Genomic DNA, 62573 nt, shown 5'->3' with positions numbered 1-62573 from the left:
TGAACAAATTAAGTTTAATTCATGTTTTTTATAATGAATAAAATAAAAACAATATTGACATCATACGTTTCCACTGAATTTATTCAATGTCAAACAAAACAAACTGTAACATGTCAAAGTTGGGACTATCCCTTTGAAATCTATTCGATATTGACTTGAGTTAATTTTTTTATATATAAATCTGATGATTTTAATCTTAATTTAAAATCGTATTAAAGATAAGATAAACCTTTAATATCCACACAAGGGGAAATTCCGTTGTTCCACTGCAGTAGAAACAGGAGGAAAGGACAGATTATAGGAAGTTTCAAAACACACTCTTAATAGAACTCTTATGAACAAAACAAAAAAACTCTTATTAACAAAACTCCTATCTTAATAGGGAATGGAGGGGGGGAAATGAAATATATAGATTAAAAAAATAAAAAGATAAAAATAAGATAATAATAATAAAATAAAAATAAAGTAAAAATAGCTAGCACAAGACTAGGTAATACTATTAGCAGGTAAGTAAACCGAATAAAAACAAAATAGAACACTCTTATTTACAGGTAAATAAAAGGTTAAAGGTGCACTATGTAACTTTCTGATGTCTTTGTGGAGATATCGCTCTGTCTAGATAGAATATTAAACAATAGGACATTAAACGTATCCAGCATTTTGAAGAAAGACAAAAACGTGTAATTTAATAAATGCAAGCCGGATGAGAAAAGTTACGCAGTGCACCTTTAAGCAGAAAAGTTACGCAGTGCACCTTTAAGGAGAAAAGTTACGCAGTGCACCTTTAAGCAGAAACATTATGCAGTGCACCTTTATGCAGAAGTTACGCAGTGCACCTTTATGCAGAAGTTACGCAGTGCACCTTTATGCAGAAGTTACGCAGTGCACCTTTAAGCAGAAGTTACCCAGTGCACCTTTAAGCAGAAACATTACGCAGTGCACCTTTATGCAGAAACATTACGCAGTGCACCTTTATGCAGAAACATTACGCAGTGCACCTTTATGCAGAAGTTACGCAGTGCACCTTTAAGCAGAAACATTATGCAGTGCACCTTTATGCAGAAGTTACGCAGTGCACCTTTATGCAGAAGTTACGCAGTGCACCTTTATGCAGAAGTTACGCAGTGCACCTTTAAGCAGAAAAGTTACGCAGTGCACCTTTAAGCAGAAGTTACGCAGTGCACCTTTATGCAGAAGTTACGCAGTGCACCTTTAAGCAGAAGTTACGCAGTGCACCTTTAAGCAGAAGTTACGCAATGCACCTTTATGCAGAAGTTACGCAGTGCACCTTTATGCAGAAGTTACGCAGTGCACCTTTAAGCAGAAGTTACGCAGTGCACCTTTAAGCAGAAACATTACGCAGTGCACCTTTATGCAGAAGTTACGCAGTGCACCTTTATGCAGAAGTTACGCAGTGCACCTTTAAGCAGAAGTTACGCAGTGCACCTTTATGCAGAAGTTACGCAGTGCACCTTTATGCAGAAGTTACGCAGTGCACCTTTAAGCAGAAACATTACGCAGTGCACCTTTAAGCAGAAACATTACGCAGTGCACCTTTATGCAGAAGTTACGCAGTGCACCTTTAAGCAGAAACATTACGCAGTGCACCTTTAAGCAGAAACATTGCGCAGTGCACCTTTAAGTAGAAGTTACGCAGTGCACCTTTAAGCAGAAACATTGCGCAGTGCACCTTTAAGTAGAAGTTACGCAGTGCACCTTTAAGCAGAAACATTGCGCAGTGCACCTTTAAGTAGAAGTTACGCAGTGCACCTTTAAGCAGAAACATTACGCAGTGCACCTTTATGCAGAAACATTACGCAGTGCACCTTTAAGCAGAAACATTACGCAGTGCACCTTTAAGCAGAAACATTGCGCAGTGCACCTTTAAGCAGAAACATTGCGCAGTGCACCTTTAAGTAGAAGTTACGCAGTGCACCTTTAAGCAGAAACATTACGCAGTGCACCTTTAAGCAGAAACATTACGCAGTGCACCTTTAAGCAGAAACATTACGCAGTGCACCTTTAAGCAGAAACATTGCGCAGTGCACCTTTAAGCAGAAACATTGCGCAGTGCACCTTTAAGCAGAAACATTGCGCAGTGCACCTTTAAGTAGAAGTTACGCAGTGCACCTTTAAGCAGAAACATTACGCAGTGCACCTTTAAGCAGAAACATTGCCCAGTGCACCTTTAAGTAGAAGTTACGCAGTGCACCTTTAAGCAGAAACATTACGCAGTGCACCTTTAAGCAGAAACATTGCCCAGTGCACCTTTAAGCAGAAACATTACGCAGTGCACCTTTAAGCAGAAACATTACGCAGTGCACCTTTAAGCAGAAACATTACGCAGTGCACCTTTAAGCAGAATACACCGTTTTCTGAACCCCAGCGACACTTAACGACACAGAAACTCACACGACACAAGAGTTTGACCTTTTCAAATTTATTCTCAACAAGTTTACATTAATTTACAAAAAAAACTATGTGCATTAAATACAGACGACGGAGAAAGACGCGAGTTCATCCGACACTTCTTGTCCTCTTTGATAACTTGGCTTTTTCTGTGCTTTCCGATTTAAAATAAACCAACAAAAACGAATACTAACGATACAAATCATGCTCAACCCCAGAAATACTGACAAACGTTAAACCCAAACCTTTGTCCATCGTCAATGAAGTAACAAAGGGAATAATATGATGAGCTCTTCGTCCCTCTCGTCTTTCTCGTCTCAGACTCGTCTCTCCTCCTTCAGGGCTTGGCAATAACAGAAGCCAAATAAAGGTGGAAAGTAACAAAAGTACAAAAGTAAAAGTACTGCGTTTGTCAAATGTTTACTCGTCTGTACTTTACTTAGATACTTTTTGGATTTAGCGTCGCTGCATTTGAGAGAGTTTAAACGAGTACTTTTCACGTGTTTTGAGACGTTACATTAGCGCGTTCATTATGAAAACACATTAAATGATCGAGAAAAATAAAAGATTTGAATTGCTAGTTGACTAAAGACCAGCACTAATCTTTATGAAAATAACTCAATTTAATGATTTAACAAAGCTTAAATCTGTGGGAGCTCTTTACTCATTAAGTGCTTTTATTAACAGGCGCTTTTACTTTTAGAGTCATTTTTGGCTCCTGTATGTACTTTTACTTAAGTAACATTTTGTACTTTTTCCACCGCTGCAAAAAACAAGAAGATTTCAGTTTTTTAGCCACTTTTACAGCTTTAAGCATAATTAGTCTTGTTTCAATGCATTTATCTACATCCTGCGACTGGACATTTGACAAAGGGGAAGAAGCATTAGCAGATCATTTAAAGCTAAAATGATCTTAGAAACAGCCAGTAAACAACACAATGTAAGTAGATGACTCATAATATTCTCAAGTCATTTTTTAACTCATGCAGGAAGTTCCCTTATTGCGGTGCATAATAACGTCACTCTGAATAACGCCGCATTCTGGGAAATTAAGCTATTTAATACTAAATATTCAGGTTGAATTTAGCTTTTTATAATCGGCATCTTTTGACATAATTTTTCTGTTGTAAAAGAAAATATAAATCAAAGAAATTCTGCGTGAATATCGCCTTGACAACCATATTCAACTGTGTTTTAGATAAATGCAGTGGCTCGCAGACTTCTTGAAGGTTCTAGATAAATGCAGTGGCTCACAGACTTCTTAAAGGTTCTAGATAAATGCAGTGGCTCACAAACTTCTTGAAGGTTCTAGATAAATGCAGTGGCTCACAGACTTCTTCTTGGGTGTTTTAGATAAATGCAGTGGCTCACAGACTTCTTGAAGGTTCTAGATAAATGCAGTGGCTCACAGACTTCTTGGGTGTTTTAGATAAATGCAGTGGCTCACAGACTTCTTGAAGGTTCTAGATAAATGCAGTGGCTCACAGACTTCTTAAAGGTTCTAGATAAATGCAGTGGCTCACAAACTTCTTGGGTGTTTTAGATAAATGCAGTGGCTCACGGACTTCTTGAAGGTTCTAGATAAATGCAGTGGCTCACAAACTTCTTGGGTGTTTTAGATAAATGCAGTGGCTCACAAACTTCTTGGGTGTTTTAGATAAATGCAGTGGCTCACAGACTTCTTGAAGGTTCTAGATAAATGCAGTGGCTCACAAACTTCTTGGGTGTTTTAGATAAATGCAGTGGCTCACAGACTTCTTGAAGGTTCTAGATAAATGCAGTGGCTCACAAACTTCTTGGGTGTTTTAGATAAATGCAGTGGCTCACAAACTTCTTGGGTGTTTTAGATAAATGCAGTGGCTCAGACTTCTTGAAGGTTCTAGATAAATGCAGTGACTTCTTGGTCTCACGAGTCGTTTGTGCGTTAAAGCCAAGCCCTGTGGCGCTCTTCAGCCGTACACGCTCTCGTTACTGTAGGTCATGTACAAGAATAAGTCGTCGTCGTGGTGCTCCTGGAACACATGAAACAGGAGAGGAAAAGGTCAGCAGACGGCGCTAAACGTATGCTAGCTTCAAACTGCATATGGACTGTACATTTCCCTAAAACGTATGATCATATTTAAGGTTTTACTCAAAAACATAGCAATTTTGTCAAAGTTTACAATTGTACGTGAGCGGTAGATGGGACAGAGGTAGTTCCGCAACTGTTACCTAGCAACCGCATTGTAAACAAGGGTCAAACTCCATGCAAATTGCACAATAGTTATATAGATTTCATAGGTGACAGTACCCAATAACACCTTTGTTTTGTTCAATTATTATTTAGAAGTGTGCCAGGTGCAAATGTTGTAACACGTCGCACATTGATGACATCACAGAGGGATTCAGTTCAAGAAATCAGATTTACCATTTTATTCTTTTATTTTCCTTGACAAACTGCAACTCCCTGATGTAAAACTATGGTCAATATTTACCACGGGCGCCCTCCCACCAAATTAAGTCTTAATTACAAAAACACGAGGAACCCGTCATAGGCACTTAAAAGTTTGATTACTACAAAATACACAGGGAACATTAAACATTCAGGGCAGTTAAGAAAGTACATGCAGTAAACGAGACGCCCCAGAAGCTGTCCACGTGGGCCCCAGAGTATTTCATAATAAGATAAGATATTCCTTTATTGTCCCACATGGGGAAATTTCATAATATAAAATTAATAATGTAGATATAGATTAGTACTTTTTGTCAATAAAAGCGCCTGTAATTAAAGAAATGAAAGATGCACCAAACTGGAACTAGCAGGTGACAAACCCTCCACCAGAAAGCTTACTTAGCGCACCTTTAGCATTAATAATGTCTATCAATAAGGTTGTGAGTGCATGGTGATTATTATTTTTGCACATAATCACAAACATAATCAAATAGTGCTCAAAGAAATTGTTACAAAAAACAAGTCGCACTTAAGTAATGTTTTTTAACTGATAACTGTTTTTTGTTTATTTTGGTTATTTAAGGTGCAATTTATTGCCCGTGTAGACATATTTATCCTCTGCATTTGACCCGTTTTCCTCTGTCGCTGGGGAAACCTGTGTCTGAAACCTACACTGGCCAGAAACACTGAACAAATTCTCAGCAACAATAGCACAATATGAATATCAAACTGACTCACGGTGAAAAAGCGGTCAAAACATGAGCGGAAGTGGGTGTAAAATAGTATGAACTGTAAAAAACTTCCTTCACAAGTTACTCAGGTCGATGTAAACAAGTTTTAAGGTCTTAACCTCGCACTCTCCGGGTTCAGCGCGTCAAAGATGAAGCAACGCCACGGCCTCGTGTTGTTTTGAAGAGTATATTTATGCCTGTAAGCCGAAACTGACTCTGCAGCGGTAAACAAGTACATGCTGCGTTATTCTGTCTGTACTTCAATTGTTTTTGTACTGTAACCACCAAAATGAACCCGTGGAGAAAGTATACACCTAATATTCATTTTATTAGTAATGTTTGTGATGTAAAAGTTGGACACTTCTTTGGCGATAGCGTCAGGAGACTTCTTTAAAATCAACTCAACTTTCATTTATTGTACATTTTCCATGTTGTTCTAAGTCTTCTTGTCAATTAAAATGATTGTTTTGAGTCATAAACCAACAATTTTAATTAACTGGCACCCGAAAGATCCTAAAACGGCTCTAACTTTTGGATTTTCGCATGTAAAAATGTAATTAATCGTCGCGCTTTATTGGATTTGAGTCTTCGCTCCAGGTTTCGAGGATGAACCATCACAGAAAAGGTCCTTCAGGTTAGGTTTACGAGCCCCGACGTGTTCCCCATAAGCAGAACACTCACCAAACTCTGACTCAAAAACCCAAACACAAACAGATACAACTTATCGGAAGCGTGAATAAAACCTACGCCCACGATCGTGATCCGTGAAGTGAATATCTGATGTCGTGCTGTACTGAAATACCTCGTAAACGGCGGAGAGCGGGGAGCTGGAGGGCGGGAGGGAGTTGTTGACGAAGAAGAACAGCGCCTCCTCTGGCCGCAGAGACACGCGCTGACGTATCAAAAAGCACAACTGTCCCACTGAAAGAGAAGTCGCAGAGAGTGTTGGTCAGGAGGTTGAAAGGCAGATTCGTTTAGTCCAAAAAAAAGGAACCGAGACGAGTCAAAGGAGTGAGTGACCGAATGAGACGAACCGAACAGGAAGTCATTAGCCGCACGCAACAAAAAACACATTTGCGGAAGAGGAATCGGGCCGTTACTCATTATAAAACATCGAATGAGGCTGATTAAAAGTGTGTAATGCAAATGAAGCCCCAAAAATATATTGTATTTGCATGTTTACTGTATATTTTTCCCCTTTTTGGTGAGATAATTTTTACTTTTTACATTTTAGCACGGGACTATACTGACACACACACATTTACATAGTTTGGTGCTGATTAATGTGCAATATCAATTTTCACATGAATAAATAAATGTTCAGGAAATCAACGGTAAAAGCCATTTTTAATTGTTTTAATGAGACAAAATAAACATCTAATCGAATGTAGAGACAGATCAATACGAGGAAAAGAAAGTGGCAGAGAAACAAGTGGCACTGAATTTTACTACATGGAGCAAGTGGAAACATTTCAGTGGAAAATATATTGTCGACAAACTCAAAGGTTAAAAAATATTCGGGTTATGGTCAGGTTGTGTGTGTTGTGTTGCAGACCGACCTGTTAAATCTGAGGGCACTAGATATTTCTTTTTGTCCAGTTCTGGCGCTCGGGACCTCGAAGCCCGTTCCACAATGATCTGGTTCAAAACAGAGGAAAAACATGGTCAACCTTTTGAATAATTACCGGTATATGCACTATTCTAAGAAGTTTTTGTGCTCAAAATTGTTCACCGACCGGTATTTTATCTGGGTGTTTGGCCCGGACTCGCTCTCCTTCAGCTCTCCTCACCTCCAGAGGCACAGAGCGCTGGTAATGACTCCCCATCTGAGCAGAAAAACAAAGGAAATGTCATTATATTGTGACACGGTTGTTAATCTACAGCTTTGTGAGGAGAATAACTGCATAACTGCTCCGTAAAAGGTTAATCCTCGTCACAAATGATTGAGAAACTTTTCGCCAAGTCTAGGAACAAAACTATATTGACAAAAATTAATATCTAGATGTATTTTTGGATTATCTTGACAGCGATATTCAGACGATCTTGTGGAAATCCATTAGTAACTGTGCGACATGTGCAAACTTGAACAGACTCGAAAACTAACCATTTAAGTGTGTTTGAAACATCACTCTTGCATGTTTTTTTTCTTTTGCAGTTACTTTGGTTAGTTTTTATTAAAGAAAGACGATATACACAAACACTATATTCAACTGTTGCAAATCTCCCAAACAACTTTTCAATAAATCGCTCACCTCTGATCTCAAGCAGGACTAAACCAGGACTAAAACAAGTCGTTGTTGCGTTTCTTCTAATGGCGAAAAGGTGCATTTACTGCCACCTACTGCACTTGTACGGCTTCAAAGTATGAGTTTGACACTGTACCGTCAAAAAGAAACTAAAACGAGTCAAAAAAAACATCACACATGCTTTGTGTGATGTCACAAAGCATCAATGTCACCGTTCTAAAATTCTATTCGGCCGTGTCCACTTTTCTCTCTTTTTCCCTTGTTTCCTTATGGAATAAGGTGAATAGGGGAAAATCACAACCATCACAAGAACTAATAGTGACTCAATTACGTGTTGGTGATAAAACATGGATATAAAAAACAGGATTCAACCGGAACGACCAATGTTGAAGCAGGTACAAGCTTCCCGAGCGGCACCAGAGGAAGTCTCATCCACCATAAAACACTGACTGATGGGAAAAAGACACCAGCCACGGTCACATGTCAGTCACATGTGCAGCTTACGTGGGAATTTACCTGGTATTTTGCCAGAGCAGTGACATGTGTGAATGAAGCCAAAACTGAATAATCTGCATTTCTGATCTGACAATTCCCCCCTCGTAAAGTACAGGAACTAAAGCAGGGCGTGCGTGAATAAAGCCTGGTTTAGACCTGGTTTTAGTTTAGTCTCTAGTGTCTTGAGGCCTTTTAACTAAAACAAAAAGGACAGTAGAACAACCAAAAGGAGTTGCTTTGCCTGTGACGTTCCACACACTCCGTGGAAAGCGTTTTAATGCATAGATGAGTTATTTTAATGCACATATTAGTTACTGTCATACTGTGGAATATGGCTGCAACACTGAAACACAATAATCATGACTAGTACTAATTGTATTGATAAAACTAGACTCAAAAGTACATGTCAAAAGAAAGAAAGAAAGAAATAACAAAGACAATGACAATATTAGATCAAAATATCACTTTAAATACTTTATGTAAATATTCTTGCTCTAGAAACCTTCGCCCACGATAATTCGACCTTTTAAAGATGCATTTTTATAAATCTCAATGCACAATAGAAATAATCGTTTGGGCCTGCAACCATTTAATCGAATAATCATGAAATGGCCTATAAGTTAAAGCCTATAATTGTGACAAGGCTGTACATATTTGGTCGTTTAGTCGATTAATATGCCTATTTTTATCAGTTGACTAGTTATTTAATTAGGATTGTACATTTTTTTATGGACAACAGCAGAAAGGAGAAGACAGAAACTGAGATAGCTGATGTTTTTGGATTGATTGATCCATTTATTCTGCTTTTTTGAGCCGTTTTTTGCACTTTAAAGTTGTAATTGATTGAACTCACACACTTTGATGATGTTTTGTGAGTGTTTTGGTTCAGATATAAGGTCAGATTAAGTTCCACAGTGTTTACAGAGGCCTCGTGCAGCCTTTAGGGCCATAACGCAGAGGCCTGTGCGCGTTACCGTCAGACCACGCCTCTCACATTAAAGACTAATAAAACCCGTAAAGTAACAAATACTTTTCCTTTCCTTTCACTGCCAAACCACTGTGAACCTCTTGAATTGTTTCAAACTGTGTATATAGTCAAAAAAGTGCAGTTTCTCACGCAATTTGTGCAGTTGAGCAGATCGTTATCAGTCACGGGCCTTTTATCTCCTCCACTGTTTTTGAAATGCATGTTTTTATCCAATTTATTTGTAAAAAGAAACGTTTCTTTTTGTCGTTTATCTTCATTTTAACAGGTTATATCGGCCCCAGCAAACGCCACGTCACCGTTACACACGCGCCGCCGCCGCTGCTGCTGCTGCTCTGGTACGTTCTTATTTATGTGATGTTTGTTGTTAATTATAGCTTTACTCAATTGTGTCGAAAGACATTTTTGCCAAATCATCCCAGTGTGTTCGGGAATAATCAGCTTTTTTTTGCACAAAAGCTCGCCAGCGCAGACCGTGCCGCGAGTGAAACGCAGCATTTCTTACCTTTGCGGACGGTAAATGGCGCAAAAGGCGATAATCACGACGCGATCTGGTCCCGCGTTTGGTTCTCTAACACGCGATTGTGGCGAACTCGAAGTGTTTTGGGCTAAAATCGGCACATCGCGGAGGAAAAAGCCGTGCGCGCAAAGATGTCGACAGACCCACTTTTTCCTTTGCACCACGAAAACAACAACAAACGCCTAAGACCCGCCTTTTTCTCAGCTGTGGCCAATTGCGCGCAAGGATTGGCCCCCACGCTGGGATCATCCACCAATCAGCGCAAGCCAACGAGCCCTGGCGCGGCGGGATTGGTCTGTTTTTGTGCCATGTCATTTGTTGGCGAATGGTTGGCTTCTGAAAAGTGTGACGAACGCGCTTGGCCCCGCCCACAGTCACGTATTTGCGACGGAACGCTCCGTGAAGAATGTGTGCTGGCGGTTTAAGTGCACAGTTTGTACAAAGATCACAAGCAATCATGTTCTTTGTAGTCTGAAGAGTAAAGTCTGAAGAGTAAAGTCTAAAATCTGAAAAATAAAGTCTGAAGAATTAAGTCTAAAATCTGAAGAATAAAGTCTAAAGAATAAAGTCTAAAAAATAAAATCTGAAGAAAGTCTAAAGAATAAAGTCTAAAAAATAAAGTCTAAAGAATAAAGTCTAAAAAATAAAGTCTAAAAAATAAAGTCTAAAGAATAAAGTCTAAAAAATAAAGTCTAAAAAATAAAGCCTAAAAAATAAAGTCTAAAAATAAAGCCTAAAAAATAAAGTCTAAAAAATAAAGTCTAAAAAATAAAGTCTAAAAAATAAAGCCTAAAAAATAAAGTCTAATCTCTATCCACAACCAGGGTATTCTCATTAATTCTGGAACCTCCACACTTGGAACCTGCACACTTGGAACCTGCACACTTGGAACCTCCACACTTGGAACCTGCACACTTGGAACCTGCACACTTGGAACCTGCACACTTGGAACCTGCACACTTGGAACCTGCACACTTGGAACCTGCACACTTGGAACCTCCACACTTGGAACCTGCACACTTGGAACCTGCACACTTGGAACCTCCACACTTCTTGGGAGCAAGGCTGGCTTCCCTCACTTTGCCCTGGCTGGGAGCAGCGCTGGCTCCTCTTTCTGTATTTACTTTAACCTCGTTACTTGACACTTTCTTGACCTCATAGGATATACCTTGAGATACCTTAAGTTTTTGCACCTCAGCAGCTCTTTTGCTAAACCTGCATCCCCCGTAGGCAGAGCTATGTTCTTCCCCACAGTTACAGCACTTCAGTTTTGCACCCACGTCACACTTCCCATACTCATGATCTCCTGCACATTTACCACACCTTTGCCTCCCTCTACAGACCGCTGCAATATGCCCAAAGCGCTGGCACTTAAAGCAACGCAGGGGCGGTGGAACATATGGCCTAACGCTATAGCACATGTGCCCAATGAACACCTTACTAGGCAGGCACCTCCCTTCAAGTGTTACCATTACCGACAAGCTGTCACATCTTACCCCAAACCGGGTCACCTTCAAACGCCTAGCGTCCACCACCGTAACTCCCGTCAAATTCTCCTTAACTTCATCCACAGACGTCGCCGTAGGGACGCCTACGATAACTCCTCTGACCGTGTTTCTTTCAGCATCAGACACAAGAATGTCCTTTCCACCCAGACGTTTAGTTCCAATCGCCTTCCGTTGCTGAGCCGCATCCTTGCACACGACCAGCAGCGAGCCATCTCTAAGGACACTCGCACTCTTGATCACTCCCACAGCTACAGTTAGGCTCTTTGACAATGCCACTGAATTCCACTCCTTAAAGGATGCACTATCCTGTGCAAGCTTTATGATCACCTTACAGTCTCTGCTCTCACCCCGGATATCAATAGCTTCAGCCTCATCCTGCTGCTCATTCCCAGAACCCTCGGACGAGTTAAGGGACTTTTTACGTTTCCGGGCACGTGCAGGCAGAAAAGACTGCTCCTCCTCGGCGTCCAGAACGCCACCGACCATCGCTCCACCTCCGCCATCTCCTGTCTCTCCAGACCGCCCACAGCGCAGACCTGACTCTTCTCTTTCTTCATCTTCACCAGGCTGGCCAGGGACCCTGGAGCGTATGTCCCAAACATCCCAGCGGGCGTTAATGGACCTGCATTTATATAATGTTGCATGTTGTTGTTGTTGTTGCGTTCTTCTTCCCCATGTTGCTGTTGTTTTATGGCAGTTGGTATCAGAAGAATAAAGTCTGAAGAATAAAGTCTGAAGAATAAAGTCTGAAGAATAAAGTCTGAAGAATAAAGTCTGAAGAATAAAGTCTGAAGAATAAAGTCTAAAGAATGAAGTCTGAAGAATAAAGTCTGAAGAATAAAGTCTGAAGAATAAAGTCTGAAGAATAAAGTCTGAAGAATAAAGTCTAAAGAATAAAGTCTGAAGAATAAAGTCTAAAGAATGAAGTCTGAAGAATAAAGTCTGAAGAATAAAGTCTAAAGAATAAAGTCTGAAGAATAAAGTCTGAAGAATAAAGTCTGAAGAATAAAGTCTAAAGAATGAAGTCTGAAGAATAAAGTCTAAAGAATGAAGTCTGAAGAATAAAGTCTGAAGAATAAAGTCTAAAGAATGAAGTCTGAAGAATAAAGTCTGAAGAATAAAGTCTAAAGAATGAAGTCTGAAGAATAAAGTCTGAAGAATAAAGTCTAAAGAGTAAAGTCTAAAGAGTAAAGTCTAAAGAGTAAAGTCTAAAGAATAAAGTCTGGCGGTAATGCAACACTCGGATGCCAACTGCCATAAAACAACAACAACAACAACCAAAGAAGACTTTGCATATGTTGTAGTGATGTTACAGTTGTTGTTTGGTGTCTTTATGTTCTGTAAAGTGTCCTCAGGTGTTTAGAAATGCTAACTCTATTATCATAGAATGCACAATTTTGGACTCAACTCACGTTAGTTTTGACACGTTCCAGCTCCATCTTTCATAAAAGGCTATTTATTTGTGTTCTTTATGAATAGATGATGTGTTTTACAATATGTCAGATAATAATTTACATTTGAAACTATTCTTAAAGCAATGTAGTGCCTAAATAGACACGCTAATTAATTGACAACGGAATTATTAAAATTACTAGCACTCTGTAAATTGTTCAAAACTGCGCAACGTTTAATGGTTTAGTAATTATTTTGGACAGAGACGTTAAACTCATTACAAACTGAGATGTTCCGCACCAGATTATTGCAAAATTGATTTTCCATCTGCTGTCCCTGATTTGCAAGAATAGATTATAAAATACAATTACACCTAGTTAATAATATTAAGAACCATTCAGAACACACACAACATCAGACACAAGAACAACCACACGCCTCAATCGGCACGTATTTACCAAATTACCCAACCATTTTCTGCATTTACATATCATAATTACACATCATAATAAATAGTCCATCAAAATATACAATTATGGCAGTGTAATCTCAATTAAAGGCCTGTATGGTGCATTATTAGCTGACCAGATACGTATGTAAATGAGCTTTTGTGAAGGGAAAAGAGAAAACATTTAAGCACTTTACACAACCAGTGTTTCATAAATCTTTAATTTACTGAAATGTTCAGTTAAAGTCTGTACAACTTAGAAAATAAACGGTTTGCACGAGACAATCAAGAGTCACAAGAACAGATTTGGTCGTGTTAATTGTCCGTTTCTTAATTACAGTCGCTCTGCATTAAAACCCTAAAACATCTTTGTTTGATAAAAGCTCTGTGATTTGATCTAGACCGGTGCAAAAGTTGAAAGCCGCGTTCTTTCCGACGTGTTTCGACCGCTCAGTATCCGCTCCGAGTCAAAGCAGTGAGAAAAAAGGCCTCGTTATGAAACATCATGACAGCGTTTCTCTGCAGACGGAAATGTGAAGCCTGTTCGGAGTTATTCAACATTTATAGGGACTTAAAAAAAAGTTCATTTTGCCAGTTATATCTCCTTTCCTCTCATGTGTAATCGTTAGCGTTTCAAGGTTGTTCACATTTTGGAATCGCACTTCAAACTTGTGCCGTTGCCGCGGTGAGTTTCAGAGCGTCGGAAAGGTTGCGTTTTCGGATTTCGGGATTACTGATGGTGTCCAAATGGTGCTCTGGGATCCACCCGCGCTGTCCGTCAGATAATCTGGTCCCCTCGACCCAATCTGCAGACCAAACACAGCAGAAATGTGAACCGTCTGTGCCAGAACATGACCTGGACCGGGTCTGAAGCTGGATCCAAACCAGGTCTGAACTAGGACTATTACAGCTCTTAACCAGGTCTGAACTAGGACTATTACAGCTCTTAACCAGGTCTGAACTAGGACTATTACAGCTCTTAACCAGGTCTAAACTAGGACTATTACAGCTCTTAACCAGGTCTAAACTAGGACTATTACAGCTCTTAACCAGGTCTAAACTAGGACTATTACAGCTCTTAACCAGGTCTAAACTAGGACTATTACAGCTCTTAACCAGGTCTAAACTAGGACTATTACAGCTCTTAACCAGGTCTAAACTAGGACTATTACAGCTCTTAACCAGGTCTAAACTAGGACTATTACAAACTATTACAGCTCTTAACCAGGTCTAAACTAGGACTATTACAGCTCTTAACCAGGTCTAAACTAGGACTATTACAGTTCTTAACCAGGTCTAAACTAGGACTATTACAGCTCTTAACCAGGTCTAAACTAGGACTATTACAAACTATTACAGCTCTTAACCAGGTCTAAACTAGGACTATTACAGCTCTTAACCAGGTCTAAACTAGGACTATTACAGCTCTTAACCAGGTCTAAACTAGGACTATTACAGCTCTTAACCAGGTCTAAACTAGGACTATTACAGTTCTTAACCAGGTCTAAACTAGGACTATTACAGCTCTTAACCAGGTCTAAACTAGGACTATTACAGCTCTTAACCAGGTCTAAACTAGGACTATTACAGCTCTTAACCAGGTCTAAACTAGGACTATTACAGCTCTTAACCAGGTCTAAACTAGGACTATTACATCTCTTAACCAGGTCTAAACTAGGACTATTACAGTTCTTAACCAGGTCTAAACTAGGACTATTACAGCTCTTAACCAGGTCTAAACTAGGACTATTACAGCTCTTAACCAGGTCTAAACTAGGACTATTACAGCTCTTAACCAGGTCTAAACTAGGACTATTACAGCTCTTAACCAGGTCTAAACTAGGACTATTACAGCTCTTAACCAGGTCTAAACTAGGACTATTACAGCTCTTAACCAGGTCTAAACTAGGACTATTACAGCTCTTAACCAGGTCTGAACTAGGACTATTACAGCTCTTAACCAGGTCTAAACTAGGACTATTACAGCTCTTAACCAGGTCTAAACTAGGACTATTACAGTTCTTAACCAGGTCTAAACTAGGACTATTACAGCTCTTAACCAGGTCTAAACTAGGACTATTACAGCTCTTAACCAGGTCTAAACTAGGACTATTACAGCTCTTAACCAGGTCTAAACTAGGACTATTACAGCTCTTAACCAGGTCTAAACTAGGACTATTACAGCTCTTAACCAGGTCTAAACTAGGACTATTACAGCTCTTAACCAGGTCTAAACTAGGACTATTACAGCTCTTAACCAGGTCTAAACTAGGACTATTACAGCTCTTAACCAGGTCTAAAGTAGGACTATTACAGCTCTTAACCAGGTCTAAACTAGGACTATTACAGCTCTTAACCAGGTCTAAACTAGGACTATTACAGTTCTTAACCAGGTCTAAACTAGGACTATTACAGCTCTTAACCAGGTCTAAACTAAGACTATTACAGCTCTTAACCAGGTCTAAACTAGGACTATTACAGCTCTTAACCAGGTCTAAACTAGGACTATTACAGCTCTTAACCAGGTCTAAAGTAGGACTATTACAGCTCTTAACCAGGTCTAAACTAGGACTATTACAGCTCTTAACCAGGTCTAAACTAGGACTATTACAGCTCTTAACCAGGTCTAAACTAGGACTATTACAGCTCTTAACCAGGTCTAAACTAGGACTATTACAGCTCTTAACCAGGTCTAAACTAGGACTATTACAGCTCTTAACCAGGTCTAAACTAGGACTATTACAGCTCTTAACCAGGTCTAAACTAGGACTATTACAGCTCTTAACCAGGTCTAAACTAGGACTATTACAGCTCTTAACCAGGTCTAAAGTAGGACTATTACAGCTCTTAACCAGGTCTAAACTAGGACTATTACAGCTCTTAACCAGGTCTAAACTAGGACTATTACAGTTCTTAACCAGGTCTAAAGTAGGACTATTACAGCTCTTAACCAGGTCTAAACTAGGACTATTACAGCTCTTAACCAGGTCTAAAGTAGGACTATTACAGCTCTTAACCAGGTCTAAACTAGGACTATTACAGCTCTTAACCAGGTCTAAACTAGGACTATTACAGCTCTTAACCAGGTCTAAACTAGGACTAATACAGTTCTTAACCAGGTCTAAACCGCTCACAGAAATAATCATATTTTATGTAGTGTATTGGCACACTTTGGAACATTCCAGGAAAAGTAATAACATGTCCATGGAGACAAGCAGGTGGTAGAGGAAAGTTCCATAGTGTGACTTTAAGTGAATATAAGTATAATAGTACTTACGGTCGCTGCTCTGTTGATGAACTAAGATGATGTCTGCTTTCTCTAAGGACAACTCGTCTGGTTGCTGAGCGACAAAAGCTCGAATGCACTGCATCTGAGGAAAATCTGCAAAAACAAAACAAGTTCATAATTGTATTTTATTTATTGTTATTTTTTATTTTTTGTTATAAATGTCGTGCACCATCAATTCATGGTTTTGTGGTTCACAGTAAACAATAGCACAGACAGAACAAATGTTTCTCTCAATAAAGTGAATACAACAATCAAAGTAAAAATAAAATAATAAATATTAAAGCAGGAAACTGACATACTGTTTTTTAATCTAGAATAATCTAGAATTCTGTGCTCTACCAAAGTCTTTGGCAAAGCTTTTTCCGATCAGACTCTTTATTCCAGGTTTGCTCTTTATTAAGTTGTTATATAATTAGATAAAGACAGTGAAAGTTCTGCTTTTACAATATAGTCTGCTCATTTAAAGTATAAAGTTGAGTAGTAAGTTTTCAGTGCAATCGTACTCCATTGACCAAAAATGTCAACCAACTGAATTGGAGCCATTAAACTGATATTTACTTCATGAGCGAGTTTTCCAGGAGCAGATCTTTCACAGGGACACAGCACGTCAGAACATTTGCTAAATAATAAATCAATCAATCAAGTATTCTGACACTACAGTGTGATAAATGTATTTGCAGTAGTGACAGCGGTTTATCATTGTTGTTTCATATTGTTTTGGTCAAACGTTACCATGGTTTTTGGTAAGGGATCATCTAAAAATAGGTTGAAGCTGAAAAAGACAAAATATTTTTCGTCTGGGGGGTTTGAAGCTTCAATACTTCGTTGTGGCAGTAATTGTTTTGGAAATGCTAAAAAAACTCTCTCAGCAACGAGCATTAGGCCAACATCCATGACATCACACACTCATGACTGTGCTTGCTGTGAAAAGCGATTTACAGCAGCCAATCAGAAACGTTGTTTGAATCACTTCCTGGTTGAGCGAGTCTGCACGGTGCTGGCGTAGCGGCTGAATGGGATGTGTCGTAGGGCCCCTAGGGCCCGTGGACCATGTGGATTGAGTAAACAAACATGCCGCGACAGGTGACATTATTTGGAGAGTTCATAACTTCTACTGATAAACATACCAAAGGATGTTCAGGGACAAGAGGTGAGCAGGGTTTATCAAACTACCATCGTTTTATCAACACGTACGTCGTACTGCAGCAAGTGACATTTCCCGATCGTAATGATTATGTATATTATTATTATTATTATGTATGTATGTATGTAACATAATGATATTATATTGTTCAAGTTTTGAGAGTTTATTTGAGAGCGAGTTTTCAAGCGATGACTGTTAAGTTGTTATGTTTTAATGTTTCTTTTTAAAATACATTTTATGTGATGCCAGAAATTTTAGTTTTTTAGTCTTTTGAGGGGGGAGGGGGTCCAGAGAGAGGCTGAAAAAATGTAGTCTTTTTCAGCTTCAACATATTTTGAGATGATCCCTAATGTTTCTCTGTGGCCGTTTGGCACCCCTGCACGTAATGTAAATATGCACCGTCCTGGAAATAAATAAATAGATAAAAATGCTCTTGATGTTGTTGTGACAATCTGACCTTGAGCAATGGTGAAGTCGACCTCCGGATGAGGTCGCGACAGGGCAGATATCCATCGTAGCTTATCACTCCTGCAGAGACAGAGAGGACGGCGTTACATTCACTCGTTTGGCAGTTTCATATACACACTTTAGGACAAATAATTACGATTAGAAAAGTGGAAGCCAGATGAATTCTAGTGATATTTGACAGAGAAACCATCTTGTCATTGTGGTTTGTGCGGTCAAAGGTGAAGCAAACTTGGACTTACCGTGTGTCCGTGGATTTGCTGTGTGTCTGTGGATCTACCGTGTGTCTGTGGATTTGCCGTGTGTCTGTGGATCTACCGTGTGTCTGTGGATTTGCCGTATTGTCTGTGGATCTACCGTGTGTCTGTGGACTTATTGTGTGTCTGTGGATTTGCCGTGTGTCTGTGAATTTACTGTGTGTCTGTGAACTTACCGTGTGTCTGTGGATTTGCCGTGTGTCTGTGAACTTACCGTGTGTCTGTGGATTTGCCGTGTGTCTGTGGATTTGCCGTATTGTCTGTGGATCTACCGTGTGTCTGTGGACTTATTGTGTGTCTGTGGATTTGCCGTGTGTCTGTGAATTTACTGTGTGTCTGTGAACTTACCGTGTGTCTGTGGATTTGCCGTGTGTCTGTGGATTTGCCGTGTGTCTGTGGATTTGCTGTGTGTCTGTGGATTTGCCGTGTGTCTGTGGATTTGCCGTGTGTCTGTGAATTTACTGTGTGTCTGTGGATTTGCCGTATGTCTGTGGACTTACTGTGTGTCGGTGAATTTGCCGTGTGTCTGTGGACTTACTGTGTGTCTGTGGATCTACCGTGTGTCTGTGGACTTACTGTGTGTCTGTGGATCTACCGTGTGTCTGTGGACTTACTGTGTGTCTGTGGATCTGTTGTGTGTCTGTGGATCGTGTGTCTGTGGATCGTGTGTCTGTGGACTTACTGTGTGTCTGTGGATTTACAGTGTGTCTGTGGATCGTGTGTCTGTGGATCGTGTGTCTGTGGATCGTGTGTCTGTGGATTTACTGTGTGTCTGTGGATCGTGTGTCTGTGGATCGTGTGTCTGTGGATCGTGTGTCTGTGGATCGTGTGTCTGTGGACTCACTGTGTGTCTGTGGATCGTGTGTCTGTGGATCGTGTGTCTGTGGATCGTGTGTCTGGATCGTGTGTCTGTGGACTCACTGTGTGTCTGTGGATCGTGTGTCTGTGGACTCACTGTGTGTCTGTGGATCGTGTGTCTGTGGACTCACTGTGTGTCTGTGGATCGTGTGTCTGTGGATCGTGTGTCTGTGGACTCACTGTGAGTCTGTGGATCGTGTGTCTGTGGACTCACTGTGTGTCTGTGGATCGTGTGTCTGTGGACTCACTGTGTGTCTGTGGATCGTGTGTCTGTGGATCGTGTGTCTGTGGATCGTGTGTCTGTGGACTCACTGTGTGTCTGTGGATCGTGTGTCTGTGGATCGTGTGTCTGTGGACTCACTGTGTGTCTGTGGATCGTGTGTCTGTGGACTCACTGTGTGTCTGTGGATCGTGTGTCTGTGGATCGTGTGTCTGTGGATCGTGTGTCTGTGGACTCACTGTGTGTCTGTGGATCGTGTGTCTGTGGATCGTGTGTCTGTGGACTCACTGTGTGTCTGTGGATTGTGTGTCTGTGGATCGTGTGTCTGTGGATCGTGTGTCTGTGGATCGTGTGTCTGTGGATCGTGTGTCTGTGGATCGTGTGTCTGTGGATCGTGTGTCTGTGGATCGTGTGTCTGTGGACTCACTGTGTGTCTGTGGATCGTGTGTCTGTGGATCGTGTGTCTGTGGACTTACTGTGTGTCTGTGGATCGTGTGTCTGTGGACTTACTGTGTGTCTGTGGATCGTGTGTCTGTGGACTCACTGTGTGTCTGTGGATCGTGTGTCTGTGGACTCACTGTGTGTCTGTGGATCGTGTGTCTGTGGATCGTGTGTCTGTGGATCGTGTGTCTGTGGACTCACTGTGTGTCTGTGGATCGTGTGTCTGTGGATCGTGTGTCTGTGGACTTACTGTGTGTCTGTGGATCGTGTGTCTGTGGACTTACTGTGTGTCTGTGGATCGTGTGTCTGTGGACTCACTGTGTGTCTGTGGATCGTGTGTCTGTGGATCGTGTGTCTGTGGACTCACTGTGTGTCTGTGGATCGTGTGTCTGTGGACTCACTGTGTGTCTGTGGATCGTGTGTCTGTGGATCGTGTGTCTGTGGGCTCACTGTGTGTCTGTGGATCGTGTGTCTGTGGATCGTGTGTCTGTGGACTCACTGTGTGTCTGTGGATCGTGTGTCTGTGGATCGTGTGTCTGTGGATCGTGTGTCTGTGGACTCACTGTGTGTCTGTGGATCGTGTGTCTGTGGATCGTGTGTCTGTGGATCGTGTGTCTGTGGATCGTGTGTCTGTGGACTCACTGTGTGTCTGTGGATCGTGTGTCTGTGGATCGTGTGTCTGTGGACTCACTGTGTGTCTGTGGATCGTGTGTCTGTGGATCGTGTGTCTGTGGACTTACTGTGTGTCTGTGGATCGTGTGTCTGTGGATCGTGTGTCTGTGGATCGTGTGTCTGTGGATCGTGTGTCTGTGGACTCACTGTGTGTCTGTGGATCGTGTGTCTGTGGATCGTGTGTCTGTGGATCGTGTGTCTGTGGACTCACTGTGTGTCTGTGGATCGTGTGTCTGTGGATCGTGTGTCTGTGGACTCACTGTGTGTCTGTGGATCGTGTGTCTGTGGACTTACTGTGTGTCTGTGGATCGTGTGTCTGTGGACTCACTGTGTGTCTGTGGATCGTGTGTCTGTGGACTTACTGTGTGTCTGTGGATCGTGTGTCTGTGGACTCACTGTGTGTCTGTGGATCGTGTGTCTGTGGACTCACTGTGTGTCTGTGGATCGTGTGTCTGTGGACTTACTGTGTGTCTGTGGATCGTGTGTCTGTGGACTCACTGTGTGTCTGTGGATCGTGTGTCTGTGGACTCACTGTGTGTCTGTGGATCGTGTGTCTGTGGATCGTGTGTCTGTGGATCGTGTGTCTGTGGACTCACTGTGTGTCTGTGGATCGTGTGTCTGTGGACTCACTGTGTGTCTGTGGATCGTGTGTCTGTGGATCGTGTGTCTGTGGATCGTGTGTCTGTGGACTCACTGTGTGTCTGTGGATCGTGTGTCTGTGGATCGTGTGTCTGTGGACTCACTGTGTGTCTGTGGATTGTGTGTCTGTGGATCGTGTGTCTGTGGATCGTGTGTCTGTGGATCGTGTGTCTGTGGATCGTGTGTCTGTGGATCGTGTGTCTGTGGATCGTGTGTCTGTGGATCGTGTGTCTGTGGACTCACTGTGTGTCTGTGGATCGTGTGTCTGTGGATCGTGTGTCTGTGGACTTACTGTGTGTCTGTGGATCGTGTGTCTGTGGACTTACTGTGTGTCTGTGGATCGTGTGTCTGTGGACTCACTGTGTGTCTGTGGATCGTGTGTCTGTGGACTCACTGTGTGTCTGTGGATCGTGTGTCTGTGGATCGTGTGTCTGTGGATCGTGTGTCTGTGGACTCACTGTGTGTCTGTGGATCGTGTGTCTGTGGATCGTGTGTCTGTGGACTTACTGTGTGTCTGTGGATCGTGTGTCTGTGGACTTACTGTGTGTCTGTGGATCGTGTGTCTGTGGACTCACTGTGTGTCTGTGGATCGTGTGTCTGTGGATCGTGTGTCTGTGGACTCACTGTGTGTCTGTGGATCGTGTGTCTGTGGACTCACTGTGTGTCTGTGGATCGTGTGTCTGTGGATCGTGTGTCTGTGGGCTCACTGTGTGTCTGTGGATCGTGTGTCTGTGGATCGTGTGTCTGTGGACTCACTGTGTGTCTGTGGATCGTGTGTCTGTGGATCGTGTGTCTGTGGATCGTGTGTCTGTGGACTCACTGTGTGTCTGTGGATCGTGTGTCTGTGGATCGTGTGTCTGTGGATCGTGTGTCTGTGGATCGTGTGTCTGTGGACTCACTGTGTGTCTGTGGATCGTGTGTCTGTGGATCGTGTGTCTGTGGACTCACTGTGTGTCTGTGGATCGTGTGTCTGTGGATCGTGTGTCTGTGGACTTACTGTGTGTCTGTGGATCGTGTGTCTGTGGATCGTGTGTCTGTGGATCGTGTGTCTGTGGATCGTGTGTCTGTGGACTCACTGTGTGTCTGTGGATCGTGTGTCTGTGGATCGTGTGTCTGTGGATCGTGTGTCTGTGGATCGTGTGTCTGTGGACTCACTGTGTGTCTGTGGATCGTGTGTCTGTGGATCGTGTGTCTGTGGACTCACTGTGTGTCTGTGGATCGTGTGTCTGTGGACTTACTGTGTGTCTGTGGATCGTGTGTCTGTGGACTCACTGTGTGTCTGTGGATCGTGTGTCTGTGGACTCACTGTGTGTCTGTGGATCGTGTGTCTGTGGATCGTGTGTCTGTGGATCGTGTGTCTGTGGACTCACTGTGTGTCTGTGGATCGTGTGTCTGTGGACTCACTGTGTGTCTGTGGATCGTGTGTCTGTGGACTTACTGTGTGTCTGTGGATCGTGTGTCTGTGGACTTACTGTGTGTCCGTACGCAGCAGCAGGCTCTTGGTCGACATGTGAAGTCTGAACACATTCTTCTGGAGCGAGTGCAGTTTGATCCTGAAGTTTTCCACCCGGAGCTCAGACACGGGACACGTGTCAATCACAGTGAACCGGCCCCCTCTGTCAATCAAACACACGCAGTAAACTCACAGAAACAAATAACAGGAAATGAAACTTTGCACCAGTTTTTGTTTCATGTGGAAAAGGCTCAGTAATTACAGCGTCGTTTTCCACAGAACAGGTCCAAACATCTGCATTTTGACACTTAAAAGGCAAAATTTACAATCTGATTCTGATCTACCGTCAAGCAGAATGTTACTTATGTTATAGTTTATTATTAACATAAGTAGTTCTTCTTAAATATATTGTTCATGGCACATTTTTCAAGCCTGAATGTTAGAGACGTCCAGATTATTATTATTCAGGTCACAAGAACTAAAAAAAATTATAATCGTGATCATTTTAGAAGCAAAGTTATTTATTACAATTTAGTAATACATTTAAAACCTTAATTTAATTTAATTTTCTTTTTTTTCTTTAAAAAAAATCTGGCTGTTTGGATCCAATTGGATACGCCCAAAAAAAAGAGATTTTTACATTTGACAATATCTCATTTTGTGAATTTTTCAACTTAAATTTTTTTACATAAAAAAAGAGTTAAGTCTTTTTTTTTTATTAACACAGAACAAGACGCAGATAAATATGCAAGCATTAAACATAGTCTAATCATGTAGTCATGTGTGTCCCAAGTGTCCAAAATGTGTCAAATTTGTCCATTTTCAAATTTAGTCTAATGTAATTTTCTGAATTTTTCAAATGTCAAACAATATATCAGTTTGTGTTACCCATTTATTTGTTGTGGCCTTTTCCCCTGTGTCAGTTCAAGGACACATGCACAATTCAATCAAAACACAGCTTTTAATAAGACTGGTGAGGTTATAATGTGGTTAAAAGCCCACAAAATATGTCACGTGACTTATATATAATGCAAAAATACTGTGTACACACATAAAACGGACTTACTCTTTTTGTTGCGAGACCAGCAGGTTGTCGTTGAACAAGTGCAAATATAAACTCCTCTCCTGCTCCTTCAGAGAGAATTCCATGAGCTGAGTGACTTTGCCTTCGCGCACCAGAATCCGCGACTGACTGACCAGAGGAAGTGTCTGGGGAGAGGACACAGACACGTTTAATACAGAGCCCTGATGACACGCGTTTTTCGCAAGTCTGTAGCAGAGTTTACCTTGCACTCGAAGTCCACTTTGGCGCTCAGGGAAACCAGCGACTCGATGCTTTTCATTTGAGTGATGCTGTTGTTGCTGTCTTGAATCAGCTGCAAGACAAATAACAGATTAAACACGTGAAATTATGGATAATGCGTAAGTCGTGTGCTTTTATTCTCTGTCTTATGGCGTATTTGTTGCTATTTTATGGGTTTGCTTTGATTTGATTTGACTGGTTTTATTCTTTTAAGACTAGTTGAGCACTTATTACATCTTTTGTTGTTGTTTTCTTTATTGTTTTTGTGTCTTTGCAGCACTTAGGGAACGGTCTCTGTTTGTCAAATGCGCTGTGTGAATAAAGTGGATTTGGACTTCACTTTACAATTTTTATTATTATTATATTTCACACACTTTGGAGGAAGAAATGTGGATACATTTTTCAAGTTAAATGGCAGTGATTAAAATTAGTTTTGGTTCATGAAATTATTATTAAAAGCAATTTTCTTTCTTTGTTTTTAGTAAATTGAGTCAAAAATCGTTATTATGATGATGATGATGATTATGATTATTATTATTAGTAGTAGTAGTAGATGTAGTAGTAGTAGTAGTAGTAGTAGTAGTAGTAGTAGTAGTAAAAATAAGTTTAGATCTTAATGAGTTTATTACCTGGTTAATAATAGAATAAAATAGTAGTAATAGTAGTATTTATTTATGCTTAAGTACCTTTTCCAGCAGTCTTAAAGCTTTGATGGCTTGTATCGCCTCAGGAGTTCCTGGAGTCGTCCGCTTCACGATGTTCTGGACAAAATAAACATCAACATTAGCACAAGATTAGCACAATGTAATAGAATAAGTTCGCAAATATATATATATATCACAAGTTTTACACCAATCGAGCAGGTATTTGTGGAGAAAACGTTGAAAAATCTGTAGAAAATGACAGGAAGTGATAATCACACCAGGGACTCATTCCAGTCAAAGTTTATGCAGAATTTACACAAAGAAACAACTTTTTTGCCTCTCTAAACTAATTAATAACTAATTCATAAAAAAAAAGTTGCTCTCATATATTTTCATTTGTCAATTAAAAAAATGCCCAGTGTGAAGTGCATTTATAAACCTAAAAAATGTGCTATTCTGTGATGACATTTTACATTTTTTAACAAAATACAAAACATATCTTCGTCTAAACTGTCATAAGCACTTTAATGTCGCACTGTGGAACATTCCAACTGTTTAACGCAGAGTTAACGTTTTAGCCCGTAAGAATGAATGAATGTGTTTTTCTTTGCTGTGTTTGCACAAATGAGCTATGATCTATTCTATTCACGGAGACAAGCAGAAAAGTGAGATAGTGCACCTTTTAAAAACACAAACAATCAGCATTAGTGACATCCATCCATCCATTTTCTACCGCTTGTTCCCTTTTGGGGACTGGAGCCTATCCCAGTGACTTCGGGCCTTAGGCGGGGTACACCTTGGACAGTGGCCAACTTGTCGCAGGGCCAACACAGAGACATAGACATAGACATTACAGACACTTCACTCTCACATTCATTCACTAGGGCCAATTTTAGAGTCATCAAATCTTACCTAACACATGCATGTCTTTGGACGGTGGGAGGAAGCCGGAGAACCCGGAGAGAACCCACGGTAACACGGGGAGAACATGCAGACTCCACCCAGAGAGATCATGTGATGTTGGTCTGGTCTGGGAATCGAACCCATGATCTCCTTCTTGGGAGGCTAACCGCCTTTGCCACCGTGCACCCCCGCATTAGTGACAATTAAAATGTATTTAAAATAACAAAATATCTGCATTAAACTGTACTTTGTCACATATTAGGTTCAGAATATTGTATCCTGATTATAATGAGTTTTATTATATTGTAGTATAGATAATAGATAAATAAAGCTTTATGTTTATTGTTTGTTTTATGTTTTTCCCCCTCTAGCACTGATTTAAGAAGGAAAAATATCAATAAATATCAATATTGTAATACAAATACTCAGAATCAGCATCCGCGCGTGCATTTTCGGTACATCGCATCGCTAATTAGCACAAACGGCGTCATTAAGTAAGTCCAAAGTCTGACCTGCACCAGGAGCTTGATCCGCGTGATCCTCTGAAACGGGAGAACGAGGAACGAGCGGAGCGGGAGCCTCTGGCACACGGAACTTCGCTCCAGCTTCTCCACGATCCGCCTGAAGCCCTGGTTTTCATTCCTACAGGACACGTTCGTTAGACAAGTTCATTACGTGCAAAAAATCAGACACATTAAGGAGGATAATATGGCATTTACAGACACTTTTGTGCACATTAGTGATATAAACTGTTGTCATATTGTCAGCGTATGATCGTTTATATAGTTAGAAGTGGGCGGGATGTGTTTAAGAAGTGTATAGTCATTCGAAAATGGACAAATTTAAAAGGCTTTGGACAAGTCGGGACGATCAATTTGATTTGAATATGTCATAATTTTGTTTTTGAATGTTTAGTGTATGGATTAGATGTATTTTTTGTCGTGTTCTGTGTTTTGTTAGTTCTGTTCATACATTTGAAAGCTGAAAAAAGGAAAAAGTACAAACGGTGGAACAGTTTAACCTACTTTTAAAAGCAAGCTGTAAACCTTTTTATTATGATTATTACTATTCAGCAAATATATGAGAGGTTTGTTGGGTTTAAGACCTCAATGTTGCTCTTCATTTTACTTTTTTTTATTGTACAGGACAGGTCTTAATGGTTTATGTACAACATTGTTGTAAAGTGTGCGTAAAGTCTCATTTGTTTTATCTGAATGCTATTCTCATATTATCTTTGCAAAGCATATTTTGTTGCATCAATGTGTGAAATGTGCTCCATAAATACACTTCATTAACCTCGTCTTTGTCTTCAAACTAATCTTTAAACCACTCTGATACTTAAACCTGAAACTAACTCTCCTTTCAGCTCATTTCTGTTGGATATTTTCATCTCTTTGTTATCGAGATCCTCCAAAACGGTAAAGAAATATGAATAAAGAGTGTACGTGCCATAGTCAAACTAGACAAACACCATCGCCCAATTAATGAAACAATTAAACATCTAAAGGTTCACAGCTCTGATTGAAAGATGGTTTACTCAAATTAAAATTATAAATGTAAAGTACAAATACATAACAAAATAAAAGCCTTTTGCGGTTTTAATCTGATGTAGAAATATAAAATAACTTAAAAGAAAAGGTGTTTGCTCAGTGTTCTATTGATTCAAGCTTTAATAAGGCTGTACGGGTTGTGAATTATCGTGTATTTTTAGTCTTTCATCGCCCATTTGGGATGAATAACGTGATCTGATTCTGATTCTGAAGACTGGCCCTCAAAAAGAACGATCAATGAACGGTTGTTTTTGGCACAGGCTCCACGGTGACCCACTAAATACAAATGTTGGTCTCACATGAGTCGCTGGTAGGTGGCGTCTTGGTAGGACTGATTGGTCAAGTAGGGGACGTAGACCATTTTGAAGCGCTGGCAGTGACGGGCGATGACGTCGCACACGGAGAAGTTCATGGTGTCCGAGTCCACCTTCTCCTCCAGTTTGGACAGGAAACTGCAAACGAAACGAGAGAAAAAAAATGACACATTTGAAAATTTGAGTTGAAACTGGAAATTTTTGGACTTTTTTCAACTCGTCACAAGCGCCGTAACCAGTTTGTAGCGAAATGTACACTTCTGGTTGTAAACGATGTGTGAAACGTCTGGTGAGGGCACGAGATGACGTCGCCCTGTCGAGAATGTTCCAAAGTACGGCATTAAACATCACGTCCTTCTCGGAGACAAGCGGGTGACGCAGCCGGGTAAAAACACCTGAATAATAACCGATTCACCACATCCTGATGGCGCGGCCCACTGTTGGCACGGACTTCAGCTGATTTCAGGGTCAACGATGGGTCAAAATGAGTCAGATCTTCCAGGACAATAGAGGGCAGCACTGTGCCTCTAAACCAAGCATTTCCAAACTAGGGCCCGGGGGCCAAATGCGGCCCTCAGACCAATTTTTGTTGGCCCTCCAGCTTCCTGCTATGTCGGCTCAAACAACAAAAACTAGTACTTTTTACTGTGAAATTGGGAAAATTCAGGCATATTGATGTTATACCAACCTAATATTAATGTTCTAGGTCTAATTAAAGGTGTGGAGGCTCATCACAATTACATCAAATGCAAAATTTCTAATGATTCACTTTGTCATTCAACAAATTCGACATTGTCAAGTTGTTTGTGGCCCTCGGCCCTGTTTAAGTTTCAAAATGCGGCCCTTGGTGAAAAACGTTTGGACACCCCTGCTCTAAACCCTGCCACGCGACACTTTAAATGATTGTTCTTTTCCCAAACGAGCCCTTCTCACATGCACTACACCGTAATCTTCTTCTAAGTGTTGATGAGGGAGAAAGCATCATTGCATTCATGAGAAGAAGCGACAGGTGAGGTTACGCCAGGTGGAAACAGGACTGGATGTGCCCAACGTTATCCGAGTATCAGTGCTTTTACGGTGAGTCATTCAGTATGGATTTATTGAGTTCTATGGAGTTTTCTGTGGAAAGTATGTGTCTTTCTTCACAACTCAAATTCTGTAGAAGACTTCCAATGTCATAAAAAGTTTAAAAAATGATATATTGTGATGTGACAGATTAGAGTCATGTGGAATTGTCAATTATTTGGGAGGTTTTTGAATCGAGAGGTCCACACTCCCTCCTCTGTCAGTGAAAAAGTCCTCTCTAAAAGTCTGTATAGTTTATGTGCATGAAATCACAACAAAAAGCACATTTTTACTTGTTTTTGTAAAGCTCGGGTATAAAATAAGATCAAAAATTGAGATCGATGAATATGATAACGCACTAGTAGTTACATGTCATTGCAATACTGTTTTTTAATTAATAATAACTCAACTCAACACAAACATAAAAATAAACACAATTATGGTACAAGATCTTATCCCATCCCTAACTATCAAGTCTTGAAATTAAAAAAGAAAAGAATTATATATACTTTTGTGTTAGACTTGATATTCTAATAATTCAACAAACAATTATTTTTTTAATATATACCATCTCTAATTTAGTCAAGGCTATTAAGCACTTAGTCACATAAAATAATCTTATAGCAAATGATGGGAAGAATACTTTGAAAATGCATTTAGTTATAGAATAATGTATACCTGCATTAAAAAGTATTTTGTATCATATTCTTACATATGGTCCAATCAAAGTACTACAGTGTAATAATACAACATACTATTAAAACAGCTTTATGTTTGTTTCACCATTTGTAATGTATTTATCCATCAGAAAAATCACACTTAGTTACTTATAAGAGCGCTATTTTCATTTATTCCCCTCTAATACTGTGCAGTTTGAATGATATAAAAAGTTTAAAAAAGTAGTTTGAAATGTTTGTATTTTTGACACAATAGTATTAATTAGTAGTTATTGCTATTTACAGGAGAACTGACACTTAAAACACGTTACAGCTCTAACTTTAAGGCTTTAACTCGTCACTATTGCAGCAGTTTAATTGAAATATATACACTTCCTGGTTTTAATATGTTAAAACTGAGTCTAAGTCTGGACTGGTAATCTATGAGCTCAAAATGGACTGAGTGTGTAAGTATTGACCAAAACAACAATCCAGTGGTGTTTGACTAAAAGAAGAAAATGTTAAAGAAGTAAACAAACAAACAAACAAATGAAGAAGAAGTCAAATGAAGTGAACTGCAGTGGTTCTGACCTGTGGCTGATGGCGCGGACGTCAGAAAGTCTCGAAAAGAGCCAGTTCCTGTCCTGAGTGGTCAGCAGCGTCCCCAACTGTTTACACTTCACAAAGTGCTCAACCACAATGTCCAAACTCCTGCAGTAAGACGCCTCCGAAGTGATCACCTCAAACCTCACCTGCAAAGACACCAGACAATGAACCGTTAAACAAATAGAAATAAACATGGAACGGTGGAGAAGGCAGTGGCACAAATGTGTGGATAAATACATTCAATTATGATTAAAAAAATGGTGCAAATAGGCCAAGTAATAGAGACACAATTCAATCAAAAGTCAAATTAATGCTACTTGGTTTATAATATGCAGAATTTTTCCAAACACACATTTATTTTGTATTAATTACTTTTATTTTTTTAATTAAATTGTGATTATTTGTGACAAGAACTACATTTCAAACTCAATTTATAAATAGAAATAATCGTGTTATGATATTTAACGATAATATTAATACAACGTTTCATTCATACAGCGCTTTTCTGGACGCAGACCTTTTACAGAACAGTAATGAAAACAGACAAGTTAAAGAACATTAAGCGATAATCGATGCAAAAAGATTAAAGAGAGTAAAAGGTTTTGGGGTTTTTGGCGTCACAGTGACCAAAAAGGTACTTTTTGGTAGCTTTGTAGATAACTCCCATCTATTTTACAGCTCCATAATATTATTATTGTTTACAATATAGGCCAAGTTTATGATTCCTAATTTTTTTGATAATGATTATGTATTTTATGTATCATTATTATTATTATTATTATTATTATCATTATTACTACTATCATCATCATTATTTAATGTATTACTATTCATATTATCATTATTATCATCACCATTATTATTATTAATTTATTTGTATTATTATCATTATAAATTTTTATTAATATTATTTTCTACAACAAAAATACTGAACAATACTGAACAAAAGAAGACACAGAGAGCGTCTTATTATTATTTACAAGTCGTCGAGCTATTCAGTCATCCGAGGAGTTTCAAATGTAGCATTTTGACTTTGCTGAATAGTAGTAGTAGTAGTAGTAGTAGTAGTAGTAGTAGTAGTAGTAGTAGTAGTAGTAGTAGTAGTAGTAGTAGTAGTAGTAGTAGTAGCAGTAGTAGCAGCGGCAGCGGCAGCGGCAGCGGCAGCGGTAGTGGTAGTGGTAGTGGTAGTGGTAGTGGTAGTGGTAGTGGTAGTGGTAGTGGTAGTGGTAGTGGTAGTGGTAGTGGTAGTGGTAGTGGTAGTGGTAGTGGTAGTGGTAGTGGTAGTGGTAGTGGTAGTAGTAGTAGTAGTAGTAGTAGTAGTAGTAGTAGTAGTAGTAGCAGCAGCAGCAGTAGTAGTAGTAGTAGTAGTAGCAGTAGCAGTAGTAGTAGCAGTAGAAGTAGTAGTAGCAGTAGTAGTAGTAGTAGTAGCAGTAGTAGTAGTAGTAGTCATTGACTGCCCCAACGCCCCACTGACATCCGACTTCCTCTCTCTCCTGGACTGCTTCCATCTCACCCAACATATTGACTTCCCCACCCATACCAAAGGCCACACTCTGGACCTAGTCTGTTCCTCTCTCCTACCCATATCTAAGCCCCACCCCCTCCCCTTCCCTCTCTCTGATCATCTCTGCATCCTTTTCTCCGCCCCCCTACCCTCGCCCCACAACCCCAAAAAACGCACCATCACCTACCGCAATATCAAATCAGTCAACCCCCTCACGCTCTCCCAGCTCATATCCTCTGCTTTCCCCCCTGACTCCCCCCCCTCTTCCCCCGACGACTATGCTGTCACGCTCAACACCACCCTCTCCGACTCCCTTGACTCCCTAGCCCCCTGGAAAACCTCCTCCGCCTCATACATCAACCCCGCCCCCTGGTACACCCCTGAACTCCGCACCATGAAGCAGACTGGCCGCCAACTTGAACGACTCCTCAAAAGAACCCGCCTCACCGTCCACGCCGAAGCTTTCAAATTACACATCTCCTCCTACCGTGACGCTCTCCAAGCCGCCAAATCTGCCCACCTCTCCACCCTCATCAATAGCTCCCACCGGAGCCCTCGCACCCTGTTCTCCACCGTCAACAAGCTGCTCCAGCCACCGGACATCACTCCACCCTCCTCCCCTGACCTCTGCAACTCTTTCCTCCTTGCCTTCAATGACAAAATTTCCAAAATCAACAGCTCCATGACTGCCGTCTCCATTAACTCCATCACCACCCCCACCCCTGCCCCCCCTCCTCTCCCTGACCACCCACCCTTCCCTCCCCTCACCACCTTCTCCTCTGTTAACTCCTCTCATATCATAGACCTCATCACCGCTTCCAAAACCACCACCTGCTCTCTCGACCCCCTCCCAACGACTCTAACCAAGGCCTGCCTCCCTGCTCTCATCCCCCATCTCACCACCCTCTTCAACCAGTCTTTATCCCTCGGCCATGTTCCTTCCATCTACAAACTGGCCTCCATCACCCCCATCCTCAAAAAACCCACCCTAGACTCCGCCAACCTCTCCAACTACCGCCCCATCTCCAACCTGCCGTTCCTCTCAAAAACGCTGGAACGCATCGTCGCCGCCCAACTTCACACCCACCTCCAGTCAAACAACCTCTATGAACCCCTCCAATCTGGCTTCTGCCCACTTCACAGCACTGAAACAGCCCTGGTCAAAGTACTCAACGATCTCCTCACCTCTGCAGACTCCGGGGCCCTCAACATCCTGTTACTACTAGACCTCAGCGCAGCCTTTGACACTATAAACCATTCCATCCTCCTACAAAGGCTGCGCCAACTGGGTGTTGAGGGCTCTGCACTTGACTGGCTCACATCCTACCTCACCAACAGGCAAGAGTTCATTTCCCTCTCCGGTCACTCATCCACCCTCTCCCCAGTAACGCAGGGGTCCCCCAGGGCTCAGTCCTCGGCCCCCTCCTCTTCATCTGCTACATCTTCCCCCTTGGTCACATCCTCCGCCAACTCAACCTGGACTTTCACTGCTACGCTGATGACACCCAGATATACCTCACCACCAAATCCACCCAAAACCCTCCCCTCAGCCACAACGAAACCTGCATCTCTACAATAAAATCATGGCTCACTCTCAACTTCCTCAAACTGAACAGTGACAAAACAGAGCTCCTCCTCATTGGCACCAAATCCACTCTCAATAAAACTGGTCCCTTTTCACTCAGCATCGACACCTCGACCATCACCCCCTCTACCCTGGTACGCAATCTCGGTGTCATCATGGACCCCACCCTCTCCTTCACTCCCCATGTCAGCCACATCGTCAAGACCTCATACTTCCACCTCCGCCGCATCGCCAAAATCCGACACTGCCTCACCCTCCCCGCTGCTGAATCCCTCATCCATGCCTTCATCTCCTCCCGCCTTGACTACTGCAACTCCCTCCTCACTGGCATCTCCTCCCATTCCCTCCACAAACTCCAAATGGTCCAAAACTCCGCTGCCCGCCTCCTCACCCACACCCGGTCCCGTGATCACATCACTCCCGTTCTCCGCTCTCTCCACTGGCTCCCCATCAAGCAGCGCATAAACTTTAAAATACTCCTCCTCACCTTCAAAGCTCTTCACCACCTTGCCCCCCCCTACCTGTCTGACCTCCTCATCCCCCACCGCCCCACCCGAGCTCTCCGATCCTCCTCCTCTCTCACCCTGACTGCACCAACATCCCGACTCAAAACTTTTGGCGACAGAGCATTCTCCCGAACAGCACCCCGACTCTGGAACTCCCTCCCCCAACCTGTCCGCCACTCTCCCTCACTCACAACATTCAAATCCCGCCTAAAAACATACCTCTTCACCCAAGCCTATGACCTCCCCTACCCCTAGCCTCCTCTACCCCATTGCCTACTCTTCTACCCCCTGTTACATCCCCATCTTTTTCTCTCTACTTCTTCTGTCTTGTTCATTTTATCTGTATATTAATGTGTATTGTACGTGTTGTCCCCCCCTGTCTGTAAATACCCCCCCCCTTTTTTATTATGTTCAGCGTCTTTGGGTCACTGAAAAGCGCTATATAAATAAAAGTTATTATTATTATTATTATTATTAGTAGCAGTGGTAGTAGTAGTAGCAGTAGCAGTAGCAGTAGCAGTAGTAGTAGTAGTAGTAGTAGTAGTAGTAGTAGTAGTAGTAGTAGCAGTAGCAGTAGCAGTAGCAGTAGCAGTAGCAGTAGCAGTAGCAGTAGCAGTAGCAGTAGCAGTAGCAGTAGCAGTAGCAGTAGCAGTAGTAGTAGTAGTAGTAGTAGTAGTAGTAGTAGTAGTAGTAGTAGTAGTAGTAGTAGTAGTAGTAGTAGCAGTAGCAGTAGCAGTAGCAGTAGTAGTAGTAGTAGTAGTAGTAGTAGTAGTAGTATTTGTGAAAACCCTTCTGCTGATTGACAGGAGGCCCGACACTTCTGAAGGACGTGAGCGCCGTCATTGCAACATCTCAAACGACTTTCTGTACGTGACAAACGGCCAAAGGGTTTTCTGGCACCGCTGTTTTAGGAGCGTGTTTGCACATGAAAAGGGAAAGCTCAATCATGCATGTTCTCCATAAATAAGAAGTGGAAATACTTGGAAATACATGACAAAAACAGCAATAGAGTCGTGGAAATACAGAGGAAACAGTGAAACGGGTTTGGGGAAACCAATGTAATCGTGATTTTAGACATGCAAAACATTTTAATACATGTTTTGCCGGTTTATACATTTGAAAGACTATTTTGTTGTTTGTAGCTTAACTAAAAAAGAAACTGACAATAATTCATATTTATATACTTGTCTGGTCGTAAAATGCTAATTAACTTCCAGGTCGAATGTAAATCGGATTGCAAAGGTTTTTGTTGGACGTGTAGAAGACTTTTAGATTTATTATCAGACAATTTCCCTTTCATTTCTCTTTCAATTTCAATATCACATCAGCACATCACTGGAATTTCCCGTTATGAAGTATTACCAAATCTAAAGAGCCGGTAATGTATAGTATGACAAATCATTTCAACGGTTGAATTTCAAAATGCAGGAGTTTTTCCACTGGTTTATGGTTCATATCTCTGTGATTAGTGAGCCTCAAGATTATTTTCAGCATTTATTTCTGAAGTCGATGGCGTTTTAGTCGAGACAAATGTGTATTAGTCAACATATTATTATATTTATAAGGATTTAAATTAGACACCAGCAGAAACATGAATGGCGTGAGTTTCCCAGTGTTTTTCTTTTATTAATTGTTGAATTGTTGAAACTTTTGATCAGATAAAGAGCTCAGAGGTGGGCAATGTATAACAAAGTATAGATAATATTGTGAATTAAGTAAATTTGAACATTGAGTACATCACTTATAGTAAAAAATGAGGCTAAAACAGTTAAAAGTAAAGGTAGAAGTGTTAATTTGTGCTTAATTTTACAGACGTTTCACATTTGTCTGATAATGAAACCTTCATGAATACGTTTAAGGACGTGTTTTAACTCATTTCTGTTGGTTTAAACGGTAAAAGTGCTGGTAAAAAGCGCCTACCTCCTGCAGCCGCCTCTGGTCTTCCGTCAGCTCCTGTAACTCCGGGCTGTCCCTGACGCCGGGCAGGTCCCTCCAAAGGGTGGTCGACTGCCCGATGGAGATGGAGAGTCGCGGGGACGAGGCGCGGCGCTGGGCGTGCGCGGCCGGCGGCGGCGGCGGCAGGGGCAGGTTCTGGGCGCTGCAGACCGAGCCGCTGTGGGACAGGGAGTGCGGGTGCCGGACCTGCGGCAGTGGCGGCAGGGGCCTGCGGGCGGGGAGCGGGGACGAGCCCTCCGACACCGACACCACGTCCGAGCGCGCCTGCCGGAGGATCTCGATGTTCTGGGCGGCCTCGCTGTACTGCTGGTAGAGCTGCGCTGCTTCTGCCACAGAGAGAGGACACAACGGGCCAAAGGTTCAACATCCACTTTAATGAGCTTTAAACCCTTTAAACCGAGTTACAACAGTGTTTCATCATCATTACTTCACTCACAGTTGTACAATTTTGCATGTTGGAGTTAATCCTGTATTGTCCTCTAATCCACAGTAATGATACACTTTATTGTGATGATTTGACAAATTAAGACTCAGAGTGACACTCAAAAGTCACGTAGCCAAAGCCATAACCATAAAAACACACAAATGACAATCTGCCGTGTGTTACAAGGAAATGTCAGCTTCAGGAAGTCAGTGATGCCGTTTCTATTACAAACCGTTTTAGATCAATAATAGGATTTACATTTGATGGTCTAGTTATGTTATATGTGCTGGAGAAGCTAGAAAAAGCATCATATGTCTCACAGGTAAACAATGCAATAGACAAATAAAGGTTGAAATGTGGTGAATGAAAGCTTCTAGATAGAGAATATTTACAGTAAAGTGAAGTGAAAATCTGAAATAAAATAATAATACAAAATATTATTTTTTATAGTTGATTTGTCACCAATGGTCTGGATCTATATCAGAACTAGGACTAGCAATATTAAAGAAACTACAATTAAAATGTTTAGAACATTACATGTGTTATGTAGTAACACTGCGAGATGTGCAATTAGAATATCGAGTATATTTTACTATTATTAGAACAGTTCTCCAACTGTGTGTTCTTCTGCAGCTTGAGTATTTGTTTTATTTAGAAGCAAATCTATTAATGTCCATGTCTTCCTTTGGGTTAATCATTACTAAGACTGATTTAGTCTCATTTTAGACCTGATTTAGTCTCATTTTAGACCTGATTTAGTCTCATTTTAGACCTGATTTAGTCTCATTTTAGACCTGTTTAGTCTAATGTTTAGCCCGGCTTTAGGCCTGATAAAGGTTAGATCTGGTGGCACATTGCATGATTTGCATCGCATCATCTGAATTACATCCCTATATCAAAACCAATGATACATATATAATCAGAGCATACATATAGATCATGGACCTTCTCCCAGCTGCAGATACAGGCCAGTGTGAGCCAATAGGAGCTGTTTGCTTTTGACATTCCTTTCACACAAAGTTGTCGGAATGCTCTGAGGCAGCATCTGGAGCGAGCAGCACATGCACAGACCTGTCCGCGGCCTGCGCAGACAAACACGCCGCGCCACATTACACTCCACCTTGTGCAACATGTGGCTTTTTCTGCTGCTAAATGACTTTTTCCTCAGAACTGTCACTGATACTCGGGAAGGCAATTTGAAAGTCGCCCGTGGCCTATAGAGCCGTACTTAACGCGGAATCATCTACCGAGACCCGTACGTGCAAAACACCAAATAAACATAACCTCAGGAGGATATTGACACTGTAAAGTACACGTTTATTTCTTTATGGTTTCTATACAGTGCTATTGGCAGTGGTGGAAGAAGAAGTACTTAAGTAAAAGTGCATAAGTATGTGTGCAAGGAGGACATGCCATAAATAAGCTACTTAAGACAAGCTTTTCAATTATGTCAGGTTTATATATATAAATAAGGTTTTTTATGTGTAAAAACTGCCATTATTGCACATGTTTGGACATTTAAATCTGAAAAATGGACAGAGCCAGGTTTGAGCCGATTGCACAATTTAGTTGTTTCCACGTGAAATACGATACACGCGTTCAGAGAGAAAACAAAAAATGTCAAAAAAGAATTTTAGTTTTGCCTGTATTGTCATGCCCGAAGTAAAAGTTTGAAGTACCTGTGTGAAGATGTACTTCAGGAGACTAAAGATAATCGTCAATTCACTACATTTAGTGATATTTATAGTGACATATATTTCTGTTTGCTCAATGCTGGTGCTCGAACTCAAAACCTTCATGTAGAATGTCAGTAGGAAGTACAGATACCTGCTCTTAAATGCAGTGAGGTGAAAGTAAAAAGTATCCACAAATGATAACGCACAGATACTTAATAATTTTAGGTCCTGGACCTTTACTTTTGTATTTTGTTACGTTCCACCACTGCAAAAGAGTAAGTTTACTTTGAAATTCAGAAAGCTATTGACCTAAATATAACCTCTGATTATTTGTATTTTTATGTATTATCTTAATGCGCACTACTTCTATTGTACACGTAACATTACGGTAATTGCATCCGCTTACATCAGCAGCCATATTTAGGGTTTGGGTCTCTTATCGTGGAACAAACCACATTGTGCCGTGACAGAGGCGAATGATGTACATTACAGGAAATCCACCTCATGCTTCACCCAGACGAGTAGATTTAATCTGACCAGACGCGTCACTTGGACCTCGATTATGACGATGACGAGACACTTACTGTAAGCGCCATTTTATATGGTTTGATATTTTACATTCTTAATTTTATGTTATTCATAATAACTCATTTGTGTTTTATTTAAAAGAAGTTTGCGTGTGTGTGCATGTCCTGGACGCTTGGGGGCGACTACTGTTACCTGTCATGTAAAACAGGTGAAGAAGTTTGTTGTAAAACTCTGTTAATAAAGAGAGATGGCTGGAGCAACACGGTCATTTTACCGTGCTGCGACTACACCAGTGGTCCTACGCGTAAAACAGGCTCATGCAGTCATTATTTTCCGAAGAGGTTAAAACGAAGAAACAAAGAACTAGGATTAGCCTCTACACTTACTGAAAAACTTGGAGTTCCTTTTCCGTTTTCCGATGGTGTCCAACACATTCCTGCGGCAAGACAAAAGAAATGAGATTAAATGTTCAAAATAAAAGAACAGCAGCTTCGTTTTAGAGTCAGAAAAGGCTTATTTCCATTGCAAAGTGAATAAAAACAAGATTCACACACTAGGAACTTTTGTCGGTGATAAGGTGCAACATGAAACAACAAAAATATCAATATATATATATATATATATATATATATATATATATATATAAATATATATATATATATATATATATATATATATATATATAAATATATATATATATATATATATATAAATACGCTTAAATGTTCAAAAGAAAAGAAAAGCAGCTTCGTTTTACAGTCTGAAAAGGTTTATTTCCATTGTCAGTGAATAAAAACAAGATTCACACACTGTTAGTTTGATATTTCACATTAAACACGGCAGGAAAAAGCTATTAATGCAATAACTGTCTCAGAACCTTTATTGTTTGTGTATGTTTGAGTTTGAAGGCGCTGCAAAATTGTTAAATATATAGGAAGTCTTACCTTAAATCCAGCTCTCCCCAGCTTTTGCTTCGAGTTTCCTCATCATCTGGAATCAAGAATAAGCCAATAGATTTGACACTTTCCACAAGCATCACGCTCACAGGGCGAAAAATAAATAAATGAATAAATAAATAAATATATATATAAATAAATATATAAATATATAAATAAATAACTATATAAATAAATAAATATATAAATAACTATATAAATAAATATATAAATAAATATTAAAACTATGGAATGAAATTGAGAAGTAAATCAGAAAAAGAAGATGATTCGTTCAGAGTCGTGTTTGTTCCTGGCAGGACTGATTCAAAGCAGATTCGAGCTAACTTTTATGGCTCAACTTTTGTATTTCCCTTCTTCCCCGCCTCCTCAGGGCGCCACCCACAAACTGCAGCAAAGTGATTTTTTTTTACTGTCAATAGAAGTGACGTAGTTCAGAGATGACTTTACTCCTCCTGGTTGCAGTTATTGAGAGCGTAAGTGAGTAATTAGTGACATGGTGAAAAAGAAAAGCATCATTTTCAAGAGTAAAGACTGATTTATGCCATAACCCTACAGGAATAATTCCTTAGCCTTAACCCTACATCATTTTTGAAAAGTCTGGACTAGGAATTTTTTTAATACATTTTTCCTTTTATTTCATTTAAACATATTAAAAAATCAAATAAAATGTGTTAATTGCAGCGTTGTTGCATTCATTAACTTACTAAAAACCTTTAAACAAGTCCAGATTATTCAAATCAAGATATATATTTTGATTATATTATGATTTCAAAGGTTTTCACATGGAGAAAGTTATAAAGGTTTTTCACGGCGTAGAATCAGCAGATGCCTCGTCATCCACGGCCTTTACCTGATGTTGAGAATATTCTGGTTCTGCGATCTCTCCCCGCACCTTCCTTCTCCTCCTTCTCCTCCTCTTCCACGTCTTCTTCATCCTCCTCTTTCACCGGACCTTCTTTTCTTCTCTCTGTCATTTTGCGGATTCCCCTTCTCCTAAACCGCACCTCCGAACCCAGATCTCGAAAACTACAACTGCTCGTCAGGTTCACCGCTCCCCCCTTCTGCTTTTCCTCCACTTTCCCTGCAGCATCGTGAGTAACCGCTTCCGCCGCTACTTCCTCAGCGGGCTCCCTCTCCCCTTGCTTGTCGGGCGAGCTGAAAATCACATGCTCACCCTCATTTTCCGAGGCATCTGATTCACAACTAAGGCTCTGGCTGCTATTGGGCTTGCACAACGCGTCGCTAACGGTTAAATGCTCGTCTATGTCTTTGCGATCGTTTGTCTGCTCGGCCTCCGTTAGCTTAGCCTCGACCTCTGCATCTACGGGAACGTGAGGCGTCTCTTCGTTTATCTGCCCGGCCTCCGTTAGCTTAGCCTCAACCCCTGCATCTACGGGAGGCGTCTCTTCGTGTATCTGCCCGGCCTCCGTTAGCTTAGCCTCGACCCCTGCATCTACGGGAGGCGTCTCTTCGTTTATCTGCCCGGCCTCCGTTAGCTTAGCCTCGACCCCTGCATCTACGGGAGGCGTCTCTTTGTTTACCGGTGTGTCTGTGTGTGTGTCACCGTGCACGGCTTGCCCCACATCACCCTGCGTGTCACCTTGACCTGTATCCATACCTCTTAAACCCTCCATCTCCAATGACTCCAGCTCCTCCTCCTCCGGCACCAGCACATCATCATCATCATCATCATCATCAGCTTTGATCACTGGGATCTGCAACGCTCCATCTGGCCTTTCGCTGTGGCTTTCCTCCGGACTGTCTGAGTTTTCTTCGGACTTTCCCAGGATCTCGCGCACGATGTTTTTGGCCCATTTCAAGTGCGGGGCTTGCGAGTGCCGCTTGGGTTCCTCAGACATGCTCCAGGCGCCGCTCAATCGGATTCGTACCGCCTCCTCTTCCTCGGGAGTCAGGGCGCCAGGTTTCCCCGAAGCCGATTGCGTTTGTTCGTGAGGCGGCTGACCCGGCACGTCGGCGTAAGGGTTTCTCGGGATCGGGGTGAGCCTCCCCTCGTCCTCCTCCTCCTCTTTTTGATTGTCAGCCTGCTCCCTCCATCGCATCAGCAGTTTTTCCGTTTTCGAATCTCGTTTTATCGTTCCAAACTCGTTTCGGAAATCGCTTCTCAGTTCAACTCCGTCTATAGAAGTTCGATCTCTCGACGGACCGTGCGTCTCCTCCGAAATTTCGCAAACCTCATCGTATTCGTGTTCAATTTTCTTCTCCGTCGGTGTCAAGCTCTCGCCTATTTCGCCGTCGACCTGGCCGATCAAGCAGAACACAAATTTTGGCGGCGCGTCTCTCCCCGGCACCTCTGAGGAGTCGTCCGCCGTTTCCTCATCGGTCTGTGCCTGATTAGCGTCCCTCTCTCCAACACAGAATTCTACGCAGTCCTTGAATTCATCCTCCCTGTCATCTTCGTCTTCATTGCCGCTGGAAACCGTGATGAACCCGTCCTCCCCGGACACGATTCGTTCTCTATCCGATATAAAATCTGCATCGCTTCCCTCTGAATCGCCTGTAAAACTTCCACGCCTGTTTAACCATATTTCCTCCAGCTCTCCGTCCACGCTCACCTCCTCCGTCTCCTCGCCGCTACAGCTCTCAACAACCTCTCTGTCACTCATTACTTCCTTTACTGAAGTCGCGTCCTTGCTAGCTGGACTTATCTTTGGTTCTAGCCACATCTGTCTGACTTTTTTCTTTTTCTCCCTTATTCTTTGTTCTGATTGCTCTTGTTCCTCTTTGTTCAACACGTTGCGGCTCACGAAAGGCTCTGTGTCCGGCTCTCTGGTTCGCTCCCTCGACGCTCTCCGTTCTCTCTTATGGTCCTCGCAATCCGCAGATCTTTCCTCTCGTCTCCTGCCGTCTTGGCTACTCTTCCCCTGTCTATCATCGTCTCTCTCCCTTCTCGTCCTCCTTTCATAATCTCGATCCTCTCTACATCTGTCGTCCCTATTCCTGGATCTATATTCTGTCTCTGTGTACCTATCTCGACTTCTGTGCTCCCTCTTGCCCCTCGTTTCTCCTTCGCTCCTGCTATGCTGATGCACCCCTTCATCTCTATTCCTCACTATCTCCTTCCTCCACTTCTCTCTTTCGTCCAACTCTCCTTCGCTCCTCGTATCTCGTATCCCCTCCCTCCTCTGGGCCTTATCCCGGTACATGTCTCTATCTCTGCTCCGCGTTGGCGAGGGCCTCCTTGACTCCCTCGGCGCCCGCTCCTCTCTTTGCGCGTCGTTCTTTCTCGGCGCGTACCTGTCCCGCCTGTCCTCGCCGTCCGCCCCTCTCCTCCTATCGTCGGCCTCGAGATATCTATCCCTCGTTCTGTCGTCTCTCGCGTCTTTTCTCCTGCGGTCGTCTCCATCCTTAGGCCTGTCTCGCTCCCTTCTGTCCCTGTCTCGGTCCTCCCTCTTCCTCTGCCTCCTCTCCTCCCTCTCGGCTTCCATGGCGGCGGATAGCACGATCGGTCCGTGACTCCTCGCGCTCCTCGGAAACGTGTCGCCCTTCCCCACGCCTCTGTCCCCCTCTTTCGTGTTCTCCTTCTCTATGTTTGACAGCGGCCGTACGTTTTGGTTTTCTACCCGGCGGTCTCGTTCGCCGTCCTTGGGCATCTTCTGTCTCCTCTCGTTGTTGTGGTACTTGTCCCGCTCCAACGGTTCTTTGTACCGCTCCTTTGGCTCGCGTCTCCTCTCGCGTCTCGACCACTCGTCCTCTCTGACGCCCCGCTCCGTTTGGGCAGCCAGGGCCGGCCGAGGACTCGGGTCCCTGGTGATTTTTCCACCTGACTGAAGCTTGCGGTCGGACATGTTTACAGTAGGCACAGTGTCGTAGCCGCTCCAGCTGGGCCTTTGTGTCGCCATACTCTGCAAAGGAATCAACATCACACAGAAAATTAGCTCATTATAATTGCTTTTTGAAGAAATTGTAGTGCTGGTTGACAACGCAAAGTAACATACGCTTCACAAATCTGTCTCTTAGCTGTGAAACTTGCCACCTTCCTCGAGCGGCATTTTACACAATTTGACATATTGCTTGCTATCTACTTGCTGAAAAACAATTAAAACCGGTGCAAACATACGCATAGGCCTTGGCGTAATGGTACCAAAAAAGTAAAAACACAATTTCTCACAATCAAAAACAAATAAGTGCAGCTTCCAGATAAACTAAATCAGTGCCAATTAAACAAAACATAGCCAATCGTATTTCCTACAAAGTCCCAAGTTTTGCCCCAAATGGCTTATTATTGACAAAACCTCTAAATAAAAACTCAAGCTGATTAGATTGTCCTGCATGATGGGTGGAACATCTACCTTCTTAGTAACTCTTAACTCCAAAACATGCACAGTAGTTGAGTGTGTGAGGCCTGTGACACATAGGCACGGCATGTAACAACTGAGCCAACACTAAAGTGGACTTGTTGGTTAACCGTGACAGATTTACCCTTATCTTAAATGACATTCAAAAACATGTAAATAGCAATAGGAAAAAAAGGCATATTCACTTACCTGAGTTGCTGCTTTGGGGAGATCGAGGCTCCCCTAAGGTCTCTCCAGTTCAGCACACAAGCATTGCATTGCATAATAGACTAAAATTCCTTCCATCGCTTTCATTGTCGAGGTGCCATAACACACACAGCAAAGGTCCTGCAGTGGACCGCGGGTCGACAGCTCTTCTAAGTGTTATTTTATAAGTTAATGTTTACGCCTTAGCTCTCGCTCCGCGCTTTCCCTGGTTTTGCCCTTCTCGCCTCACCTCCCTCCAGCACCAAATTCCCAAACAAGTCTCAACACATTGACAACTATCTCAAACTCTCCTCCTCCTTCTTCTCTTCTCTGTCTTCTCCTCTCCTCGCTGCTGCTACTCAAGTCTCCTTCTTTCCCTACAATAAATCAAGCCACAGAAAGCTCAGCATGTCACAAAAGATTACACAGGGGTCCTCTTCCCTCCCCGCCCCCTTTTTGGGACGATTTGAGCGCCTCGGCCTGTGCGGACCCTGCTGCAAAACAAGTTCGCCACTCTCTGCTTAAGCCTTGCTCATTCTTCTTTCACTCAACATAGGAAGTGCACCTCCTCAGAGCCAGTATCTGCGGGACAGCTATTGGTCGACACAGATAAGCAGGGTGTGTCTGCTCAGCACACAGCCAGGTAAGGATTGTGAGAGAGCCTTGGAAACGCCCGGGGGAGGGAGGGGAGGGGGAGGGGAGCAAGCTGCAGATGACCGAAAGCAAAACAAGCAGCGGACCAGTTCACCTGGATACAACTTCCCCGAGTCCTGCAAGAAGTAAAAAGGAGAGGGAAAAAGGGAAGAGTTGTCACATGATTAACAACTGTCCGGATTGGGCAATCGCTTATAGGAAGCTGACAGGGAGGGAAAAGTTACAAAATCTGTTATTACTGGAGAGCGGCAACACTTGATTTCCTGTTGATTTTGAATAATAATTAAAAATGCACTGACTAACCCTGGTATGGCAATTATACTAGTCAATAATATTAGTAACTCTTTAACTCTTAATCAGAAAATATAGCAAAAGAAAGCAAATATGTAACTTTTAGCACATTTTGTATGATTTTATAAGACTAAAAACGTATTAAAACCCCTGTCCTCACTGTCAGCAGGCTCGCCTTTCCACAAACCTGACTCTAACTAAGTCTGGCTGAGCCTCTGCCTCATTGTTTCCATGGAAATGTTGTTCATTTAGCTATAATATTCCACCGTATATAATAAAAATGTATTTATCTCCATGAAAAATGTTTCAAGGTATGGTTTGAATTTTCTATTTCCATCATAAAACACCAAAGAAGAAGAAGAAGAAGAAGAAAGTTAGACGATGTCCCTTTAAATCAGAGAGTTTGATTTAATCATAGATGTTACTTTTTAACCAAAGTGACTTGATTGTGATGGACCATTCATGATTACGTTAAAAATCAAGGTCTGTCTTTTCTGATTACCAATGAAACAACAGCATTTCCTCTATGAATGATTTAGCTTTATGTTTGTTATAAGATTAAAGTTTTTTTCTGTTTCGGGATTACCTTCATCGTGTGTCTGGGGAGAGATAACATCCGAGGACAGGCGCTGGGGACTGAAACCTGAATGAACTCATCAAGCAAACACACACACGTAGTTAATCACATCGTCTGCAAACACAATAAAGCCGAGCACAGGTTTGACATATGCTATTGTTTCTGTGTAAATGAGTGTAAGTGAGTTATTCGACACTTAAACGCAAGCTGTACTCAAGAACTCAAGCATGTCATTTTAATCGTTGAGTCTTTTTTAATGACGCTTATTCTCTGTCAATAAACGCATGTGTTTTCAGACTTTGGAGGAAGACATTTGTTAAAGGTTTCTATTGTTTATGGTCAGGAAATTAACTCATTTGTTTGTATAATTGAAAATCGTGTTTGATCAATATGTGAATTGCCCAGTCCTATACGTACGAGTTTAAAACGTAATTAGAAAAGGCTTTTGTGTAGTTAAAGTTAAATTGTAAACAGGCATGTGAATTTTCCTATAGTGATTGACAACTTAAGTTTTTCAGATAGAAAAAATTGAGGTTATAAAGCTTAAAATTAAAATATTAAAAAGTAGGCAATTAAATCAACAGATAAGCTTGAGATATTAATTTCAAACTGCAATTAAAATGGGCCAAGTATCAGCTAACAGACATCAGTTTGTAGGTCAACATTACATTATCACACTGTAATAAACAGCCAATAGTTCCATTTTCATACGACCTTTCAATATTCTCCTTAAGTTGCTAGTATGAATGATTAGACCACTTATTTCTCAGTGATTAAACAATATTTAAGTGGCATAAGATAAGATAACCTTTATTTGTCCCACAATAACAAAGAAATTCAAGTGTTGCGACGTTCAACAGTTCAAAGGGCAGGACAATATAAACATGCAATAAAACAAGCTAAATTACTTAAAAATATACACTTTAATACAACACAATGTGCAGGTGGAGCAACATACAAGACACCCTCATCTACATATAGTAAGGCTTGTGATTTATGATTAAGATAAGACCTTTTAAATCCCACTTGAGGACGTTTTGTGTCCACATACTCGATCTACAGATGGACAGACAGAAAGCCCATGCTGTGAGTGCACTGGATGTTCCCAGGCCTAAATCCCAGGTAAACCCATCCCGGGGATCAGGTGATACGGAAGTGAAATGATTTATGGACACTGATTGGACGCTGTAAAAATGGATAGTGGCCGACGACCGTAAGGTTGAAACATGAATCACCACCACTTTTAAATACAATAATACCGTAATAATGTGTAGGCTAAATTTGTTCTCAGGTTTTGTTACGCCATACTGTACGTTTATTATATTATTTTCACTGCTGGTTTAATTGAAAACGACAGCTTCATTGTTTTTTTTTCCTTCTTTTTCTTTTCTTTTAAATTAAATTATTATTATTTTTACCGTGATACTGTTATTTAATCTTAGTTTTCTTCACTTTATTTTGATGGGTTTTTTTTTCTGCTCGTCAACTACGTGTGTGTAAAAAAGCAGTTCTAATACTTGACCAGGCCTAATTTGCTGTCAGATAAATTGCCATGTTTTTAATTGCCAATCAATGACAAGTAATTAGTACGTGTACAACAAATGACAACGACATTTTAGCTGTTATTTTCCATTTTCGTGTGGAAAAACGACGGACTCTTTTGGCTCGTAAAGCGCCACGGGGAACGCCCCCTACGTTGTGTCAGTCACGTGGTCGATTATGTTTGGTTTCACTTCCGCATCGCCTTACTGTACTTACATGTAGCCTGTTAGCTTCTGCACGAAAAAGAGACTTAGAAACTGTTTTAGTGCGAAAAGCGGCGTCGCGTTGAATCAATCCGCGTCTGCGAAACAATCTTGCTCAGTTTTTACTTAACTTCGCGAGTTTGAAACGATGGATCAAATGAGGAAGCGCTGTTAGCACGAAGCTAGTTTCCATAAGTCGAAAAGAGCCGCTTTATTGCACAACTTTTTCGTTGTTATTGAATGCAACCGAGAGATCCAATGAAGGTAAGTATTAGAAGTTGTACGACGATCGTTTGAGAGTCGAAACGGAACTTGTAAAGACTTGTGTTAGCTTATGCAAATTAACGTTACCTTATGTTCTTTATTTGTGCACCACGTTTCCAAAGTTCCTTCTTTCAGCTTTACTCTCTTATTCTTCCTCATATTATTCACCAGATGTGTTCACTTCTCTGTACATTTTCAAGGATCTGTCACTTTTAGTTTAGATTTAATTATTCATATTTCTTTGTTGACTTTGGCGTATTTTTGTGTTGTTTTGATCTAAAAACTCATTTGTTCAGTCATTTCTGTTGTTATTCTCCTGTAATAGATGACGTTTTAGTACTTTATTCATGCTTTTCATTCAGGCTGCAACAAGTACCAATCGTGGCTAATCGACTGCTTAAAAATTATCTTTGATAATTATTGGACTGGACTATACAAACCCTAAAACGCATACAAAAAAAATAATACATTATTTCAGATTTTCATCAACGATACACTTTATTTTTTTGTAAATATTCCCGAGCTAGCTTCAGCCGCCATATTTCATCTTTTATTTAGTTTAGTTTTAGTATTTATACTGCTGCATTTAAAGAGTCTCATTGTGCAACAGGAATAATAACTGTATTTATGGTTGCACAATATTTCAAAGTCACATACATATTTTCAGTTGCATTACGAGGTCTTCTACAAACGAGGCGCTGTGTTTTCCAGGCGCGGCGTGGGCTCGGGGGCGGTCGGGTCCTCTCGCTGGTGCCCTTGCTGGTCCTCTTGCTGGTGCTCTGCGGGTGCAGCGCAGAGGACGGCATGGACAAGTGCAAACTCACGGCTGAATCCGCCTCCGAGCGGAGTGTCCTCAACCGACTGACGCCGCTCCTCCACAGGAAGTAAGCGAATACCGCGGCCGTCACAGTAATTACGGCGTCGATATTTGATCAGCGAACAATGATGATATTTTTATGATGAGTATTTAAGTGTTTACCTTTTCTTTGTGGTGAAGCTGAATAAGGTTGAACAAATATGAAACTCTTTTTTTGGCACATAATTGAAATCACGATTATTTTGAAAAATTACTTCTCTACTGTCAAAATTAAAGTGCCTATGACAGGTTTTTATGATTTTCTAATTTTGACTTCATTTGGTGTATTTGTACCTGTTGTATATATACATTATAGTTTTGCACCAATCGAGCAGGTATTTGTGGAAAACGGGAACAGGAAGTGACATCACACACACTCATAATTTACACAAATGAACAATTTTTTTGACTCTCTAAACATTAATTCAACAAAATAAAGTCGCTCTCATATATTTTTATTTGTCATCTTAAAATAATCGTGACATTAGAGGAGTTTTTGGCCCAGTGTTGGCTGGGTAATTTCCTAGTGTGAAGTCATCGATTACAAACAGGAAGTGAAATTATAAACCTAAAAAATGTGCTATTCTGAGATCACATTTTCATAATTCTTAGCCAAATTCAAAATATATGTCGTCTGACCTGTAGGGGGCGCTTTAACCCAGAGAGAAAGTGTACGAAACCTTCTTAAATCATCAGCTCTCATTTATCGTATGTTTTCCATGTTGTTTTAGGACTTATTGTCAATTTTAATCATCGGTGTAAGTCATAAACCAATAAAAACGTGAATAAATCAATGTCCGATCAAACACGTTCGACTTGTACGCACTTCCTGTCGTCTTCAGCTTCTCCGTGGTGCAGAAAGAAGAAAAGGAGAGCTACACGTATGTTTTCCAGCTGTGCGGCGACGCGGACGGGGTCGCCGGCGCCGGATTCGTTCAAAAAGACAACACGAAAACAACAGTGGTCGGGCGATACAACTCGACAAAGGCCATCGGAGGAAGTGAGTACATTTAAAACCTAAAAGAAGCTTCCCGTGTCTAGATTTCACAATAATTGAATAATATTTCCCGGACTATAAGTCGCACCTTTTTCATAGTTTTGGCCGGGGTGCCACTTATACTTATATTTATACTTATACTTCGGAGCGACTTATATGTGATATTATTTGTTATTTTCACACTTGCAACCGCATTTCATACTCCAGTGCGACTTGTATACGTTTTTTTCGTCTATATTATGCATTTTATGGCTGGTGCGACTTATAGTACGTAAAAAACAGTAATAATAAAGTTTAATAGAAAGGGTTTGTCACTTTTATGCAATACAATGTACTTTTCAACACGTAGTTATAGTAGTTTTTGTAGAGTAACTGTGTCTCGTGCTGGATTAAGATCAGTTCTAAAAGTATTCAAGAACAGTCCAGATTTGTCTTTTTTGCTTGTTATCCGGGCGTTCATTGAAGATATTAATGTGCGATCATATTTTGTTTTGTCCTTTGCAGGTGTCTGGGTGCTGTTGACCTATGATAACGGGGAGAAATATGACAATCACTGCGACATGGCGAACAGGAAGGCCTTCGTTATGATTACCTGCGACAGAACGACAGACGCGGTACGAGCAGAAGTACTTTGAACCGTTTAGGGAAATGAGTGCACATTATAAACTTGTATCCACACTACAAGTCGCACCTTTTTTCATAGTTTTGGCCGGGGTGTGACTTATACTTATATTTATACTAGTACTTATACTCCAGCACGACTTATATGTGATATTATTTGTTATTTTCACACTACTGCATTTCATACTCCAGTGCGACATGTATATGTTTTTTCTTCTCTATTATGCATTTTTCGGCTGGTGCGACTTATAGTCCGGAAAATACGGTACTTGATATTTGCGTATTTGAGAAAACGACCATGATTATTATATGTTTTTTTATTATAGATGATAGTTTTGCTCCACTCAAATAGCAGTTTGTGAAGAAAAATATGTTACAAATGACAGGAAGTGGAGCAGAGTTATAAAACAACATGGACTTCTTTACAAATGTTTGGCACAATTTACGAGAAACATGTTTTTCTGACTCATTTTAAGCATATTTCAATTGAATAAAAGTGCAAACAAATCAAAAGTGACCAGTAAACGGCATGATTCACAACCAGGAAGTACATGTACCATATTTTCTGGACTATAAGTCGCACCGGAGTATAAGTCGCAAAAAAAGCACACTAGAGAAGAAAAAAGTCATATATAATAAGTTGCACTGGAGTATGAAATGCAGTGAAAATAACAAATAATATCACATATAAGTAGCTACGGAGTATAAGTATATAAGTATAATATAAGTATGAGTCGCACCCCGGCCAAAACTATGAAAAAAGGTACGAGTTATAGTCTGGAAAACACGGAAAACTAAATATAATTAACTGTGTTTTAGTAAAATGTGTCGTCCAACCTGTTAAAACCACTATTTATTTGACATGGCTAGTTTTCGATAACATATCAGTTATCAGTTCAATAGAAACATGCCCAATATTTAGATGAAGTTTACACGTGAAATGACTGTTAAATGACACAAAACGGTCTCAAAATATCACTTTCTACTCTTGTAATAGACGCTTGTGCCATCGTTAATATGTTTTTGCATCATTTTCCAGCTAAAATCATGAGATATGTTGTGTTTTCTTGTCTTTTCAGAGCACTCTGACGGTTGCGGAGGAAAGGGAAAGAAAGGAATGCTTCTACCTCTTTGAAATGACCTCGAGCGCCGTGTGTCCGCCGCTGGAGTCCAAGCTCAGCGCCGGATCCATCCTCCTCATTGTGTCAGTGACTTGAACATCGCATTCGTCCCAATAACCGCACGCTCTAAATACTTTCTACTCTAAATACTCGTGTGTGTGTGTGTGTGTTTGGTGTCCCTCAGAGGGCTCTGTCTGGTTGCTGCGTACCTGATCGGAGGTTTTCTCTATCAGAGGCTCATCGTTGGAGCCAAAGGAATGGATCAGATTCCAAACTATGCCTTTTGGGTGGAGATCGGAAACTTGTCAGCGGTGAGCGGCTTTCACTCGATTTATTCTTTTCAGCTTCTTAATCTCCGACAGCGGACACAGTGAAACTCTGCGGAAGTCAAACTATAGTCACAAACATCCACACGTGTTCATCTCTTCACCCACTGTTCCTATTCGCACGTTATACGCATTTTTGTGAGCGATTTGGTCCATTTGCCGTTCTAATCTTTTGTCTTAAAACTGCAACGATCAATCAGTCAATCTCTATAGTTATCTGGACATCTGAATATTTGAATATTTATAAAACAGCTGTTGTGATTGAATAATGTGATCACTTTTGAAAACTTTTGTGAAAAGTATTCATTTGCCTCAGTTCATGTGGCTTTTTATTTGCTGTGGGAGTTATTGACCATAAACCAGGTCAAAACTCTTTTTCTTCTTTAGACTTCAGACCTTTTCCACTGTTAAAACTGTAGTTTAGAAGGTTTTGTGACGTTGCATCGACCAAACCCTAATTAATTAATTATTCTGTCTTTTGAATGGCCCAAAGTCCTCGAAATGGCGCCCACAACATGAAAAGAATCACATTTTTGTAACATCTACCAGAGCCAGTCTATTTTTACAACTTGGAAACAAAAAACAAACAATACAAATGGAACAATATTTTTTTTTTACATTTAAAAGTGCGTAGACATCAAATCCATTGGTAAAAAATGTCCTTTTAATGTAATAACAATATTATTTTTGTCTCTTTTGTTCATTACATGAGACAAAACATTGTTACTCAAAGTATAACACGTAGAAAGTTTAAATACCTTGTGATTTATTGGGTCTTTTAGTTGTTCGGGTGTAAATATTAAACATGCTCTTACTTGTTATATACTGAGGGTTAGAGTAAGAGTCACGTTTCCCTTTCCTTTTGTCCAGGACGGATGCGACTTTGTTTGTCGCTCTAAAAACCGCGAGGAGCCAAACGCATACAGGGGCGTGTCCTCCGAGCCGGCGGAGGAGGAGCCTGAGGAGAGAGACGACCACCTTCTACCCATGTGACCGCGCTTCGATAGACTTTTACTGTGCGACTGATGTTCACGGGTTAGATAAAGTGAACCGTGTGCAAAAGTCTGTGTCCTCGTGCTCTTTTAGGACCTCAAGTGTAACGACATGTGCTCATTCCACACCGTTTAGTCCAGGTTTAGTCCAATGGTTTAGTCCAATGGGTTTAGTCCAATGGGTTTAGTCCAATGGGTTTAGTCCAATGGGTTTAGTCCAATGGGTTTAGTCCAATGGGTTTAGTCCAGGGGTGTCCAAACCTTTTTCACAGAGGGCCGCATTTTGAAACATACACAGAGCAGGGGGCCACAAGCAACCAATTCAGCAAATAAAATTTGTTGAAGGACAAAGTGAATCAATGGAACTTTTGCATTTGACATAGTTTCAATGCGCCTCCACACCTTTTTAATAAGACTTGGAACATGAATATTAGGTTGGTATAATATCAAAATGCTTAATTTTTTTCCAAATTTACGGTAAAAAGTACTGTTTGGACCAACTTAGCAGGAAGCCAGAGGGCCAACAAAAATTGGTCTGAGGGCCGCATTTGGCCCCCGGGCCGTAGTTTGGACATGCCTGGTTTAGTCCAATGGGTTTAGTCCTGCTTTAGTCCTGCTACACATCGGACTCGCTCCTGTTGTTTACGCCAACGGTTTAGTCCTTTTTTAGTCCAGGTTTAGTTCTGTGTTTAGTTCTAAGTCAGATGTAAGTGTGAACGCAGTCTAACTCTGCTTTTTTTTGTCCAGACTGATAGACTGATGACCTATCATGTCACTTTTTCCTTCCTTTTAGTATCTGTAGTGTCTGTAAACATTTCCTTTTATATCTTGTTCCAACACTGAAGTTATGGGTTTGGGTTTCACTATTGTGTATTTCTTTGGTTTTATGGGTCACCTTTTTGTAAAATTGTCAAACTTGCGCTTACAACTCCAAAGAGTTTAAACCGAATGTAGTATCATTGTGTGTATATTTGTACTCTTAACTTGATAAACGGACGTGTTCAGCAGTTTTAACGTGTGAACTGTGCGTGAACCGCTGCTGGCTCACAGGGAAAGGGAGCGTCTTTGGAGAAAGTCATCCATGTTTTGTCTTATTTAAAGTACATTAAATAGTGCTTATGACGTAGTGCCACTGAATGATGTTGATGAATATGACTTAAAAGGGCAGTGTGTATTTAGCCAAGCAGCGAAAGTACGATTCAAAGCGACGACTTGAGCTGCGATAAGTTAAGTTTGTGTTTGTGTTTGCGTTCTCTGCTTTACATTATGGACTTTTACACGTACTTTTATTCATTTTCCCGTGTCGGTGTTGAACTAAATGGACACCTAAGTGCACTCGTGATGCAAGAGTGAACGTGTGGAGTGGATTTGAATAAAAGCGAGAGACGTGTTGAAACGTACAGACGGTGTTTGTGTCTGAGAAGAGCCCAGTGTAATGTGTATAATGTGTGTAATGTGTGTAATGTGTGTAATGTGTGTAATGTGTGTAATGTGTGCGTCAGCCGCTCCACAGGCTCGTCCAGTCGCCTCTGTAACTGCGTTAAAATGCCATGTCAACAATTACTCCGCATACCGGCCGCCGCGCCTCAGTCTGCGCTTGTTTTCTGCGCCATCGCTTTCCTCTTCTGTTCTGTCACGGCGATATTTCACATGCTTTATGACATTTTAGGTTTTGCTTTATATTGTTTTATTCCAGGAGCGTGTTATATTGTCTTTACTGTAAGAATCTGTTCTTTATCAGAGGCGAGGTCAGATCCTGCTCCACGTTTGTTCCTCATTGTTTAATTTGAGATAAGATACTATAGTTTTGCAGGAAGAGCAAGTCGCCCTACTTTTTTGTATTAATTCATATTGATTTGAGGTTTACCATTATTCCAAAGAAAGTGTTTTATCACATCATCGTATTAGAATATGCTTATGAATACACATGGTTATCATTCCTGTATAATGAAGTGGGGCTATAACTGTTTTGATTGTATTGACCTTTCCCCACTATGTTTACTCCACTTCCAGTCCAAATACTTTAGTTTGACAGTCTTTCAGAATGATCTACTATAATATCTTCAATGTTAGGGTTCAGTCCAATCATATAGGTGTGGTTTCCTGCATTATTTGAACCCTGAATTAATTAATTCATGTATTTATTTTGTAATCAATGACTTACCATGCATTCAAAACCCCTAATGCTATCTAATGTTTGCTCAGTGGGAAAAAGACATTAAATACCTCCCCTGTCTTTCATTAAATACATACATTTAAACATTATGTCAATACTATGGATTTTTTTGCCCTGTGTAAAAATAAAAACATGATAAATTACATTACTTTCTGTTAGAATTTAGCCACTTTTACAATCACAAAATGGCCGCCGCGTTTGCCAAAATAGCAGAATCCGTTTCCCTCTAGCGTCACTCGTGACTGTGCCGTCTCCTCCTGAGCACCAGGGGGCGCAGTTCACTCTGGGATCGACCACAGCGGGGCGGGGGAAAGTTGGAGCCAAATTTTCCTGCAAACTAAAGTGTTGTCGATGTTTGTGCACCAAGATTTGGACCTAAAACATTTACTGCGTTTTAAACTTGAAGATCATAAAGAGGTAAACACACAAGCACGCGGCTGTGGCACGCGCACGTAGCACGTTAGCATCAACATACTTTTGAGCTAAAGTTTGCGTTTGCTACTGCATCTGTTGCTGTTTGTTAGCATATGCAAAAGTACTAAACTTTTCAAACTTTATCTTAAAGTGGAACGTGTCGATCAATAAATGAATGTTTCTTTATTGCACGTGTTTTAGTTCGTAGATTTGTCCATTTATGCACTGTTTTGTGTGTTTACTTCTGTGTAATTACATGTGTTGTTGTTGTTGTCAGATGTAAGGTTAGTGTTGTCAGAAATTGTACTGAATATCTGAACTTTAAAATATATATGATGATTTCCTCGTGCACAGTGGGAAGAGGAATCAAAACTTAAAGTAGTATTGTTACTTCAGTGAGGTATTGTATAGAGCTGCTACGATTAATCAGAATAACACAAACACTCTGACAAAGACAGTGGCATTAATTAGTCAAAATGTTTCTAATTTTCATCAATAATACACTTTGATTCCAAATATTCACAATCTAGAAGTCTTCTGTCACCATATTTTGAACTTAATTTGGTAAAACATGTCATTATAAACTTTGACAACGAAAAAACGGTTGTTAATTGTAGCCCTAGTAAGGTGTACTTGGATATAGAAAGTAACCTCTTGTGAGGGAAATGATCTGCATTTGACCCGTCCATCAAACCTGTCAGAGCAAACCTGTTATATCTGTCCATCTCCAGATCATGAGCTCGTCTTGGTCAGGAGGATCATAGCTGGAGGATCCGCTCACACTTGTTTGAGCCCAGTTTAATTCTGATGCAGCTTTGATTTTGTGTTCTTTGTGTGATTATGATTAATGTGCCAGATTTGTGATCATAATGTGATGTTTGCAGGTGCCATGGATGCAAACGAAGAGCAGAACAACGCTGCGGCTGCGGCTGCTGCTGCTGCTGCAAACGGAGCCGCTCAGACCGGTGGAAACTCTCGCACGGCTCAGATCGCTCACATGTCGCTGTACGAGAGGCAGGCTGTTCAGGTGAGCGCTTCAGGAATCACTGTAAAAGATGAAAAGTTTGTGATTGAACGACTTAATACTGTCGTTTTCTCTTCACTTTGTTGCCCCTAAAGTCCATGTGGTGCGTGAGTTTGAGCAGAGCAGGGAGCTGTGTATCTCCCAAATTAGTTAATTTAATATATAATAATCTGTAAAAAAACAAACCATTTGCCGTGTACTCTTTCGAATAACGGTATAAAGTCAACAGTATACAGTCTTTTGTGGTTCATTTGACTTTTTATTCATGTTTTGTGTGATACTTGAATCTCAACCAAGAACGTTATAATCACCCTTCAGTGCATTTCACATGGATTATATACAAAATAAATAAAAAATACACTTTTTTCGTCGACTCCACCCATTCTTAATTGAAGTGTAAATTGAGAAATACTGAGATCATTCCACAATCTGCCGATCTGCCGTGTTTACCGTATTTTCCAGAGTATAAGTCGCACCAGCCAAAAAGTGCATAATAGAGAAGAAAAAAACATGTATAAGTTGCACTGGAGAATGAAATGCGGTTGCAATTGTGAAAATAACAAATAATATCACATATAAGTCGCTCTGGAGTATAAGTATTTAGTATATAAGTATAAGCCGCACCCCGGCCAAAACTATGAAAAAAGTTCTCTCATCTGTTGTATGTTCCAACCAAATAAACAAACAAATAAACACACGCAGACCAGTGTTTTCCTCTTGTCTGTGACCGGTGTAACGTTCTGTGCTTCTGTTATTTCAGGCGCTTCAAGCTCTGCAGCGACAGCCCAACGCGGCGCAGTATTTTCAGCAGCTGATGCTCCAGCAGCAGATCAGCAGCGCTCAGCTACAGAACCTGGCAGCCGTTCAGCAGGTGAAACCATCCGACACTCGTACCGCGGTTTACAACCAACCGGGGAATGTGGTGATGTCCAAATGTCACGCTATGACATCACCACAAGATTAATTTCACCATATGATGTTTATTGTGAGATGTAGAACAAAATTGTAGAACTCTTACTTTTAAAATACCTTAACACGGAGAAGCTTAATAACTCTGAATTATTCATTGTCTGGCCTCAAATCGAGCTATTGTTCATGCTTTGTGTTGTTTTTCAGCTGCAATAATACGTTTATGTTGAAAGAACTTGTACCATATTTTCCGGAGTATAAGTCGCACCAGCAAAATTGCATCATAGAGAAGGAAAAACACATTTAAGTCGCATTTTTGGGGAAATGTATTTGATCAAATCCAAGACCAAGAACAGACATTTCATCTGTAAATGCAGTTTAAAATAATAACAGATGAGAGAACATGGTGAATAGGTGTACATATGCTAACGCTAACACCTTCAGCTACATGACGTATGCTAACGCTAACACCTTCAGCTACATGAGGCACAGACAGAACTGTGGTAAGTGTCTGGTATGTTGACGTAACATATGAACAGTTATTCAGATAACTATAGCATAAAGAACATGCTAACAAGTTTAGCAAAGCATCAGTTTTACCCCAAATCACTAAATCCATTGAATTCTTCTTCCTCTGTGTCACTTCTAAACAACTCCACAAACTCCAGAGGAAGAGGAAGTGCAGATTCTTCTTCTGCGTCGCTTAGAGCCTAGAGCGCCCTCTTGTGGTTGGTGAAAATAACAAATAATATCACATATAAGTTGCTCTGGAGTTTAAGTCGCTCCCTGGCTAAAATTATGAAAAAAAGTGTGACTTATGGTCCAGAAAATACGGCAATTTTGATACATAATACGAGAGTGTGTGATATTAATGTGAGACTTATTCATATTTCTCTTCTTAAACCCCGGCTGTCTCTGAACAGGCCACGCTCGCTGCCAGTCGACAGTCCAACGCTCCGAGTAACAGCGGCTCTCAGACCGCCACCACGGTAACGACTCCGCGTCCAGACTCTGCTCCGTCCTGCGCGAGTGACGATTCTGTTTGATTCTAAACGTGTGAAAATGTGTGTGTGAAGGTGAACCTGAGCACCACGTCTGCCGGGGGAGCCGCGCCGCGCCCGCACGGCCCGCCCACGTCCGCCACCACCACCGCCGCCCTGAACCAGTCCGTGCTGATCGGGAGCAACTCGGCGGGCCAAGGACAGATGTATTTGAGAGTAAGTGCGAAGCGGGAAGTGGGAGCGAAGAGGGGGCAGAGACATTCAGCAAATGATCAAACATGCGAGCTGGGGTTTTGGGCTCTCGACCTGTGCTGCAGCGTAGACAGATTTAAAGATTCAAGCTGAGCGTTTCACTTGGAGCTGCTCAGAGCAAAGTTAAAGCTGCACGATGTCTTTAAACTTTTGACTTTTATTCAATCATTATTTAGAACTACTTTATCCACGTCCAGTCTCATTTTAGAGCCGGACATTTTGAGACGAATAAAGGTTCTCTTATACATATTGTTCATCATAATATCTTTGGCTGGTGCTATTTGTTATGAAGACATTGTTCATTAGTTACAAAGTGCACCTTTAACCTGTAACCAAAGAAAATACATGATCATTTACTAGTAATTGTATAGTAATATATATTAGTATTTGATTGGTTTAGTAATAGTAACTGATCATTTGTTTAATTGTAAATCCCTAGTGTCTAGATGTTTAGCTCTTTAGCTGTTTAGTCAGTTAATCAGTGTTTTAGTCGGGGATTAAAAAGATTTGGGAATAAATGTTATGTTCTACCCTTTTTACACATGTTAGTTAGTACACAACTACTACATAACTAGTACTTTCCTGTACAAGTTATTGTGTTTGCATGAAATCCTGTGAGCGCGTGGACTTGAGCCCTTTTAGTCGACTAATTCATGCACGGAATGTGTTTCAGGACGATACGCTTTTGTCTCGATACAAGATAAGATATTCCTCTATTGTCCACACATGGGGAAATTCCATTGTTGCAACGCAGGTAGATAGAGAGGAAAAGGACAGATAACTTATAGGAAGTTTAAAAAACACTCTTAATAGAAGAACTCTTATAAACAAAACCGCTTATAAACAAAAACTCCTATAGACAAAACCTCTCATATCTTAATAGGGAATGGAGGGGAAAAATAAAGATAAAATTAAATAAAAACGATCAGCAAACACCATATGTGCTGTGATTTAGATATATTGCAATTCAATCAGAATAAGTATCGCAATACTTTACCTAAAATAAAGTTTAAAAGTAGTATAGAATAGCATGCGTTGATCAAGTAAAGGGTCAAAGTGAAGACGCACATTAATGGCTGATGTCACAATAACTGTAGCTTTATTACATACACAGTGTCATTAAATTATGTGTGATTCATGTTGCTAGGACGATACAATACAACAAGAGGAAAATGTATTGCAAAACCACATATTGTCCCAGCCGTAGTATCTTTCCACTCAGAATGTCTTTGCTGTCCGTCTGGCAGGTGAACCGCTCTCTCCGCGCTCCTCTGGCCTCTCAGTTCATCTTCATGCCCGGAGGAACGGCCACGGCGACGGTTGCCACGGTGGCCCAGGCTCAGCAGACGCACGACGCCGCTCTGGCAAACGGAGCCGTCCAGTCCGACAACGACCAGGTTCGAACACGACGCGCATTCATTCACGTGCGTCGACTCGTTTGACATGTGGCGGATCAGACAGTGAGATTGTTAAGTCATAGTGATTGTTCTCTAGATCAGTGAGATAAATTACTACAAAAAATACTTAGAAAAATTATTAAATTGATTGATTTTTACCCTTTTTCGCCATTTTGTATCGTAAAAAAAGTGGCTACAATAGAAAAAAAGCACAATGAAACACGCTTGTAGATGATTGGTATCAATAAAGAGTCATGGATATCATAAATTTACCGTATTTTTCGGACTATAAGTAACACCTTTTTTCATAGTTTTGGCCGGGGTGCAACTTATACTTATATTTATACTTATATGTGTTATTAGGCCCGAGCGCCACAAGCTGGCGAGAGGCCTATTAATCTCGTAAGGCCGTGCAAAGCACGGCTGTGAAAGTGCGCACATAGTGCGCACGAAATCGAGCACGAAGCGCTCGCCCACTTCCAAACACTCACTAACGCACTCCTTCACTCATGCACGCTCCGTGCATACTAATTAGTAGTAGGAAAATGGAACATTACCGTTGTAAACGGGCGAAGCCCGTGCAAAAGTGCGCACTAAACGAGCACTTTACATTGAAGCACTCATTTGCGCTAAGTAGCTCACGAATACGTTCCCCATCTCTTGCATGTTCCGTGCATATAAGCATGTAATGCAAAAATTGAACATTATTACTGTATAGAGGGCCAAAAACACAAAGTGGGCTGAGCCCACTCAAAATTAACAAAAGTACCCGTCAGTGACCAGGGACCCACACCATGAGGTAGGAAAGCGCGAGCGCTTTCCGAAAATGTATAGTTTATGATATTTGAAAAATGGGAAACATTGTTTTCTCTTCTTCTTCTTCTCTCCCAACCCCCCTATTTTTCACCCAGTGAACATTGACGAAAAGTCACAAAAATTTGCACACCTCTAAAAATCGTGCCTCTCTACATTCTGGCTATTTCCCTTTTCTAAAATAAATAAAAATTGTCGCGTCAACGCCCCCAAATGTACTAAAAATGCATTGAGAGATGGGAAATGACCCCAAAAAAATCTGATCGTAGAATCATGAAATTTGGCGCACAGGTAGATGGTGACAAGAGAAGTAAGAAATATTACTACGGCAACGCCGTCCGCCCAACCAAATGTCGGCCATATTGCTTCAAAAATGGCTAAACATGACTTCGGAGTTTTTCCAAACGTCGTACTTTTACGAACTCCTCCCAGGGCGTTGGCCCTAAAAAGCTGAAATTTGGTGAAATTGCTACTGAGGAGTGGGACATCAAAAGTTATTCAAATTACATTGATACCTCTCACGGTCTCTGTCCGAATTGCGTCAAATTAGAATCAGTTGTTAAACTCTTTGCCCTAAACCTACTTGAAGTGAAATAAATTCATTTGGCGCCACAGCGCCCCCTACAGATTTTATATGGAGGTTAAATGTTTAGTTTTGCGAAATTTTATGAAATTTGACACACAACTCAATTTTAGCATCCCCATCAAAAAAGTCAATGAGACCCATGTCATAATTGTTATGGTTTTGCCGTAGCGATGACCAAAACCTCCCATGTTATTCCAATGGGGAAATCGCCAGAACATGTTTACACTTTATACTTTCACAAACTCCTCCCAGGGCGTTAGCCCTATTAACCTGAAATTTGGTGAGACTCATCTTCAGGGGTGGACCATCAAAAGTTATTCACATTTTTATTCAAAGAGTCACGGTGTCTGTGCGGCAAAGCCGCACATTTTGCCAAGAATTCAAAATAAAATAGCTTTTTGATGGTAAAACAAAGGGGAGAAGATGTGACAGTGTCACAGATTCAGCAGTAAGCGTAACGCGCCCCCTCCTCTTGCGGCGTGGCGGCGGCGTGGCGAAGGCCGATCATTGCCGCTTGCGGCTATATTTATTTGTTATTTTCACACTTGCAACCACATTTCATACTCCAGTGCGACATGTAGATGTTTTTTTCTTCTCTATTATGCATTTTTTGGCTGGTGCGACTTATATTTCGGTGTGATTTATAGTCCAGAACATACGGTACCTTCTGCAGCGCAAATAGTACCAAAAAAAAAACAACTAAAACATTTCCCCACTGGTGCAACTAAAATGTACAGAATCCGGAATAAAACATAATCTGTCTAATTATCTGAAGTTTAATACTTTTTTCAGATGTAATCATTGACTATTGCCTAATTGAAATAATAAAAAAGGTCTGTTATACATTATGATTTTTGGTTTTGCTAGTGCAGTTTTCTTTGGTCCAATCCCTTCACTTTCAGGTGCAGAACCTGGCGCTCCACCACGCGTCCAGCCCGAGAACACTGGCCGTCAAATCTGAGCTCCCGGAGAGGAAAGACGCCTTCGGTCAGCAGCCTCAGCCTTTCGGACAAACCCGACAACAACAAGTCCAGCCTCAGCCGGCCAAACCGTTCAGCCAGCAGCCGGGCGCGTCCGCCAAGTCCGGGACCGCGGCGGCCATGACGGTGTCGCCGGCCGTCTCCGTGGCGACGACCTCCTCCGCCCTTCCCCTCTCGCAGCTCCTCCTCTCGTCGACGTCCACCCCGGTCATCCTGGTGCCCACGTCCAGCGTCTCCACCTCCTCCCAGGGCTACCCCATCGCCTCCGTCACCCCCAAACCCAACATGACCGCGCAGACGCTCGTCGTCCAGCCCCTGCAGCAGGACAAGAGCCCGGTGCCCATCCAGCCCAAGACGGCCCAGGGCCACCGCTTGCCCGTGCAGCTGCCCCCCCGGCTCCCCACGCCCATCCTGCCGGCCCCTCCCAGCGGCGCGGCGTCGTCAGGGTGTCAGGGCGCGCCTCACGTGCCGGTGCAGTTGGTGGGCGCGAGGCAGAGCGCGGGAGGAGCGGCGCAGGCCCTGGCGCACGTGAGAAGCAACGCGGCCCATGAGCAGGCGGCGGCGGCGGCTGGGGGCGTGGCCAACAACACGCCGGCCAATGTGGTGAGGGAATAAGGCTTTACGCTCGATCACGGCAAAGATATATATATAGGAGAATATTTAATGGACACGTGTTTGTACTCGTTTTGAGATTTTAACCACGATAAATCATTGTTGAAGTTGAAGTTATATTTAGCTTCACTCACGCTTCTCCTCTCCCGCCCGAGCCTCAGAAAACACTCTTAAGTTTTGTAATGTCATGGGTTGAGCTCTGAGTTTTTAGTTTTATGTCCATACATTATTGTCAGACCCGTTCTGAGCGTTTCGGCCTCAAACCGCATTCATTTCAACTGCATGTTTAAATTAGCATGTTGGGGCAAGCTAGCTTTTGTTTGCTTCTCCTTGGTAATTCTCTCTGCTGCCTGTAAATGGCGTGCAAACTCAAATCCTGATGGAAAACATCACGATGTAAAGTGAAGTACCCTTTCAGTAGATGTATTATTAAAGCTCTAAAACGTGAGAATTTAATCAACAAACAAACAAACAAACAAACAAACAAACAAACCAGAGCTAGTCCAAACTACTAAATAATAATCTACATTCATTTGAATCCATGTTGCTGCTCTTTTCTTGCCGTGTTATAATGATTTAACCTCTTGTTGTTTTCAGACCAAACCTCTGGCTGGATCTCTGAAGAGGAAGTCTGACTGTGACGTTCCCGGCGACATCATCACCTCAGAACCACTGGAGTCCATG

General features: G+C 41.4%; 4 protein-coding genes across 5 annotated transcripts in view; 2 read left to right on the top strand and 2 right to left on the bottom strand.

Moving 5' to 3' along the window:
• Nucleotides 1–2424: 2424 nt before the first annotated feature.
• On the bottom strand, nt 2425–9964 carry LOC140374351 (gamma-aminobutyric acid receptor-associated protein-like 1). The gene is made up of 5 exons (XM_072461220.1): nt 9803–9964; nt 7308–7397; nt 7131–7209; nt 6374–6492; nt 2425–4421 (listed from the first exon to the last, which is right to left on the bottom strand). The coding sequence occupies exons 2-5, from the start codon at nt 7395–7397 to the stop codon at nt 4359–4361; spliced, it is 351 nt and encodes a 116-aa protein (XP_072317321.1). The 5' UTR covers nt 9803–9964; the 3' UTR covers nt 2425–4358.
• A 3404-nt stretch (nt 9965–13368) lies between these two features.
• arhgef5 (Rho guanine nucleotide exchange factor (GEF) 5) lies at nt 13369–43851 on the bottom strand. Of its 2 annotated transcripts, XM_072460030.1 has the most exons (16): nt 43285–43851; nt 40321–42642; nt 39630–40131; nt 38768–38813; nt 38210–38259; nt 35160–35521; nt 29630–29790; nt 27303–27455; nt 25966–26095; nt 24593–24667; nt 23890–23979; nt 23670–23812; nt 22623–22766; nt 18056–18126; nt 16443–16547; nt 13369–13971 (listed from the first exon to the last, which is right to left on the bottom strand). In XM_072460030.1, the coding sequence occupies exons 2-16, from the start codon at nt 42637–42639 to the stop codon at nt 13829–13831; spliced, it is 4494 nt and encodes a 1497-aa protein (XP_072316131.1). In that variant the 5' UTR covers nt 42640–42642; nt 43285–43851; the 3' UTR covers nt 13369–13828. The 2 variants fall into 2 exon arrangements, with proteins under 2 accessions (XP_072316131.1, XP_072316132.1); XM_072460031.1 differs by lacking the exon at nt 39630–40131 and having other exon boundaries at nt 40398–42642; nt 43285–43850.
• A 2661-nt stretch (nt 43852–46512) lies between these two features.
• Nucleotides 46513–53919, top strand: m6pr (mannose-6-phosphate receptor (cation dependent)). The gene is made up of 7 exons (XM_072460032.1): nt 46513–46812; nt 47524–47696; nt 48511–48668; nt 49170–49279; nt 50366–50490; nt 50592–50718; nt 51604–53919. Exons 1-7 carry the CDS (start codon nt 46789–46791, stop codon nt 51724–51726), a joined length of 840 nt encoding a protein of 279 aa, XP_072316133.1. The 5' UTR covers nt 46513–46788; the 3' UTR covers nt 51727–53919.
• A 273-nt stretch (nt 53920–54192) lies between these two features.
• The window catches only part of phc1 (polyhomeotic homolog 1), an 18260-nt gene continuing 9879 nt past the window's right edge, over nt 54193–62573 (top strand). Inside the window, exons 1-8 of the mRNA XM_072460831.1 lie at nt 54193–54318; nt 55200–55342; nt 56100–56210; nt 57172–57237; nt 57325–57465; nt 58749–58898; nt 61200–61880; nt 62487–62573. The exon at nt 62487–62573 is cut by the window's right edge and continues 49 nt beyond it. Coding sequence (XP_072316932.1) covers nt 55205–55342; nt 56100–56210; nt 57172–57237; nt 57325–57465; nt 58749–58898; nt 61200–61880; nt 62487–62573 — 1374 coding nt within the window. The 5' untranslated portion in view covers nt 54193–54318; nt 55200–55204. The remainder of the gene's footprint in view (nt 54319–55199; nt 55343–56099; nt 56211–57171; nt 57238–57324; nt 57466–58748; nt 58899–61199; nt 61881–62486) is intronic.

This window comes from Eucyclogobius newberryi, unplaced genomic scaffold (genome assembly GCF_026437365.1).
Source record: "Eucyclogobius newberryi isolate DKJ021-1_F unplaced genomic scaffold, fEucNew1.0.hap1 SCAF_3, whole genome shotgun sequence".
In the NCBI taxonomy this organism is placed as follows: Eukaryota; Metazoa; Chordata; class Actinopteri; order Gobiiformes; family Gobiidae; genus Eucyclogobius; species Eucyclogobius newberryi.
This window is presented reverse-complemented; position numbering and strand designations above follow the sequence as displayed.

Excerpts from the sequence above, each read along its gene's own strand:
- LOC140374351 (XM_072461220.1), bottom strand. The coding sequence starts at position 7,397 with ATGGGGAGTCATTACCAGCGCTCTGTGCCTCTGGAGGTGAGGAGAGCT. Across the intron at positions 7,210-7,307 it reads AACACCCAGATAAAATACCG|ATCATTGTGGAACGGGCTTC; the intron begins GTCGGTGAACAA and ends GTTTTGAACCAG. Across the intron at positions 6,493-7,130 it reads AGTGCCCTCAGATTTAACAG|TGGGACAGTTGTGCTTTTTG; the intron begins GTCGGTCTGCAA and ends CTTCTCTTTCAG.
- arhgef5 (XM_072460030.1), bottom strand. The coding sequence starts at position 42,639 with ATGGCGACACAAAGGCCCAGCTGGAGCGGCTACGACACTGTGCCTACT. Across the intron at positions 38,260-38,767 it reads TGGGGAGAGCTGGATTTAAG|GAATGTGTTGGACACCATCG; the intron begins GTAAGACTTCCT and ends GTCTTGCCGCAG. Across the intron at positions 24,668-25,965 it reads GGATCAAGCTCCTGGTGCAG|AACATCGTGAAGCGGACGAC; the intron begins GTCAGACTTTGG and ends TATTTTGTCCAG.
- m6pr (XM_072460032.1), top strand. The coding sequence starts at position 46,789 with ATGCAACCGAGAGATCCAATGAAG. Across the intron at positions 47,697-48,510 it reads ACGCCGCTCCTCCACAGGAA|CTTCTCCGTGGTGCAGAAAG; the intron begins GTAAGCGAATAC and ends TGTCGTCTTCAG. Across the intron at positions 49,280-50,365 it reads GCGACAGAACGACAGACGCG|AGCACTCTGACGGTTGCGGA; the intron begins GTACGAGCAGAA and ends TTGTCTTTTCAG.